Here is a 72,089-nt window from a genome sequence, read left to right on the forward strand (position 1 = left end):
AAATTGCTGCACCACCATAGGAACTGGCGCAAACTCATGAAAATTTTGGTGATTTAGCCATGTTGCCTGGAAACGAAACGGCTTCACAACCATAGGAACTGGCACAAACCCGGAGGTACTCACAATAATTGGGCAATGGTCAGACATAGCCTTCAGCAAATTTCAAACACATGCTTCTTCAAATCTCAACCTCCACTCATTATTCGACAAGGCTTTATCCAACCTAACCGACTTGAAGGTCTCTAAAGTTAGGCCTCGAAACCAAGTATGAGCTGGCCCCGAGCAACCCAAGTCAATTAAAGCATTGTTCTCAACCCAATTCGAGAACTCACGACATCTTCTTTGCATCTCTTACCCTCCATTACCATCCCTTTCACTCAAATTCATAGTATCATTGAAGTCTACCGCAAGCATCCAAGGACCTGAATAATTTTCTTTTGTTATTTGCAGTTCAATTCATAAATCCTTTCGAGCAATACTATATGGGCTACCGTACACGGCTGAAAAAATCCAAGGTCCTCTCATGGCTTCTTCACCTCGACAACGAGATGTTGAGAGTGCTCTCCAAAGACAGACACAACAACTCTATTCTCTCTACAGAACATCCAAATATCCCCACTAAATCCTTGAGCTTCCACTCTCTTTTGGCCCGAAAAGCCAATTTTATTACAAATAGTTTGTGCTTGATTTCCACTCATATGAGTCTAAACTAAAACAAGAATACATGGGTCATTAATTTGGATCAATTCCCTAATTATCGACACCTTATTGCCTACACCTTGAACGTTCCACACCATTATTATTAATGACATATTAAACATTGGAAACAAAGGATAGGAATCATATACGTCCTTAGTAACAATGGGCAACATCTCGAGTAACGTTTTCTACAGCGCCTTCATTGGTTCTGCCGTCTCTATCGGTAGCATGAACGAAGCCAACATCACTGTTGGGTTGTCCACCGAAGGAAGACATGTGTCCAAGTGCATTAGCACTTTATTCACCAAGGGGTGAGCAGTTACCATCGATGGTCCTTCCATTGGAAAGTCCACAAAGGTTTCGTAAGCCGGGGGAATTTTCCTTTCCAGAGTAATTGGTACTTGGGAAGGATTCATGGTTCACCTCTTCACTCGAATCTCTCGAACCAGCTTAGAAGAATTGATTTGACGAAGAGAAGAAGGGGTAGAAGTAGCAACCTCGAGTTGATAATTTTTTTCAAGAGTGCTTCCAGCTGACCTTGAAGTCCAAGTCGACTTAGGGTCAATCTTTTTTGAATAAGGCTTCAAGATAGAATTTACCTTATTCTTGATACCTAAAGGATTCTTAGAAGATTTTCTTTGATTTTTATCCAAAATTCTCGGCCCTAAAATATTCTGTCAACAAATTTTATCTTTTTCAACTTCTAGAATATTTTATGAACTTTCCATGTTAACTCCAATTCCAGCTGGAATAATATTTTCACCCTTACTAACTTCCTTAAATGACGCACCCAAGTCCACAGTAGGGATAATTTCCGTCGACGTATCCTCTTCTCCAATCTTTCCATCTTTATCAAGATTTTCCCCCCAATATCTCCTTCATTATCTCCTAAATTAACACACTCACCTGAAATATTCTCCACTTGCATACTCCTAGGCCCATCAACAGGTCTCACTGTTGCATTATGTATAAGCATCTCCTCTCCTTCCTCAGTTTCATCATTGACCCCTAAAATTTGATACCTGGACCCACTTGGCTCCTTAGCGTTGGACTTAGGTTGTTGCCCCTTAGAGACATGTTTTTCGCTGCTCTATTTTTTATTTCTTTGTCTTGCTCGCTCTACCACTTGGGGTTTTTTCGGCTGGCTGATTCTAGCCTTAGGATTAGAATTCCTTGTTCGCCTTTACACAAGCATCCACGAACCATATTTGTCTTTTTCCTTAGGTCGTTTTCCAAGAACTTGAATTTTATCAAACAAACCTTGATTAACCGTACTGGTTCTTTCTTGCACATCTTGCTCTTCAATTCTCTGCACAAACTTTGTGCACTCTTCTTCTTTGTGACCAAGACAACCACACTTGAAGCATATCATCTTTAAGCCTTCATACGGGATTTTCCAGATTCTACCATTCAATCTGAACTTTGACAGCAACAGCTTAGTGAGATCAACTTCAATATAGAATCTCACATATTATCCTCTATCCTTGGACTCCGTGTTCCTTCCAATTTTGACCACCTTCCCAATTTTCGATCCAATCTTGTGTAAGAATAATTTATCAAAATACTCTACAGAGAGTTGAGGAATACGCACCCAAGCATTTAATTTCTTGATTGGTTCCTCGTTTGAAACGAAATTTGGAACCCACTTACGAATAGTCAAATAACTATCGCTAATCATCCATGGTCCTCCGGACAATACGAAGTCATAGTCTTCCATATTACTGAATCTTACTACATAATAAGCATGTCCGACATCCGTAAGCGCAATTTCACCTTTCAAGCTCCATTTCTCCTTCAGACGTTTCACTAAGACCTCATAACTAAGTCTCCTGTCAAATAGCTTAATAATAAGCGCTTTCTTCCATGGACTCCTCAGCCTCCTCTTTTCTTCCTTTGTCAGATACATAGTAGGGCATCCCTCATCATCTGAATCACATTCCAATGAAAGATCATCATCAGAGATACTATCCTCCTTCAATTCCTCTCCTTTATACAGGGGATTAACATTTTTGCCAAATCCACTCATAGCCTGCATATAGGAACGCACATGTTGTGTTCTCTCCTCATCAGCCAGTGGATCCGCTACAGATGAATCTGTTTCCATTTCCTCTCCATTACTCATTTATAAATTGTCCTGGAAATCATTGAGATTTCTTTTGAATTTTTTATTGCTACATTGTAGGAGTTCATTCTCCTCGCTTGATAGGTTTTTTTTCTCTCTCGCCTTCGCTCGACATATTCTTTCTAGTACGGTCACTTGGATGAGTATATCAATCAACAATTCTATCATAACATAACTAAATTTAACAAATAAATATCCTAATAATTGAAACCCTTATATCCTAAAAATAGGGGGAAAAAGCCTTTTAGGTGAAAGGTAAAAATTTATAGGAAATAATCCTAATAATTAAGAAAAAAAAATAAAGAGAGTGTGGCATAGCTCAAGGGATATCAACTTCCCTCCGAGTCGATTTCTGGAAATCTTAGAATCGATTCTCATCACATTCCCTTGTGGCTCTCTAAAATAAATGGAAAAAAGGATAGTGTATAGGTTTGTAAGAAACTCCATGATATGAATATCAAGATTTGCAAGAAAATAGCAAAATTATTTACGAGATTGAATATTCAAGAATCATCATGAAAACTCACATTGGATTATTGCTCCCGATTCAACGATTGATAGTGTATAAATCTAAAGTTGTCAATATCTTTGATATTTAATGTGTAAAAATTATAATTATTAGATAATATGAAAGTAGGATTTATTGACATAATTCAATTAAGATCCCACATGTAAAAAAGAGTGTATATAAATAATAAAGTCAAATTAGGTTAAGTAAAAAAGAACTAATGAAATATAGTATTTCATATTATCATACCTTATTAGCCTCCATCTTATGCTATTTGAACATTATAACCCTCATCTTTTTGTAACTTATATAATTAGCCTCAAACTTAATTTCTCTTATTAGAAGTTACCGAAACTATGCAAATTGGAAATTATTATTGTAACTTATTAAAATTTGTTTGACCTAATTAGAGCTTATATCTAAATTTTAAAAGGAAATCTCTTTTATTTTTATTTTGTTTTTTATTTATGTATTTTTTTTACAACAGCAACTAATTAAACAAAACAACTTATTATTTATATATATATATATATATATATATATATATATATATATATATTTTGACAACAGCAACTAAACAAAACAACTAGTTTGAAAAGCTATGTAAATTTATTCTACACACATTAGCAATCTCATAGGCTTATGTGATCTGGTCCCTTCCTACTTTCCAAATGATGCAGCTCCTAAAAGGCTATTCCTTGTTTGTATCAAGTCTTGAATGTCAAAAGAAGCTTTACTTCCCTTCTCTTGAGATGTTTTATCAGTTTTATAAGAGCCAGTGAGTCTGTAAACAAAATTAGTCGTTGGTACCCTTTCAATCTCGCCCACTGAATAGCCTTTAAACAAGCCAAAAGTTCCGCATGAAGAGATGAAAGAGCTCCTCCAACGGTGCCTCCACCTTCCAAAAAGATTAGTTGGTTAAAGGAGTAGCCTAACCCATGCCTGCATTCCCCGTACTCTTTTGCCAAGAGCCATCCACCATTACGGTCACCTCAAATCTGTCATCCCGAGGGTAAGCGATAAGATCCTCTTCACTACCAATGTTAACTCTAGCAAATCCCAGCGGTGCACCATTATCTCCTATCCCCTTAGCTTTCAGTGTGCTTTTGTCATCCACCCTTCGTCGGACAAATAAATTCCGCATTGCAGTGTTGTAGTTCCTGAATAAGTCCACCAGATACCCTCCCTTGTTATTAAAAATCCTTCCATTTCTTGTTAGCCAAAGGCTCCAAAGTACCCCAAGGATTCACTATTATCCCCTATTTTTTTTTTTAAAGAAGTCCTAAATGAGACTAAATTTCATTAAATAGTCATACGACATCGACATTTGACAATTAACGATAATGAAAACGAATTTAACAAAAACAAACAAGAATTGATTGGGAAAGGGATAAGAATCCAAATACATAAATATGACAATTCGGTAAATTCTCGATTCGTTGTCTCATACAACTTTTTGAGTGAATTCGTCGTCGATTCACAATTTTGTGAGAAAGTAAATTCTTGTGTTGATTTCGTCACCAAAATCTGAGCCATAATATATAAATCGTAGCCTCGCACAACCGGAAAAAAAATTAAACACATAAAACCTTGTCTTTCGAAAGAGTCCGAAAAATCTTGTCTTTCAAAGGAGATCGAAAAAACCTTGTCTTTTGAAGGAGATAAACCCTTTCTTTCGAAGGAGACATTATTATTATTATTGTATCCTAAGAAGCAAAAGGCTTAAAAGAAAATAAAGATTGGAGCTTTCCTTCGGTGAAATCCGATGGAATCCCCTTCAAAATTGATAATGGAGGCTAGAGTTTAGGAGAGACAATAGAGAGAGGAGGCTAGGTTTTTATTTATTTATTTATTTATTATAATTGTCACCTCTTAATTTACAATAAAAAAATTACCCTTCCTCCAATCCCCCATTTTTTAATTTATTATCCTACTTTAAACTTTTTTTGCTTTTTAAGGAAACCTCTAATTTAAGGGCTATGAACTTATTTGAAGTTCTCTTTTTTTTTTAAAAAAAAAAGGGAAATTCTTTTAGGTGAATTCTAACTTTTTAATTTTTAAGTGGTAAACGTTATAAATTTTTATTACCAATGGTAAACCTAAATTATTGATTACCATTAATAAGTGTTATTTAATAAAAATCCTTAACTATAATCAGTTTTTTTTTAAATTCAAAAAAACACATTTTCAATAAACCCCAGCCACCTCTCCCGCACCCCCACCAACGCTACCTCCAGTGCCCAGCTCCACCTTTGTTGGAGCGCCGTCCTTCCCCGAGACATGACCTCCCCCAACCCCGCCAGTGACGCCCCGCCACTCCCCTCCCCTCCTTCTCGCGTTCCTTTGACCCTTCCCATTTCCCCCCACCCAACGCCCCACCGCCGACCAGTCTAACCACCACAAAAACTCTAATAATCACCCCAAAACACCAGAAAATACCCAAACTCGTTTAGGATTTTGAAACCAAACCCAGGAAATGGGTTTTGGTTTTCTGGTGGTTTTGGGTAGGTTTTAGGGCTTTTGTGGTCGGCTCATAGAAGAGGGGGTTCGTCGGGGAAGGGTGCTGATTTTCGTGGTGGTTTGGGGTGCGATTAGGGCCCGGTGCGGGCCAAGGAATCATCGGCCAGAGGTGGGAGAGGCCAGGCTTCGCCAGCTGGAGGTGGGAAGGCTGGCCGGTTGGGGGTTTGCCGCCGGCAGTTGTGCTATTAACTAGGTGAGGGGTTTTTTCATAAAAAATATTTCTAAAATAAATGTTATAACAATTAACTAACTATGGTTAAATATCTAGTTAAAATTTATCATTAATGTTTTAATTGACTTAATATTAAAAATTTAGGTTTACCATTGATAATAAAATTTTAAAACGTTTACCACTTAGAAATTTAAAAAGTTGGAGTCCACCAGAGAGAATTTCCCAAAAAAAAAACAAAAAAACCGTATTTGAAGTTCAATCTTTATAAAAAACAAAAACAAAATAAAAGCAAAAATTATTTGAAGTTAAAACGCCCAGATCCAATTCCTTATGATGACTTAATTCAAGATTTAGGTCAAGCAAAGTGACCTTGGAAGATCCATTTCCTTATGATGACTTAACTCAAGATTTAGGTCAAGCAAAGTGTCCTTGGAATAATAAATAGGAAAAATTAACGAGAATAATCCTAACTTTTGATTATTTTTTAATAATCCGAACTTCAATATCAATTTGCTTTCAATAGTCCTAAGTGACCTTTAACCTATTGAACAGGTAAATTTTTTTTAAAAAAATTGTAATATACATGTGTCATTAAATAATTAATCAAAATAAGTTTAATTTTTAATTTAGTTGCTAATATAATCTTAACCAATATTTATAAGTTATAACTACCTATTTTTCTTGTTTTTTTTTTAAAAAAAAACTAACTATTTTTCATAAAAAAAAAGCAAAATAAAGCTATTTAGAAAAACACCACCTCCAGGAACTAGCATCATGCGCCAGCCACCTACCCGACCTCCACCACCGCCAAGACCAGGCAACCCGTCACCCAACCAGCACCCAGACCCACTCCCCTGCCCCGCCCTCGTTGTCGCTCTCCCCCTAAACCACCATTAGGCCTGCCACGAAACCCCTCCCTCCCTCAAAATTCGTAAAAAAACAATCACTACCACAAAATGGGAAAAAGTAACACATAATATAGAACTGTTAAGTTGAATAAGCGTTCTCTAGAAATATATAGAACGCCTTTGATAGAAGATTGTGTTATAAGTAAAATAAAATGGAATGCCTTTCTTATTGAACCGTTCTATTTGATTTTACTATAAAAAAGTAATATAAAAAATTAAATTTGACTTTATATTATAGGATGGTGTTATGAGATGAGCGCTCTATTTGATTTTAGTAATAAAAATAAATAAATTGGGCGCTCAGATTCTCGCGAGGCCAAATATTAAAGCTTATACATGACATTTTACCAAAAGGGAAAAAAAGGCTAAAATAATAATAAAAGTAAAAACCTTCTGACATTGAAACTCCAAAACTTCCTCTCTATCTTCACGACTCCACCTCCACCTCCATAACAGCAATTCTTCTCCACCGTTTATCCACCGGCTGCCGCTTCTCTGATCCCTTCTGATTCATCAATAAACGCTTCTCATCTCTGAAACATAGAATCCAGGTTCGTAATTTTTAGTATGATTTTTATTTTACAAATACGAACCCTATGTTATTGGCATGTTAATTAGTATACGATTAGCGAGTTTTGAGATGATATTATTGGACTGTTAGACAATGAATTATGAGCATTAGTTCCATTTTTTTTTCTTCTGATTTTCGGCATTATTTATGTATTTATCGAAGGTGATTCTGTTTAATTGCAATTAAAATTGGGTGCATGTGATGGAATCCTTGAATTGATCTGAATTTTAAAATTGAAAATTATGATACTACTCTACTGTATAATACAGTCTGTATTCGTGTTTTTTTTGTTTTTATTGAAGTTTTGGAAATCATGTGAAGGAGTATGCCATGAGTAGATAGTAGTCAATTGTACAAAATTAAACTAATGCACCAGGGACAATACTCTGAACAAACAAATGAGTATACAGTAGAGTGGTATCATGTGAAAAGTATGCCAAATATACAATTACCCACTTAATTATAATAAGTTTAGACACTGAGTGTCAATCACTCAATCAAAATTACTAGAAATAAAAGGAACATAGTTCTTACTTTGATTCTGTTTGTTTGCAACTACAAAATAATAAACGAGTTAGTAACTTCAGGGAAATAATAATAGAACAATAATTAAATTAAATTAAATAAAGTAGAGTTGATTTGGGGCCAAACCCTCAAACAGTTCTACCTTTCACGCCTTGGCTTAAGGACGGAACCACGAGTAAAGTACGGACTCCATAGAGTGCTTGAAGAAGGAATTTTGGAAGAAAAAGGGTAGGCTAGTTTTTAGGCTAGAGCATAAAAAGAGAGAAAAAACTAGAGAATTATTAATTCCTGCCCCGTACATCAGAAATGAGGGGGTATTTATAGAAAAAATGTGATGAGGGAACACACGGAACCCTAAAATGATAAAAACCCTAAAAAAGTATCCCGTGACACGGCAAAGTGTACTATGACACGGGAAATCCCACCGTGACACGGTACAAATTTGCGTGACACGGTACAAATTTGCGTGACACGGGAAATATTTAGTGAACGGGAGGAGAAAACGCGTTAAGGGTTTACGCGGAAAGGACACGGAAATCTCAGTGTCACACCAAATGTCCCGTGTCACGGGAATCCCCACCGTCAGACGGGAAAGTTTCCCGTGACATAGTGGACTGTTGCCGTGACGCGGGAGATTTCAGTCCGTTTTTCCGTCTATATTCATTTTAAACCCTAATTTCGTTCAGCATTTTAAGTGCCGATTAATAATTTCGGGCCATTTTCTGATTTTATTATTATTTGGGCTAAAATAAATAAAATAAATAAAAAGTTTGGGCCAAAATAAATAATAAAACAGTAAAATAAAAAAAGGTTTTGGGCTAGAAATAAGTTTGGGCTGAAATTAAAACTATGCTTTGACCAAACATTAAGACTGATCCATGGACTATCCAGAAATTGAATTTAATTAAATTTGATTTTTTAAGCACTCTCAGGATTAAATACTGAATTCGACCAATAGTGGCGGTGAAAGGTTGTTCATCATCGGGTTTGATTTTGGGGAGACATTTTTAGGTGTCTACAGAAGCCCCCACTTTGACTGAGTTTGTAGAAACGTCAGTTTCGAAAACGATAGTCAAAGTAGTCGATAGGGACGGAGAATGATTTAAGACGTTCTGCGATCCTAAATCACTCTGTATACGCCATTACCTGCAGAAAAATGTTAATTCCACAGATAAAAGAGTAAAAGGATAGAATACGTATCTGGCACCAGTGTATCGGTGACAAATGAGTTTGGCAGCTTCCTATGCTTGAAGGAATCCACCGAATAACGTTCGTTGAAACGCTTTCCATGCCTGAGGAAAGCCGACTGATGAATTTGGTAACTTTCTAAGCCTGAAGAAATCTACAAGATAATACTTTCCATGCTTGAGGAAAGCCGACATATGAATTTGGCGGTTTTCTATGCTTGAAAAAATCCACCGGATAATACTTTCCATGCTTGAGGAAAGCCAACAGATGATGAGATTGCAAGTCTCTGTGTATCAAGAACCTTCCGCCGTGAAATAAAGGTGGTCCGCTTGTCCCCGAACGTGGGCTGTAGTTGGTTCGCTTGCCCCAAACGTGGACTGTAGATGGTCCGCTTGTCCCCGGACGTGGGCTGTAGATGGTAAGCTTGTCCCCGGACGTGGGCTGTAAATGGTTCGCTTGTCCCTGAACGTGGGCTGTAGATGGTCCGCTTGTCCCCGGACGTGGGTTGTAAATAGTCCGCTTGTCCCCGGACGTGGGCTGGTTATAAATGGTCCGCTTGTCCCCGGACGTGGGCTGTAAATGGTCCGCTTGTCCTCGGACATGGGCTGTAGATGGTTCGCTTGTCCCCGGATGTGGGCTGTAGATGGTCCGCTTGTCCCCAAACGTGGGATGTAATTGAGACCTGCAAAATAAAATCTGCAAGGGGACTCGTATAGACTATGATTGACTTGACCAAGGTTGACTTGACACGACATGATATGACATGAGTATGACTTGTGATTGTGTGTGTATAGTTTGAGTGTATGTGTGCAGACCCAAGCAACCAAAAATACAAAAGCAAAAATTTTCCAACATTTTTGTCATGAGACGCGTGGAGGGTGCCGACTTTCTCCCAAAAAAGAAAGACGTGAAAATTGAAATTTTATTTTCGAACTTCCATCGATAAAAATTTTGATAAAGTTTTTGAACTTCCCCAAAATAAAATAACGAAAAAGGGAAGAAGTTTTGAACTTCCTCCTTAAGCAAGACGAAATAAATCGTATGAATTGCTTGTCCTGAAAATAATGTATGCATGATGCATGTTCTTAGGCCAGGAGGCTAAGGACAATTACATCATGTGACACGATAGATGAATGAACTTAAGTCATGGAGCTAAGCATCATATATGGTGTAAAGAAGCAATCTTGAACGTCACTTAGGTCTGGAAGCTAAGCACGTATATATATAGATGAAGTGATTATGAACATTGCTTAGGTCAAGGAGCTAAGAACGATATGTTTTGTATTATTACAAATCATTGATATAGAAATATTGCTCAGCACATTATGCGATGCATGAAACAATGAACATTGCTCAGGTCAAGAAGTTAAGCAAGTATACAACGTTTCTTCTGATGAATGTTGTCTTGAAAGATGATGAAGCATGCGCGATTGGGAAACAAGATTTCATGATAAAGGGTTCCTAAGGGAAAGATGATATGGATATGTATGTGTGAAAGAAGTGTGTGAAAGTGATACTAAGGTGAGGCTGCAAAGGTTATGGTGATAGAAATATATGTGTGAAGAGTCAAAGATGATGACTCTTTAGGCTGGGTAAGCTAATGTGATGTGGGTTCAAGCCCCCAAGTCTAGCTCTAAATGGGTAGCGATATAAAGATAAGCATTGGATATTCTTTGACTCGATCATGCATAGATATGAATATGAATGTGGCCGCACCTCAATGTGAGGTTGCCTACGTATCCGTTAGGAATCAGGCCAAACGTAGCTCTAACCGAACTTTGCACAAGTGTATGTACAACTCAAAGAGGTCTCTCAAGGGTTGTAATGTGGTTAAGTTTATGGTTTGAGGAAGAAAGGGGTAAAAGGCTCAAGACCCGAGAGAAGCCCCCAAGATGTGTAATTGTGAATTTGAAAATTTTGAATTTTGCTTTGAATTTTTTATTTTTTTTTATACTTTTGAATTAATGTAGGCAATCCCAGATCATACGGTCCATCACTCACTTAGCATTCATGTTTCTCAGGCACGGTACCGAGCAATCGATGAGAAATGCAATTTGAGACGTGTTCATATCAAAGACATTGGAACACTTGCCTTTAGACATTGTTTTATTGTTCCTTTTCTGCTTTTTTTTACTTGCTTTTTGAATGTTATACAATTACACATCTTCCAATCCCAGGTTTAAGTAAATGTGGGTTGAAGAAATGAAGGCCAAACGTTAGACGAGGCTCAAAATGGTTGATGAAGAAAAGGAATGTGATTGAACGGTTAACAGGGAATGACAGGGTTGCAAAGGTGCCTCAAGTCATTGGTGTACCTTGGGTTTAGTTCGGTAATGGAATTATTTTTTTATTTTTTATTTTTTTATTTTTTGAGAATGAATGAATAAATGAAAAATTCTATGATCGAGATGTAAAGGAAATTTGCTCATTTTATTAATGGAAAAGGAAAACCTATGCTAGACATGAATGGGGGAATGAAGATGAATGATAAAAAAGAAATCATAAAATCTTGCACGAAGGATCTTTTGTGCACATTGTGTTCATTACTTCGTGCCGCTTGGAGGGACAGGAAGTTTGTTTGCATCCACCAAATCTTGAATGACGTCCTTCAAATTCCAACATTGCTCCGTAGTGTGGCCCCTTCCTTGATGGTACTTGCAATAGGCATTGGGATTCCATTTGGCGCTCCTTTCTTTAGGTTTTGGCTTTGGAAATGGCTCAATAGGTGTGATCAAGCCTTGACCGTAAAGGCGATCAAAGGCCGCATCATAAGTCATTCCTAAAGGAGTTTAAGTTCTTTTCTTCTTGGTCAATGGAGCATCAAGAGCTAACATTTCATTGAGATCAACTTGGCTTATATTGTTGGTAGTATTTTCGTGCTTAGAAGACGAAGAAGAAGGATGGTCGTTCTTCTTGTTTTTCCAAGTGTTATTATTGTTACTACTAGCACTCTTTATTAGCTCATCCTCGATATTGATGCCGATGTCGTATACAGATTCGAAAGTGTTCAGTGGAAGAAATTTGAGATGTTCCCTATATTTATGTGTCATATTTTGAATAAAGAGGCGAACCATCTCTCTTTCTTTGGGAGGATCTACCAAGAGCAAAGCTGTTTCCCTCCACCTGTTCAGGTAAACGGTGAAGCCCTCATTCTCTTTCTGTTTGAGAATGGAGAGTTCACATTCAGAAGTGTTAGTTTGAATGTTACACTTGTAACGATTCATGAAATTGTCGGTGACATCTTGCCAAGTCGCAGTATGCTTGGCATCTAAGGAATAAAACCATTGTTGGCAAGCATGTTCTAAGGAGAGAGGGAACACCGTAGGGAAGAGTGTTACGTCCAATCCCTTAAGAGCCATGGTTGCAGAGAACGCCTTCAAATGGAATATTGGATTGTCAGTAGGCTTGAACTTTGGAATATCAGCAGTGGAGAACTTTTCAGGGAGTCTGTCCTTCACATCCAAAGGAGTGGGAGGCCGTTCCACATAAGTGAAATCCTCAGAAATCTTACTCATTTGTTCCTTCAATTTGTCAAGGGTGGAAACAGTGACCTTGTTTTGTTCCACGGTAGTGACCCTAATGGTAAGGGTTTGAATCATGGCAGATAGTGCCTCGATGGATTTGTTGATGTTCTCAATATCTTCTTTAGTGGCCATTGAAAGGTGATAAGTAATGTGGAGATGGCAAGGTTCTCTTTGAACACCTATTAGATCTAATAGATTGTTGCGATAATGACTCGAACCGTATTAATCTATCCCTGTTCCTTGACCAAGTACTTTGAATAAAATAATTCACTTAATTGTTTGACTCATTGCTCAAGATAGGAAAGGAAGGAAAAAAAAATAGACATTTGAAAACAGGTGAGAAAACTTCACTCATTTTTTTATTATGACGAAAAAGGGTGCATGAACCTAATATACGATCATAAACGACCTGGTGCACAACTCGAGTCGGAACATAAAGAAAGTGTGTGGACTATACTTGACTCGTGAGTGACTAAGTGATGTTATAAGACTCGTGGTATGATCGTATGGCTAGACATGTGAACAATAACCAAAATGACTGACGCGAGGACCAAATTAACACGGAAGACTTGACTGGACTTATTTCAAGGGCACCGTGACACGGAAAAGTGTACCGTGTCACGGTACAAACTGCCGTGACGCGGTAGTTTTTTTTTTTTTTTTTTTTTTTTTGGGAAATCCACCGTGCCACGGTGGAAATTGCCTTGACACGATGAACTTTCCCGTGCAATGGTAAACATTCTCGTGCCACGGTGGATGCTGACGTGGCACGAGAATTTTTTTTGTTGGAAATCCACCGTGTCACGGTGGAAATTTGTCGTGACACGGTAGAGTTTCCCGTGGCGCGGTAATCATTTCCGTGCCACGGTGGATGCTGACGTGGCACGAGATTATTATTATTAAATTTTTTTGGAAATCCACCGTGTCACGGTGGAAATTTGCCGTGACATGGTAGAGTTTCCCGTGACGCGGCAAACTTTTTTTTTTTTATTTAGAAATCCACCGTGTCACGGTGGAAATTTGCCGTGACAGAGTAGACCTTTTTTTTTTTTTTTTTTTTGCTGCAGGTCCACCGCGCCACGGTGGACTGTGCCGTGACACGGTGGACAGTCCCGTGTCGCGGCAACCCTTACCCTTTTTTTTTTTTTTTTTTTTTTTTTTGCTAATTACTAAGTGAGTACGGTCCATTGACAATCGTTAGTCATAAAATAATCCACCATAGACAAAGAGAGATCGTTAAGGTTAGGATCAAAACGACCAAACATAAAACACGTAGGCACAATGATGCAAAGAATAGTTCGCAACCTAAGGTCAAGTTTTATGTTCGACTATGGTCAAGTTTATTTGGTGTCAATAGGGTACCATGGTTAAGAGTTTGGACGCGTTAGCAAGGCAGCCTCCCTTGAGGGTGTATGCCAACGAGCGGCTCCGCGAGTTTGTGATGAAATCGAACTCGACTCCATGGTTTGGGTGGATTTAATAACTCGGATGAACCCTTATTGCCATGAGCGTTTTTGGGTTGATAGAGCTTAAATCCCCCGGGGCTAAGACGTATGTAGAACACACACGTTTTTTTAAAAAAATCGAAAGAAGTTGACTGTGAGAAAAGAAAACAAGCCACCTGTAGACACCCATTTGTGTCTCCCCAAAACCAAACCCAGTGATGAGTACCTTTCACGTCGAATCATAATCGAATGAAGCGAAAGTGTGGAAAGTCTAGTGTTGCGGAAAGTTTTTATTTCTTTTCTCTTCTCTCTGTTTTTGAAAACTTATTTTAAGAAAACAGCCAATCCAGTTTGGTTGGTCCATGATATGGGTCCAATATTAGTGTAGTTGGATGGGGCTTGCAAAGACCTTTCCAACGATATATTATAAGCCCAATTCCGATGAATATTGAGGAAGTTATGGCCAATTTACCAAACTGGGCCTGGTTTGAGCTTTATGTATGGCCATGATCTAGGGGAGGGCCTAATATGATTTATCATTCCTAATGCAATTAGGAATGGTGTTAGTCTTCTAGATTCCTCTAGAAGGTTTTTTTCATTCCTAATTCAATTAGCATTGATAAATTGACTTTTGTTGACTTTTCAGAGTTTTAATCAAAATCAAATAACATTTTTGAGGAAATTATATGATTTTATCCTCCAGTACGGTAAACTTATCGGATTTTTGAAAACGCGTTAAAATCAGGCCTGGCGCCTAACCCCAAGCCTTGGCGCCTTGAACCAGACCTGGCGCCTGGCGCTAGTGATGGCGCCTGGCGCTAGTGTTGGTGCCTAGCGCCAGCTAGCCAGGGTTGGCGCCAGTTCTGTTTTCTGAGCGTCAAACTTTGTTTTGTTAATTTATCTTTTTGGCTGATTTTCTCTATAAATATCATATTAAAAACTCCGTTTTCAATCATCAACAATCATTAATTGTTTAGCATTCTCTAAATCATTCATCTCTCTTAAAACATTTAATTCGTTCTTCTTACTTTGCTTTTTCGTACAAAATTCCGTATTCACAAGATCTAGAAACACCTAGCCATATTCAAAGTTGCCTTCGCCCTAGACGTGAAAGGTTTAATTTCTGAGGGTTTGGTCCCAAATCTCTATTTCAATTATTTAATTTGATTGTTTGATTTATTATTTTCCTTGAAGTTACTAACGTGTTTATTTTGTTATTAGAAAGAGGTACGAGGCATCAAAGTAAGTACTTTAATGGTTTTTATTGATATTATGATGTAGATATCATGTTTATATTGTTATTATGATATTCCTAGTATCATGTCTAGGGTAATTTTAATATTAAATATGATTGTTACGATGCTTCCTATGTTCTTCCTAATATTTATGATTGTTAGTATCATGTTAGGGTTAAAGATTTGATCTTTATTGCTTAGTGACATGCTAAGGTTTGTTATTAATCTTGTTAGTATCATGCCTAGGATCTTGCTATTATTATGCTTTAATATTAACATGAACATGATTATGATTATAATCGTTATAATTCATGATGATTATTATTATTATTATTTTGATGATGATTATTTTATTTATTATTATTATTCATGATATTGATGATTTATTATGTTGCTTGATATTATTTTTATTGCTTGATCACACCTTTTATGCATGTTTAAAGGGATTTGTACTTGTAATCACGCTTAATAAGATATTAATAATCTTGTTTTGGTTTAATTTGATTATGATTTCAAGTGATCGCCAATAATAGATTTGTTTGTGCATTATATTCAACCAACATAGTTAAACAGGTTTAGAGTTAATCCTATTGATTGTATGTTAGTCATAAAGCGCACATGAATACGATCAGAATAAAGTAGAGGCCTATTATTAGGGCAGGTTCAATCTCTTTTAGGTTGGATTTGTACCTTCATCCCCGAACCCTTATTTGGTTCTAGACCTTATGGAGTTGACGATCTCTTGGATCGTTAAGGGGTGTAACCTTCACCTCGTGAACGGTTTACAAGTTCCTAAAAAACTTGTTGGCGACTCTTTTGCTCTATCTTCTTCCCTTTTGGACGCCACCGTACTTTAGTGTATGATCACAATGGGGTTCAAGCTAGTGGGATTTTAAAGGCTTGAAATTATTCCCTACAGTTTTTGGCGACTCCACTGGGGAGGATTTCTATTTTAATTCCTGATTTTGTTTCGGTAATGATTTAGAATGAGTGAATGAGACTCGAAAAGTTCTAAGTATTTCATGTGCGTAATTTTGATTAACATTATTGTCATATGCATAAAAAAGATCTCATTGGAAAGACCATCCGTAATGAGTTAAAAACATAGGATTTTACACGTAGGAAATTAACGAGGGGAAAACTAGGTCGTTATCTAATATTCCCTCGGTCAAACTAAATTTATAAACACTTAACAAACGTAAATACGAGTATAGAGGCAAGTCAAGGGTCGAACCCAAAGGAACGGTAATGTTCAAGCACTTTCAATTATGCACCTAAGCTAGGTCGAAGACGAAGGTAAGAGAGAATACTAACAACTAACAAAACAAGTAACCAAGGAAATAAAACACTAGGAACGGGGATCAACAAGTAATCATGTCAATTGCAACAACTTGGGAAGAGCATGCCAATCAAAGGTTGTGAGGACTAAATTATAAGAGCAATCAATAGGAATCAAAGAGCTATCTCCTAATTGTTAAGCTAGGGTTCACTATGAATAACAAACTAAGAGAATCAAAATCAAACCAATTGATAGTTGCAATTCCTAAATCAATTGTTCATGTCATTAGCAATTACAATGCAATCTAGCATAATTCTCAAGGCCAAATTGAATTACACACATGCAAACCTTCACTAATCACTTTAATCTCAACAATCAATCAACACAATTCCCAAATTAATCACAATTAATCAATCATACAAGTTTCACCCAATTCCTAGCCAAACAACTATTCAAGAATCATCATCTATCAACTAACAACTATGGAAATCAAGAATCAAAATAATACCAAGAACAATTACACTAATCAAGCATCAAACATCAAAATTAAACCAAACAAACATCAAATTAAACAAAGCAATTGAATGAGATAGAGTTTAGAAATGCTCATTGATAATTAAGAAGATCTCCAACACAATTGTCACACTTGCATCTTCAATCTCTCAATCACCATTGAAATTCCTCACTTTCTCTCTCTAAAACTACTCCTAATCTAGCCTAATCTAGAGAGAGAAGCTCTCAACCTAAGAGAGAGAAAACTATTCTAAAATTAAAGAATTACATGAATGAAGAATAAAGGAAACCAAAAAATATATAAACAAAAGGAGAAAAGAAGCTTAGAATCGTAAACGACCCAGAAACCCGCGCCCGCAGAAAAATCGGCCGCGCCCGCGGAGGGGAACGTACACCCCGATAGCCAACTTCAGAAGGCTGTAACTTCCGATCTAAGAATAGTATGAAGGCGTGCGACCTATCATTGGAAAGATCTTCAAGTCTAGTTTCCAACCTAACTTGTATCATCCTAATCCGATCTGTAGAACTTGAGATATGACTAAAACAATGAACAGAGGTCCTATTTGATACTTTGCAATCCTTCGTTTTCCTTTTCCTTTGTTTCAAACTCAAATTCAATTCCGAAAAGTGCATGTTGATCCTAGTGGGTGCTATTTTCAATTCCCATGCATATAGCTCGCGAGGTGCCTACAAAACAAGACAAAGAAACGGAGAAGCAAGAGAAATAGCCGAGAAATGAATAAAATGATAAGAAAGCCATTAAAAGCATGCATTTCTATAAACTAACACAAAAACACGCGAATCGAGCATTATTCTCTAAAAAAACGACATAAACGACTACAAAGGATCATAGAAATATAAAGAAAACATAGCCTAAAGGTGCCATAAATGGCACGGATCAAATTCCCCCAAACTAAACTTTTGCTCGTCCTCGAGCAAAACAAAATCCAACCCAAGGGAAAAATGATGACATTATTCAAGCAAAGAAAGAAACGAGAAAACTAGAGAAGATGGGAATATACACTAACTCACTTTCGTAGGAATCACGGTCAATTTTAGCAACTAAAGACAAGCCATTTAAACCCCTAGATCGCTCTAGAGGACGAGTGATGCTCTCGTAAGGGTATCCTAAGAGTTTAACCATAACTCTCATAATAATACAAACAAAGCAAAGCATGAAAAAGAAAACAAAATACAAGAAAAGCAAACAAATGTTCATGAAAGGACTTTTGCAAATGTACAATAACAATGAATGCAAATCTTTCTAAACAAGTAAGGGAGTGCACGCTATAAGATACCTAAGGTTGATTGAAACATAAAAATGCTAAGCATAGGAACTAGTTATCACACTCCACTTTCATCCCAAACGGTCTTACCGCGTTCCCCCTACTAATCTCATATCTCCCCATAGTGAGCATCTCATAGATTCCACAAAGGAACCGGAAAAAGATCAAATTTTTGGGCTACTCGACATCTTGACTTCGCATCCCCTTTCCTTAGGCAATGACCCATGATTCCCTCCCCTGAATAGTGACTCAACTTTCTAGGTCGAAAGGTCTTTCCCAAAGGTTGTAACGTAAGGCATAAAAGGTTAAGGTAGGCTAAAATTTAAAATTTGGTGGTTTTCCTAAAAAGAGTGAAGCAAAAGCGTGATCAATCCTTAACAACACGATCAAGAAATCACCAAACAAATGAAAAGCAACACCCCCAAGCTTATTTGAAGCTATACTCACAAGAAATATATACAAAAAGCGTAAACGCTTCTCGCCCAAGCTTAAATGAAGCATTGTCCTCAATGCTTAGAAGGAGAAAAGAATACATCAAAATATTTTTGAATTTTCACTTTTTTCAATTTTTTTTCTTTTTTTTTTACTTAAACTTGCAATGTCCTCGCCTTTTGCTAAATTCAGACGGCTTTTTCTATAATGCAATTTATTAGTCCATGCCTTTTATGATTAAGGACGGCTTTTACTCAAACACTTGCCATTATTCACAAAGAAAACTTAACACAATCTTGCACTCATAAAAACCAAACATCCAACTTCACCACCACAAACTCCATCAAATATGATCAATTTGCTTCACAAAAACAAGAAAAGAAAGAAAATGAAACAAAAGGCCAAAGAACTAAAGATGTGGCTTGAAAAGAAGGTATAAGGCTCAAATGGTTGCAAGAAGGCAAATGGAAACCCAAAAACAAATATGGATCAAACTAACCTAAAAATGAAAAATACCACCCCGAAAAAGGTGCCTTTGTCCTCCCTAGATAGCTCGGTCTCAGGTTTAAGAATCATACATCAAGCTTTATAGATTAGGCTTGCAAAGTCAAGGACCCCATGCCGCTCATGCAAGAATATGATGAAAGCTTAGACAAATATAAATCTCACATGGTTGTAGCAAAAACTCACTAAGGTTGTTAAATCGAAGATAGGGAGCAACTACCAAACATGCCACAAACAAGTAGAATCCGGCTTCATGATCCCCCTAGTTCTAGACAACTACCTTAGCATGCTTTATCCTAGAATCAACCAAACGTAATCTCAAACAGTGCACACCACTACCATTTAGGAAGAAAAGCGTTCAATTATACAAGTCCAAATGTTATTATGTCCAAAGCAAGAACAAAACAAAACACATTGCAAATTTGCCTTGATAGAAACAAAAATCTTTTTGGAGTTTTTCAAAATATAAGAACATGGAAAAGCATATACAAAGGTGCATAGCATACATGAATCAACATCCCACCAAATATGATAGAATACCCTCCCCCAAGCTTGAATGAGACATTACACTCAAACATAAATCATATAATCCATGGGAGGGGAAAACAAGGAGATCAATCCAACAAACCAACATATGTCCAACAAGTCATCATCCACTAGAGAAAGAGCAAGGAAGGATATTACCGGATATTAGGTGGGTGTAAATACCCGCAAATGACCCAATTTAACCTTTCAAAGCTAATTTCTCAAGAATTAAACCTTGTTTCCATATGCTAGCAAAAATAGGAGTCGAACTTCCTTGATTCTTGATCCAAATCGAAGCACCGAAGTATATCAACTCATGTACCTAGCAAAAGGCACACAAAAATTTCCATGAGAGAAAATCTATTCTAAAAATAAAAGAAAATCTATTCTAAAACACGGGTTACTTTCCGAGAAAGGCTTGCTTAAGAACCAAGCTTGACCGCTTTAGTAAAATAATATTGCAACGATCGCAAGAGCTTGTCAAATGCACTACTACACATTTCATATGATAGAAGGTAGGCAAATGACGGAAGAAAAACGTGCAACAAGATCATTGCACGCAAGTGAGAAGGGAGGTGCCAAAAGAAAGAAGAAGAAGGATCAAAAGGAAAAACAAGAAAATAATAAGAAGAAGAAAAAGAAGGGGGAATAAAAGAATGGAAAGAAAAAGAAAAAGGCAAATCCTCCTCACTAAAATATTTTTGGGAGGCAACATCACCCTTTTCCTCAACAATAGACGAATGAGGGAAATTAAGATCATCATAGACAAGGGAGTCCCCAATAGGCTTATCAATGAAGGAAGGGAGAAAAATAGGGCAATAGGGGATGTGGTCAAACCTTTGAGAAAAAAGGGGTATGAGAAATAGGCAAAGGGTTCGTGACTCCCTCAACACAAGGTCTCACATCGCCAACGAGGGCATGAAAATCAATCATAGAGTCCTCAAATGAAGTTCTCTCACAATCGACATCTCCCTCAAGCTCAAAAACTCCAAAGGAATCAACCTCAACCTTCTTTGCACCACAATAAACAACCTTTCCTTCAACAAACTCAAAACCTAAGTCCTCAAAACCGTGCATGAATAGATGCAAATATAACTCAAAATCATCTCTCTTCCATGAAGCATCATCAATGAACTCACTTAGAAGGCTATGGGTTTTCATTTGACTCTCATTAAACACATTGGACATAACCTCAAACAAGTCCAAACACTCATTGATAGAAGAGTCACATTCATACACTTGAGACTCATCATAATCAACCAAGGAAGAGGAGTTTAGATTCACAAAATCATCATAATCATCATCACTCTCAACTCCCTTTCCTTCACTCCTATGCTCAACAATAGGATCCTCACACACTCTTGATTGTTAAAAATGATCATCATCATCATCCTCAACACACACATCAAATTGAGATTTTTCACAAACAAGCATCAAGGATGACAATTGGCTTTCTAACTCATCTTTTCTTCTCTTTCCCTCCTCAAGACGCTCTTCATTCTTTTTCATTATCTCTAATTGACTTCTCATAGAATTAAGAATCATCTCCTTACTAGGCCCAAACTCATTCTCAAGCTCAATGCGCCTAATTTGAGACTCAAATGTATCACCAAGAGATTCAAAAGATGTAGAAGGTTGAGGCTTAACAAGAGAAGAAGAAGTACAACCAATATTGGAAGAATCAACATTAAGATCATGAGCATATACATCACATTGCGGAGTGGGGGCACAATTTATAACATGAGATTCATCATTAAGGGAATGAAGCACATCACAAGAAGGCATGGTAAATAATGAAGAATATTGAAACACACCATTAGCATCAACTTGAGCTTGCACTTCATTATCATGAACAAAAGGAGAAATAAAGTTGAAATCATGTGTTCTAGGTTCACTTAAGGGATCATGTGTCAAATCATGGGAATTCATGCTAATATTAGAAGAATCAAGACATTGCATATCAATATTAGACTCATGATTACCCTAATCATAAACATCCCTAGCAAACCAAACATAAAAAATCCCAAGCATCATCAAATTGACAATGCTCTAAATTCACCTTTATGCATACATTCAACTTCATCCCTAGTTTGCTCATTCAAACCAAAATAAAAAATCTCACAAGCCTCCCAAATATTACAACAATTATAGTCCAAAAATCCCTCAAGTCTAATGAAATATTCACAAAAAGGCTCATTGCTATATTGAGGAAATGATAGACATGCCATTTTTTTTCACAAAACAAACAAAAATCAAATAAAAGTAAAAATATACATAAAGACCTAGACTCAAGCAATAAAAAACACTCAAACAAAGACACCGTTCCCCGGCAACGGCGCCATTTTGACGAGGGGAAAACTAGGTCGTTATCTAATCTTCCCTCGGTCAAACTAAATTTATAAACACTTAACAAACCTAAATACGAGTATAGAGGCAAGTCAAGGGTCGAACCCAAAGGAACGGTAATGTTCAAACACTTTCAATTATGCACCTAAGCTAGGTCGAAGACGAAGGTAAGAGAGAATACTAACAACTAACAAAACAAGTAACCAAGGAAATAAAACACTAGGAACGGGGATCAACAAGTAATCATGTCAATTGCAACAACTTGGGAAGAGCATGCCAATCAAAGGTTGTGAGGACTAAATGATAAGAGCAATCAATAGGAATCAAAGAGCTATCTCCTAATTGTTAAGCTAGGGTTCACTATGAATAACAAACTAAGAGAATCACAATCAAACCCAATTGATAATTGTAATTCCTAAATCAATTGTTCATGTCATTAGCAATTACAATGCAATCTAGCATAATTCTCAAGGCCAAATTGAATTACACACATGCAAACCTTCACTAATCACTTTAATCTCAACAATCAATCAACACAATTCCCAAATTAATCACAATTAATCAATCATACAAGTTTCACCCAATTCCTAGCCAAACAACTATTCAAGAATCATCATCTATCAACTAACAACTATGGAAATCAAGAATCAACAAAATACCAAGAACAATTACACTAAACAAGCATCAAACATCAAAATTAAACCAAACAAACATCAAATTAAACAAAGCAATTGAATGAGATAGAGTTTAGAAATGCTCATTGATAATTAAGAAGATCTCCAACACAATTGTCACACTTGCATCTTCAATCTCTCAATCACCATTGAAATTCCTCACTTTCTCTCTCTAAAACTACTCCTAATCTAGCCTAATCTAGAGAGAGAAGTTCTCAACCTAAGAGAGAGAAAACTATTCTAAAACTAAAGAATTACATGAATGAAGAATAACGGAAACCAAAGACTATATAAACAAAAGGAGAAAAGAAGCTTAAAATCGTAAAAGACCCAGAAACCCGCGCCCGCGAAGAAATCGGCCGCGCCCGCGGAGGGGAACGGACACCCCGATAGCCGCGTCCGCGGCCCAAGCCCGTGCCCGCGGGGCCAAGGCCCGCGCCCTCGGGGAGCCCTCGGGACAACCGCGGGTGCTTACTGCCCAAATACGGCCAACTTCAGAAGGCTGTAACTTCCGATCTAAGAATCGTATGAAGGCGTGCGACCTATCCTTGGAAAGCTGTTCAAGTCTAGTTTCCAACCTAACTTGAATCACCCTAATCCAATCTGTAGAACTTGAGATATGACTAAAACAATGAACAAAGGTTCTATTTGATACTTTGCAATCCTTCGTTTTCCTTTGTTTCAAACTCAAATTCAATTCCGAAAAGTGCATATTGATCCTAGTGGGTGCTATTTTCAATTCCCATGCATATAGCCCGTGACGTACCTACAAAACAAGACAAAGAAACGGAGAAGAAAGAGAAATAGCCGAGAAATGAATAAAATGATAAGAAAGCCATTAAAAGCATGCATTTCTCTAAACTAACACAAAAACACGCGAATCGAGCATTATTCTCTAAAAAGACGACATAAACGACTACAAAGGAGCATAGAAATATAAAGAAAACATATCCTAAAGGTGCCATAATGGCACAGATCAGAAATTTGAGAAATATCTTTCACAACTAGCACTGAAATAACAACTCGCGAAACTGGAAAATTTTATCGAGCACAGAAAGCTGCTGAGGCATGTGGGAAGTAGCGTCAGGGGCCAGAGCTTGGCGCCAGCATTTTAGTCGTAGCGCCAGACGCTAGTATTGGCGCCATGCGCTATAGTTAAAAGCTGGCGCCAGTCTCTGATTGCTAGCGCCAATTTCCCCCAATACCGAGCCAGGAATATGCGTTCTAATTTCGACCGGTTTTTCGTATTGTTTGCTCGATCCTACTTCCTGATTGAATTTTTTTCTCATTTTTCTGAAACCCATATGTGTTCTACATATGGACATAACCCTCTGGGAATTCATGCTCCATCTACCCGATTGAACGCTCCATGCAACAAAGGGTACATCCGAGATGTTGAATTCACCAAACCATGGAAGCTAGTTTTTTCTAAAAACTCGCGGTGTCCCATCCACGGTTAGGCTTCCGCGCGGTGCATCTGGACAATTAACCATGGACTCTCTTTGACTAAACCATATCCTGAACTTTGGAGAACTAGAGCCATGGTTAGGTTGCGAACTCATTGCATCATATTGTGCCTACTTGACTAATTGTGCATTATTTGTTGTGCATACATATTCTATGTTTCTCTTAACCGTTTGTTGACTTGTGTTGAGACTAAATAAATTAATGACTTAAAGAAATTTTCCTAATTAATTAATTAATTAATTTGAGTCAATAAAGTCTAATTTTTTTAATCGGAATTGACCTAATACGACTTTAGGCATATCCCAGTTGACTAATAACACCGAAAACAGTCCCAGACCGAAGCTCAAATATTGGCGCCAAGGTCTGAGCTGTAGCGCCACCTATGGAGTGTAGCGCCTAACGATAGCTATGTTGTCTGGCGCCAAGCTCCACAGTGTGACGCCAGTCCTGTCGCTTGGCCGACAGTTCGGATTATTGGTCGAGTCATCACCTAGAGTCTAATTAATCAGTTTTCTGTTTAATTCGGTTAATTTTTCTGTCAATAATGTTTAATTGAATCCATGATCGAGTTTAGGCACTAAGTCCCATGGTCTTACACAAGAGTCAAAGCATGTCACTTACACTCAACGCACACACCAATACACATACTTTGACCATGATTAAGAGAGTCTTGTGTGCGCGTTTTCCGTCATTTTTTTAGGGGGGTAAGTCGGATATTAATCCTCCAATAAAGATAATAATACTTAGTTCCCTAAAAATATGTACATTATTTTTGCCAAAAACATGCACCCTTTTTCTTTCTTTTTCCCTTAAAATAAACCATAAAGTCAAGTTGATTCGAGTCAAGTAATTAAAACGCAAAGTGGTTTAATTTACAGCGCATGGTCAAGAAAGGAAGGACGATTAATCAAAGATAACCTCTTCGTACAAGTCCAACTTTTCGACAAACCTATAGCTCGCAAGAGGAAAGCTAGGGTTATAATGGCAACTCAAGAAGAAGTCAATGATCTTAAGAACCAACTGGCTAATGTGATTGAAACACTGAAACTTCTCGCACTTAGGATCGACGATCCCGTGAAGCAACAACAAATGGACCTCATGCAAGAGAGTTTAAGCAAGTTGTCCAGCGACTATAAATTTCAAGAGCTTACATCACAAGGGGTCACGGTGGACAAAGATCTTCTTCCGTAGAAGTTCAACGCCAACGACATCCCAAAATTCAGAGCAATTGACAACCCTTACTTTCATTTAAGAGCATTTGAAACAATAATGAGTATCAAGGGTATCGATAAGAAGGTCTTCCCTTCTCTTTTCTCACTATCTCTCGAGACCGTTTGCCAACAATGGTTCTTTTCTCTCGAGAAAGACCTCTACCTGGGAGTCTATAGCAAACACTTTCGTTGATAGGTACAAGTGCAACATTCATGTCGAGACTGACCATAGAGAACTTGAAATCCTCAAGCAGAAAGAGAATGAAGGCTTCACCTCTTTCTTTAACAAGTGGAGAGAAACCTCAGCGAAGATGATTGAGGTGCCAAGTGAAAAAGAGTCTGTGAGACTGTTTATCAAGTATCTCCAAGAAAAATATTCCAAGCATCTTAAATATCAAAATAATCTCCATACCTTCAAGGTCGTTTATGACATTGAGATCAATATTGAAGATGACTTGGCTAAGTCAAAAGATGCCAACAATAACTCCAACAGTGGCTGGAAAGGAAAGAAGAACGACAATCCTTCTTCTTCCAAAACCGCCCACTCAAATAATGTTAGCACCTTTAATTTAGGAGAAGTTCTTGCCATGAACAACCAAGGACAGAAGAAACCATTTAGGAGGAACTTCACTCCTATTGGCATGAGTTATGACACCGCATTCGATCGATTAAATGCAAAAGGTCTCATAACTCCCATTGGACCATTTGGGGACCCACCAGTTGAGAAGAGGTCGGTTAACTGGAACCCTAATGCACACTGCAAATATCACCAAGGTAGGGGTCATCTTACTGAAAACTGTTGGAAGCTTAAGGAAGCTATCCAAGACCTAATCGACAATAACAAATTGTCGTTGCCCTCTGCCAGTAAGAAGCCAAGCATCGACAATGCACCTCTAGCTCATACCCTAGCTATCTCCGATGAAGAAAACGACATTGACCCCTCTTCTCTCATTAAACCTGTCAAAGAAATCAATGCCATAGAAAAAGAAGAGGAGATCTTTTTCGATGTCAAGGATAACCTTCCAGAACCGACAAATAAGGAAGATATACAATTGCTCACATTCTGTATGAAGGAGGCATCGCAATTACTACGTGAAGCTCTCAAAGTTATGAATAAACTCCATAAGAAATATGATGAGCTTCCACTTCCAAAAGAAGAACCTAAAAGAGAATTCACACCAGTGAGAACGACTTATGAGGCAAAGCACTTTCCCTTAAAAGTCAATGAAAAGCCCAAGAAGAGCAATAGAATCTACACTCCAATTGGGATCCCATATGCGCAAATGTTTGAAATGCTCTCCGAGAGTGGCGAGGTCAAACCTCTCGAACCGAGACCATTCGAGTCATTAAAAAGGACAGATAAATATTACTGTCAGTATCATCAATCAGGGGGTCACACTATAGAAAACTGTTTCAAATTCATGGATTTGATACAGAAAATGATCGATGAAAAGAAACTAGTCCAAGTTCAACAAGAAGAGGATATAACCATTAATGGAGTTTGGGACAGTGATGAAGAAGATGTCTATCTAAAGGACATAGTAGGACCTTCACCTTCTGTGTCATACACCACAGATGACATTTGGGCTGAAGAAGATTCATCAATAGATGTCCTCACAAGATCTGGGAGAATGCAACCTCCCATTTTAACACAACCTATGCCCACCATACATCAAGTTCCCATACCTATCATCGAAGACAATGACATTGTTAACATTGTTAAACAGTTTAAGAAGACAAAAGTTGAGATGAATGTGTGGAAACTTCTGGCAACATCTCGAGAACATAGGTTGGCTGTAATGAATGCCTTGGATAAAATCGGGATAGATTCTGACACTACTCCTGAGGGACTAGCCAACTTCTTCACAAGTGACCTTCCTAGTCCGATTTACCCCTAGAAGGTGACGAACATTACAAAGCATTAAACCTCACGGTAGTCTGCAAAAGGATGAATGTTCTTATGACTCTTGTAGACAATGGATCGGCTATCAATGTATGTCCACTTAGAACTGCGAGGATGCTCGGCATAAGGGACGAAGATTTAACTCCGTCCACACAAGGAATTAGAGCCTACGATAATACTCGTCGTCAAGCTCTCAGTAAAATTACTCTAAATGTAACGGCGGGAGCAATAGAACATGCTACTACTTTCCAAGTAGTGGACATCAAAGCCTCATTCAACTTATTGTTGGGACGCCTTTAGCTTCATAATCTAAAGGTTGTCCCTTCATCTCTCCACAACAAGTGAAAGCTATAGTTTGAGGAATTCCAATCACTATAGATGCTTCGCCTATGAGAATCAAATCCATAGAGAATCCAATTATCAATGTGGAGCACGACGAAGATGACGAAGACCTATGGGGCTTTAACGAAAAAGTCTCCTTAATCCAGGAGGATGAAGGGACCCCTCTTTGCCATGACCCCCATTCCAACATGATTGTCAACGCCATACTGAAGAAACAAGGACACTTTCCTGGGATGACTTTAGGAAAGAAGAAAGGAATGGCAAAACCGCTGGAGTCACCTGGCCTCCCTAAGTTAGATACTTTCGAACTTGGTTTTGAACCGACTCGGAAGGATCTCAAGCGAGCCCAGGAAAAGTTGAAAGAACGTAGGGACGCTCGCATTCAAAAGAAAGCAATTCCAATGGATCAGTACCCTCTTACGCTTAATGGTCAGTTTATAAAAGAAGGAGAGGACTATCCATGCCATGAATTTCCCGAGCCATTTGTTGTAAACGGCATAAGACAACCGGGGTTCGAGATTTTCTTGGATTGCTACTTCACTGATGAAATCCCAACTCCCGTCCACAAGGAGAAAGCACTTCCATGCTTTGACTTTAACGTCATGGGATTACTGTTTGGGCGAGAAAAGAATGAGCCAACTTATGAAGAAGATAACTCCTCGCTCATTCAAACGGTCCTACAAAGTGAAAGCTTTGAACCCTTGAAGCTAATTACTCCAGCCGAAGGATCACTGCAAGGGTGGCGCAAGACTATCAAAATGACTACTCCAAGCGGACGGAAGACATCATTCACGACAGGACAGGGACCGATGTTTGAAGAGTCGTCTCACGTCTGAGTCAGAGTCTTCCCCTTTAGAATCTTCTAAGTATTTAGTAGTATCACCTCCCCCTCTTATTTCTTCTCCTAGGATAGTTAGTGATCCAGTCCCTGAGGACATATCACTCTTTGATGTAATAATCTCAGAGTATAATAATATTTCTTATTCTCCTTACTTCTTGTGTTCTTCCCTAACCCAAGATGACGATCATTGCTTAGCTAATGATGAAAAAGACAAATAAATTATTAAAGCAATGGAAACACTCGAAAAGAAAACACCGGTAATTGAAGAAACTGAAACAGTTGACATCTCGAATGATTCAACTCATAAAAGAGAAGTTAAAATCGGATTAACTTTAAATAAGCAAGAAAGAACCAGTTTAATTAACTTACTTAAAGAATTTATCGATGTATTTGCTTGGTCATATGAAGATATGCCAGGCATTAATAGAGAAATAGCTCAACACACTATACCACTAATTCCAGGAATGAAACCTGTAAAACAAAACTTGCGTTGAATGAAACCCGACGTAGCACTTAAAATAAAATAAGAAGTTCAAAAACAAATAAATGCAGGTTTCATCAAGGTACCCGAATACTCCGAATGGGTCGCCAACGTCGTCCCAGTTCCGAAGAAAGACGGAAGGGTAAGGATGTGCGTCGACTATCGAGATCTAAATAAGGCAAGTCCAAAGGACGACTTCCCTTTTCCACACATCGATATTCTGGTAGATAACACGGCAAATCACGCACTTCTCTCGTTCATGGATGGGTACGCAGGTTACAACCAGATTCTCATGGCAGAAGAAGACATGGAGAAAACAACCTTTATAACACCATGGGGCACTTATTGTTACACAGTAATGCCATTCGGGTTGAAAAACGCGGGTGCTACTTACCAACGTGCAGCAACCGCCTTACTCCATGACATGATGCACAAAGAAGTCGAAGTATATGTCGACGACATGATCGTAAAATCAAAAGACCGTCCAGGCCATCAAGTAGCCCTAAGGAAATTTTTCGAAAGGCTAAGAAAATATAACATGAGGTTGAATCCATCAAAACGTGCTTTTGGAGTCACCTCAGGCAAGCTCTCGGGATACGTCATAAGCTCAAGAGGAATAGAGGCAGATCCAACCAAGATTAAAGCAATCATGTCAATGCCACTGCCCAAGACTGAGAAACAAATTCGAAGATTTATTGGCCGGTTACAATACATAAGTAGGTTCATATCAAAACTGACAACAATATGTGAACCAATCTTCAAGAAGCTCAAAAATAATGTACCAGTAATATGGGATGACGAGTGTCAAAAAGCCTTTGAAAAGACCAAAGCCTATCTCGCAAATCCTCCCGTATTAGCACCAACACTCCCTGGAATACCTCATAGGTTATATTTGACGGTTACCAAAGAGACAATGGGAGCCATGCTAGCACAAGAAATAGAAGGCAAAGAGAATGCAATCTATTACCTAAGTAAAAAGATGCTCGAATACGAAACACGCAATACACCGCTCGAGAAGTTGTGCCTTGCCTTGGTGTGGGCCACAACTAAGTATCTATTCGAGAAATCTACACTCAATGGACGCATATCAAGATGGATAGTCAATCTAGCCCAGTTTGATGTAAGGTTTATGCCACAAAAAGCTATTAAAGGATATGTGGTGTCAGACTTTCTAGCAAACTTTCCAATAGAAGACTCGACGCCAATGCAAGATAATGAATTTCCAGATGAAGACCTAATGGTCACTGAAGATGATACTTGGACCTTGTATTTTGACGGAGCCTCAAACCAAAAGGGATGTAGCGTTGGAGTACTACTAGTATCACCTAAAGAGGAGCATGTTCCAATCTCCATAAAGCTTGATTTCGACGTTACCAACAATGCTGCTGAATATGAAGCATGCGTGGTTGGCCTTGAAACAGCTTTGGCATTGGGAGTAAAGAAGTTAAGGATATTAGGAGACTCTTCTTTGATCATCAATCCGATATCTAAAAGGTGGAAAGTAAGGAGCGAAAGCCTAGCCCCTTACCAAACCTATCTGGAAACTCTTACCGATCAGTTAGAGAAGGTAGAATACACATATCTACCTAGAGAAGAAAACCAATTTGTCGATGCCTTGGCAAGATTAGCCTCAATGGTTAGGATTCCCACGGAAATCGATCAAATGCCTCTAACTATCGAAAAAAGGCACAAACCAGCATATATCCAGGCTATAGAAGACGACAACTTAGTCCAAGAAGAAGAAGAAGAAGAACCGTGGTACACGGACATACTCAACTATGTCACCAATGGAGAATACCCTCCTCATGCTGACAAAAGAGCAAAGCGAGCATTAAGACTTTTGGCTTCTCAATATGTACTCATAGACAACAAGCTACATAAAAGGGTACCTAAAGGTCGAGCTCTCCTATGCGTAAGAAAGAAGGATGCACAAAGAGTAACGAGAATAGTTCACGAAGGAATCTGTGGCACTCATGTAAACGGCAAAATGTTAGTCAAGAAATTAATGCGAGAAGGATATTATTGGACTACAATGAATATGGATTGCCATCAATACGTAAAAAGATGCCCTAAGTGCCAAATTTATGCCAATTTATAACATGTCCCTCCATCTTTGCTCTACACCTAGACATCGCCATGGCCATTCTCTACATGGAAATTGACATCATTGGCAAAATCACTCCCCCAGGAACAGGAGGCCTCAAATTTATTCTAGTAGCAATCGATTACTTCACAAAGTGGGTCGAAGCGCAATCATACGCCAAACTCACTGCAAAACATGTAGCACTCTTTATCGAAAGAAATATTATTTGTCGATATGGAGTCCCACATGAAATGATAAGTGATAATGGAACTCACTTTCAAGCCGAATGTGAAGAATTGCTACAAAAATATGGCATTCAACACCATCATTCTTCCCCTCATAGACCTCAAGCAAACGGAGCAGTCGAGGCAGCTAATAAAAATCTAAAGACTATCATCGAGAAAATGACGGAAAATTATAAGGATTGGCCTGACAAGCTTCACTTCGCATTGTGGGGTTATCGCACGTCAATCCGTACATCAACAGGAAAAACGCCATTTTCCTTGGTATATGGAATGGATGCCGTACAACCTGTCGAACTAGAAATACCATCTCTACGCATCGCGTTAGAGAGTAAACTCGATGAAGTCAAATGGACTAGGGCAAGATACGAAGAATTGATTCTACTCGATGAAAAACGACTAGTATCTCTACATCACACTCAGTGTTACCAAACTCGTATGGCTAGGAATTTTAATAAGAAGTTCAAGACAAGAAATATCAAAGTAGGAGATTTGGTACTAAAAGCACTAAAGAAAAATGTTTTAGACCCGTAAGGGTTAAATTTAGACCTAATTGGTCTGTACCCTACATTGTCAAAACAATCATGTCAGGAGGTGCAGCAAAACTAACTGATATGGATGGCAATGAATTCTCGAACATGACAAATCTTGACCAACTTAAGAAATACTACCCACAAGTACTTGAGTAGGATACTCAAGAGAGCTACGTTCGGACTGATTCCTTAGGAAAGGATACGTAGGCAACCCTTTACGGGTGCGGCCACTTTATTCTCCAACATCCCCGCGTTCCAGAATCAAGTAAAAATTTGGCAGAAGATCGGCGAATCATCAGCGTCTCAGAAAAGAACCTGGCGCCAGCCAGAAATCATTATCGCCAGCCGATGAAATTAGCGCCTGGCGCCAGACTTCAATGGCAGGCGCCAAATTCCAATGATTGGCGCCAATTCGGGAATAAAATCTGGGCGAATTTTGGTATTTTTCGGAAAATTTTCGACTTCCGTACTCGAAGAATTTCTGGAAAATTAATTTTTTTGATTTTCATTGCTTTAATAAAATAAATTTAAAGTAAATAATTTAATTGAAAGCTGAAATTTCATTAATAAAATAAAATTACATAATTGATGGAATTTAAATAAAACTAAAATAAATTAACTTTGAATAACAATCTAAGTCTAATAAATCTAAAGCTAAGCAATGCTCTTAATCTTTCTTTTCCTTTCTAGCTCCTTTCCAATTCTTGTCTGCTTCCTCCTCTTCATCGATGACTTTAGCTAGTAGGCATCCTTTAGAGGACCTACATTCGATTTTAGAGTAGATGGTCTCCCCTTCAGCTAACACTCCATGCTTCTTTTCCACCCAAGCTTTTTTGTCTGTGGTGTTAGCTTTCCTTTTCCCTTTGTCTTTGGTAGTAACTTTCTTCCTAGGCATTGCAGGTGTTTTGAATTTAATTCTTGCACCTAAGCGTTCCTTGGTAGGAGTCACCCTGTCACCTAGACGATTCTTCACATCGGTTCTACCCTAATCAATCGAAGATTTCTTTAGCAACCATTTCTTTACATAATTGGGCAAAGAAGGAGGAACCTTTTGGGTAATCACTTCCTATAAAGGTCTAGCACCCCAGTAAGCATCAAATATGTCTACTTCTTGAGAAATAGGGTACTCAAAGGGAGGACGAAGATCTCCGGAAGGAATATTCTGAAGTAAGTCGTATTGTCTTTTTACCCTGCAGAGATAATAATAAGTTACACGAGACAAGCTTGGAAGACGGCAGAAAGGTTGCTTGTTAACACCAACACTCCTTTCTATTTTCCACCATGGAATGACCCACTTGATAGCAAAATCACGTGATTAAAAGACTTTTCTCCAACCATGGCGCCCAATTTTAGGGATGCGCTTCTTCCTTCTCACGAAGCAATTGGGAGTATATTTTTCAATGTCGTCCGGAGGGCTAGTTAATCCTAGCCTCTCCATTAGCCACATCTTTAAAAAATTGCAATGCAAATAAATTATTATTACAATACAAAAATATATATTTTGATTTATGTGATTAAAAATATTATTTTCTACCTGTAATAAAATTGGAGAGCCGCGAAGAGGCGCTTTTGGGTCCCTTTTCAATTCATCTAGACTAATCATAGTCTCTCCAACTATTAATGGCATTGAATTTCTCCCTGATTCAATTTGTTCTAGTACAGTGGTTATAATTGATTGACCCTCATTATTTTTACCACTACTAAGAAAAAATTGGTTAAGCATGCAAAATAGGAACACCCTTCTTCTATATATATGAAAAGATTCAGAAAGAGGTTTATCAAAATAATAGCGTGCAAATTCTTTCAAATTAACTATGTTGCCATCCACTATTTTTGATAAATCCATTTCCTTCAAATTAAAGAAGCGCTCAAAATCATTATAATAACATGCATCTACTCTAGGGATTGCTATAAGGTCTATCGCAGGGAAGCCTAAGATAGCACCAAATTCCTCCGGCAAAGGCTAATCTCATCATACCCTATTCTGAAACAATGAGTATCAATATTCCAAAATTCTAAAGCTGTATGTATGAAGTCTAGGTCAAGATCTACCCTTTTGACGCCATAAATTCCCCCCAGGTGAAATAAATCTAATTCTTTTCTCTCCCTCACATTAAGAGATCGACACCATTCATGAGTGTATTGAGCGAAGGTCTTGGTGACTAAAGACATAATTATTGTTTTTCTAAAAGAAGAGAATTATTTATTCGCTGGAATTATGAAAAGAATCGACTGGGCAGGGGGATTTTTATACACAAATTGCGAGGAATTTTAATCAGATTAAAATACAGAGTCAGCGTCAATTGGCGCCAACCGCCTGCGCTTGGCGCCACACGCTAAGTGTAGCGCCTGGCGCCACGCGCCATAGTTTGGCGCCAGCTGGCGCCAAGTTGCCAGACCAGCCGCGCGTGCTCAACTTGCGTTTTTAATATTAAACTCGAGTCGGTTAATGACTTTATGGCTCCGTTTATTTTTCCTAAACATCCTTTTTAAACCTTTTTCTTAATTAATTAAATATAGCTATTATTTTTAATTTATATTATTCTTTTTGGACTTTATTATTTTAAATTCCAAACACCCGACACTTTATTCGATTTTTTCCTTTTTCCTTTTTTATTTTTTCTTTTTTGGGGGAGAGAGTCGGATACCCTCCATCAATAATGAAAATGACGGAATTTTTGTGCAAAATTGTTATCACACTTTTCTTACACACACTAACATACACATAATAATAATAAACTCATAATAACATAAATATACAAAATGTGTCTATAAATAATGAGTCTAAGGCAAAGTGCTATAAAAAAGTTAAAATATAATATACACAGGAACAAACTACGGTGCCGGAGGACGTAGGCCCATCATATCATAAATTGCGCTGTACGAGGAGTCACCTCTCCACCAGCTCCAGTTCCAGCTCCAGTCTCCGTAGGACGAGGAAGACTCAATATAGGACCACTCCAGCCAAGATCAACCTGAGGCTGAGGACGCGGAGGCTGCTGTGATGACGAGCCAACATCGTACATCCCACCACCTCTGAAAGCCGAGGTAGCCTCTCCTACCGGTGTAGCGTGAGCACCCTCAGAAGAAGATCCCGAGCCCTCAGCAACATTAGCTTGAGCAGCCTCAAAGCGACCGCCTCTACCCCCTGACGAAGTGCGACGACGTCTCGAACTGGACCTCGCCGGATCCCTCCGCCCCTTAGGTCTCGTGCGGGTGTGAGAAGCAATAGGCTGGCCCTGCAAAAAGAATTAAATTAAAAATAAAATAAAATTGAAGCAGCAATGCAAAAATAATGAGTAAAAAAAGGCTACCTCTCGGACGACGTCATCCCGACGGCAAGTGGCCGCGTTCCTCATCCGGACGAGCTGGCTCCGGAAGGCATCTATGCATCGTGCCATAGCCGAAACCACCTCGCGTGAAAACTTTCAGAAAAATAAGTCAGTAAATATGCATGATATATGAACACAAAAGTCTGAAAAAACTAGGCTTACCCTAGTCTGGTGGCGAGGAATCGACCGCTCTACAAAGCGCTCGCCCTCGGGAGCTGGAGAAATCATCTCCTCGATCGACCCATACATATCCTGGTAGTGGATGGACATACGGGGTGGCACGAACTAAGTAGCACCGTCCTGATAAGACTAAAAGGTCAGTAAAACATTACTTGGGGGCTACTTAGCGGACAGTAAAGCTAAGAAAATCTCACCCTCACATCCTCAGCCGATACCGGGGCTGGAGCTAACAAAGGTAGTAGCTCCTCAGCATAACACCGCCCGAGGATCACATGGGACCGCCAAGGGGTACCAGCTCCCTCAGACATGCTCGACAACCGCGCCTCGTCGAACATATGACGTGGTGGAGCAGCAGGAATGACGAAGACATCAGAAGAGTGCTGTCTAGCGACCCTCTCTCCTAAGTACACGACCGCTCCATAAGTCCCCAGAAAATAGCGACGCTCAGTAGAATACTGTGCGGCTAACCCAGGGACCGTCCAACCGCCCCACGGCCGGTATACCACCTCAGGTCCCTATAAAAAGCATCAATCAGGCAAGAATATGTCTAAAACACCGCGGAAAAGCAAGATAAACAATAAAAATCGTACCGAGATGATCCGGTTCCGGACATGTGTAGTAGACATATCCACATGATGACCGCCCCAAGAGGCGCTCACTAGAAATCCTCGCGGCGATGGTCTCGCCGGCGCAACAGAAGGAAAGTACTCGTAGAACCAGATCTACAAAGAGTTAGAAGTATGAGCAAATGCTAACTAATATCCAGAGCTAAACTTCATAGGGAATAAATGTTTACCTCTACGACCTTCCAAAAGGCAGACAAAGCAACGTTCGTCCCAAAGGACCGGTGTCGACACGAGTCCCCCAGCGCACGAACGAAGTCAGCATAGGCCAAGCAGGAAGATAGTAAAGCAACGCTCTACTACCTTTGTCAAGGGAGAATGTCCCTGACAACAACATCAGCACAAAGATGCGCACCCGCTGCTCTCGGGTGGTCGCATCGTCATCAAGAGCCGCTGCCAGCGTCGAGCGGCGAATTCCTCTAGCACTAAACTGAGTCGTCTTGACCTCAGCTCGGGCCCGAATAACGATCGGCCCCAACAGCTCCTCGACCTCTGAAGAGAATAAGTCGATTCCACTGTCAAACGGTAGGGGCACAGAAGTGAACTCTAGTCCTGTGATGAGACTGAAGTCCGTAGGGGTGACCATCATCTCGCCCCAGGGGAAATGGAAGGTGTTGGTGGTGTCCCAGAAGAACTCCACCAAAGTACGCACTACATGATGACCCCCGCTGGAGGCAACCATAGCCTTAGAGGTCTCGAACAGAGTAGCTAGCCCGCAAGACTCCCATAGGAGTCTCGTCTCAAGATCCCTGGCGATGTACATCCTGTACAAATCGCCTAAACCATCATAGCCAGAGCTGTGATGCCGTGTCCTCCCGGGCTCGGTGCCCTGTCTCACCCTCTCAGAAATATGGTGGACAGGGGCGAAGAACAGGGTCCGCTCATCCTACTCCGGAAGCCGACCAAGTGAAGTGGAAGGCGTGATATCATCCTCTACGGGCTCATGCTCCCGTCTAGTGTTTCGGGACCGTGAAACCGAGCCTCGTTGTCTAGCCATGCTACATTGTGCAAACTTATCATGAATTAAGGTTCTATAGTATCTAAGGTTCGCCTAGCCACATGATACTATGTTCGCAAAAACAGAGTACGTAGTACTAAAATAGAGCACAAATTCAAATTGAGCATGACAGCATTTTTCAAGCAATCAAACAATTTCTTGCGACACTATAGTGATTATTGTGACAAATTGAACAAGAATTGCTAGCAAAAACATCAAGAACGAGTCGCATTGTTCTTCACGACCTTAAGAGGTCCAACAATGGCAAATTGCTCATTTCTTCACCAAATTGAGTCAAACAAGTCTCAAATTACTCCCAAAGCAATATATAAAAGATAATCTAGCAATTTCATGGAATAAAACTTGACAAACAAAGCAAATTGAGCATTATAAGTTTCAAATTTTCATGAAATTTGTGAATAAACATGCAAAAAATTCATAAAAAACTGATGTGAGTTCAAAGAAAACTTACATAGATCAGGAAAATAGATGAAAGGAGCTTTGATTTGCAACAAATTTGAGCGAATTCAGTTGAGAAACGAGCAAGCAATGAGCAATTGAAGCTTTCGGGTTTCTTCGAGCAGTTTCACGATGAATAAAGCAGCGAAATGAAGAGGAAAAGGGTATTTAAGGAAATACCCGTGCTAGCGCTAGGCCCTATGCATTGGCGTCACAAATTTGGCTTGGCGCCTGGCGCCAATATCAGCACCTGGCGCTAACGCTAATAAGGTGGCGCTGATGGTTTTTCAGTGACGCCAAAGCACCCAACCACCTGATGAGGTTGAGCTAATCTTCTGCAACATATTTTTGGGTTCCTTGGTACGCCAGTTAGCCCCTCTAAGCAATTTGACATGATTTAGTAATCGGCTTGATTACATAAAGTGATCGACCTAATCGTCTCACTTAGCTTAAAGCGCCTAAGCATTGGCTCATTAGCAAAAAGCACCGACATATAGGTTCAAAAGCAAAAGAGCCCCGACATACGGGTTTAGAGAAAAAGAGCACCGACATACTGGTTCACAAGTATCACAGCGCCGACGTACAGGCATAGCGAAAGCAAAGTTCAGGCGAACTTTTAAAGATCGGCAAATGTGGATCTTCGGTGATTCTCTCAAGAGAATTATCGCATCAAATGAGGATGACTTCAAGAGAAGATATCTTTGACGACATTCCCTAGTTTGCGGAGAGTTGTCACAAACAACTGAAGGTAATTTCGGGCGAAGTTGTCTTCGATCATATTCCCTTAGGCATGGAAGATGGTCATAATGCGGATGAGGATTATTTCAAGAGAAATAATCTTCGATGGTGTTCCCTAGGATGTGGAATGTTATCAATGCGGATAAGGATTATTTCAAGAGAAATAATCTTCGATAGTGTTCCCTAGGATGTGGAATATAATCAATGCGGATGAGGATTGTTTCAAGAGAAATAATCTTCGATAGTGTTCCCTTGGACGTGGAATATTATCATTGCGGGGAGGATCGTTTCAGGCGAAGCAATCTTCTAATTTGGAAGCAGTTACAGGCGTAGCGGTTTTCAAGCGGGATGACATTTTCTAGCTTGCAGGAGGTCATCAAAACAATCAGTTACTTTCAGAGACGTGTGCTCGACGGTGCAAGATACGCGTTTCTTAACTCTTTTATCTATTTAACTAACAATAGTTTTGCAGGTATCAGCGCCACAAGATTGGTTTAGGATCGCAGAACGTTCTGAATCATTCTCTGTCCCTATTGATACTTTGACTTTTGTTTTCGAAACTTGCGTTTCTCCAAACTCAGTCAAAGTGGGGGCTTCTGTAGACACCCATTTGTGTCTCCCCAAAACCAAACCCAGTGATGAGTACCTTTCACGTCGAATCATAATCGAATGAAGCGAAAGTGTGGAAAGTCTAGTGTTGCGGAAAGTTTTTATTTCTTTTCTCTTCTCTCTGTTTTTTGAAAACTTATTTTAAGAAAATAGCCAATCCAGTTTGGTTGATCCATGATATGGGTCCAATAGTAGTGTAGTTGGATGGGGATTGCAAAGACCTTTCCAACGATATATTATAAGCCCAATTCCGATGAATATTGAGGAAATTATGGCCAATTTACCAAACTGGGCCCGATTTGAGCTTTATGTACGGCCCAATGATCTAGGGGAAGCCCTAATATGATTTATCATTCCTAATGCAATTAGGAATGGTTTTAGTCTTCTAGATTCCTCTAGAAGGTTCTTTTCATTCCTAATTCAATTAGCATTGATAAATTGACTTTTGTTGACTTTTCAGAGTTTTAATCAAAATCAAATAGCATTTTTGAGGAAATTATATGATTTTATCCTCTAGTACGGTAAACTTATCGGATTTTTGAAAAAGCGTTAAAATTAGGCCTGGCGCCTAACCCCAGGCCTTGGCGCCTGGAACCAGACCCGGCGCCTGGCGCTAGCCATTGGCGCCTAGCGCTAGTGTTGGTGCCTGGCGCTAGTGTTGGTGCCTGGCGCCAGCTAGCCATGGTTGGCGCCAGTTCTATTTTCTGAGCGTCAGACTCTGTTTTGTTAATTTATCTTTTTGGCTGATTTTCTCTATAAATATCGTATTAAAAACTCCGTTTTCAATCATCAACAATCATTAATTCTTTAGCATTCTCTAAATCATTCATCTCTCTTAAAACATTCAATTCGTTCTTCTTACTTTGCTTTTTCATACAAAATTCCGCATTCACAAGATCTAGAAACACCTAGCCATATTCGAAGTTGCCTTCGCCCTAGACGTGAAAGATTTAATTTCTGAGGGTTTGTTCCCAAATCTCTATTTCAATTATTTAATTTGATTGTTTGATTTATTATTTTCCTTGAAGTTACTAACGTGTGTATTTTGTTATTAGAAAGAGGTACGAGGCATCAAAGTAAGTACTTTAATGGTTTTTATTGATATTATGATGTAGATATCATGTTTATATTGTTATTATGATATTCCTAGTATCATGTCTATGGTAATTTTAATATTAAATATGATTGTTACGATGCTTCTTATGTTCTTCCTAATATTTATGATTGTTAGTATCATGTTAGGGTTAAAGATTTGATCTTTATTGCTTAGTGACATGCTAAGAATTGTTATTAATCTTGTTAGTATCATGCCTAGGATTTTGCTATTATTATGCTTTAATATTAACATGAACATGATTATGATTATAATCGTTATAATTCATGATGATTATTATTTTCAGAAGAATTCCTTACGGGTATAACTCTTATTTGAACGAAGTGAAAAAAATGCACTGTAGAAGCGTAGGGGACAAATCTACTATTTCATTCCTTCAGTCTTTCAATACGACGGAGATGTCAATCAAACCTTTATTATTATTTTGATGATGATTATTTTATTTATTATTATTATTCATGATTAATGATTTATTATGTTGCTTGATATTGTTTTTATTGCTTGATCACACCTTTTATGCATGTTTAAAGGGAATTTGTACTTGTAATCACGCTTAATAACATATTAATAATCTTGTTTAGGTTTAATTTGATTATGATTTCAAGTGATCGCCAATATTAGATTTATTTGTCCATTATATTCAACCAACATAGTTAAACAGGTTTAGGGTTAATCGTATTGATTGTATGTTAAACAGGTTTAGGGTTAATCGTATTGATTATATTCAATTTCTCCTACGGGACAGACCTAACGCGACGTTTAAAGGTTATGCTTATGCAAAAATGCCAAATTAATCACAGGAATATTTTTCAAGAATCTTTCAAGTCTCATCCACTTTTCTTAATTAAATACCGATCACTCAAATCGATAAATAACCAAGAATCCTCCCCAGTGGAGTCGCCAAATTGTAGGCGTCGCTCGAAGTGCGCCTACGTTAAAGCATGTGTGAATATGCTTGGCACTCATAGGAAGTGGAAATTGAAATAATACGATTAGGGAAAAGGAAAGTAGGGAGCCGCCAACAAGTTTTTAAGGAACATGTAAACCGTTCACGGATCATTAAAGGCAACCAGGATAGGGGACAACGATAGGCAATAACGATTGACCCGTGAAGGTTACACCCCATTCATAATCCATGAGATTACTAACTCCATATGGTTCGGAACCACGAAAGGAGGATCGGGGATGATGGTACAAAGTGAGTCATGGAGTCACATTCGCCCGTATTGGCCTCTACTCGATTCTTATAGTGAAAAATGATCTCTGCGATCTCAAAGGCATAAAAACAAAGTATTCAATTTGTTCCAACTATTATTATGCTAAATTGGTTTAATATTAATGCAACATATAATTCTAAAATATTGTGATCACTTGATTTAATAACAAGATTAAAAAGGATCCTAAACCGGTTGTCTAAATTATCTTAGTAGGCGTGATTTTCAATTACATATTCCCTTTAAATATGCAACATAGTGATCATAATAACAAGAATAACATCAATATTGCAAGCAATTTAACAATAATTCCAACAATATAAAATCGTTAGAAAAATGATAGAAATAAAAGGAACATAATTCTTACTTTGATTCTGTTTGTTTGCAACTAAAAAATAATAAACGAGTTAGTAACTTCAAGGAAATAATAATAGAACAATAATTAAATTAAATTAAATAAAGTAGAGTTGATTTGGGGCCAAACCCTCAAACAGTTCTACCTTTCACGCCTTGGCTTAAGGACGGAACCACGAGTAAAGTACGGACTCCATGGAGTGCTTGAAGAAGGAATTTTGAAAGAAAAAGGGTAGGCTAGTTTTTAGGCTAGAGCATAAAAGAGAGAAAAAACTAGAGAATTATTAATTCCTGCCCCGTACATCAGAAATGAGGGGTATTTATAGAAAAAATGTGCTGAGGGAACACACGGAACCCTAAAATGATAAAAACCCTAAAAAAGTATCCCACGACACGGCAAAGTGTACCGTGACACGGGAAATCCCACCGTTAGACGGGAAACTTTCCCGTGACACGGTACAAATTTGCGTGACACAGGAAATATTTAGTGAACGGGAGGAGAAAACGCGTTAAGGGTTTACGCGGAAAGGACACGGAAATCTCCGTGTCACAGCAAATGTCTAGTGTCACGGGAATCCCCACCGTCAGACGGGGAAGTTTCCCGTGACACAGTGGACTGTTGCCGTGACGCGGGAGATTTCAGTCCGTTTTTCCGTCTATATTCATTTTAAACCCTAATTTCGTTCAACATTTTAAGTGCCGATTGATAATTTCGGGCCATTTTCTGATTTTATTATTATTTGGGCTAAAATAAATAAAATAAATAAAAAGTTTGGGCCAAAATAAATAATAAAACAGTAAAATAAAAAAAGGTTTTGGGCTAGAAATAAGTTTGGGCTGAAATTAAAACTATGCTTTGACCAAACATTAAGACTGATCCATGGACTATCCAGAAATTGAATTTAATTAAATTTGATTTTTTAAGCACTCTCAGGATTAATCATCGGGTTTGGTTTTGGGGAGACATTTTTAGGTGTCTACAGAAGCCCCCACTTTGACTGAGTTTGTAGAAACGTCAGTTTCGAAAACGATAGTCAAAGTAGTCGATAGGGATGGAGAATGATTTAAGAGGTTCTGCGATCCTAAATCACTCTGTATACGCCGTTACCTACAAAAAAATGTTAATTCAACAGATAAAAGAGTAAAAGGATAGAATACGTATCTGGCACCAGTGTATCGGTGAAAAATGAGTTTGGCAGCTTCCTATGCTTGAAGGAATCCACCGAATAACGTTCGTTGAAACGCTTTCCATGCCTGAGGAAAGCCGACTGATGAATTTGGTAACTTTCTAAGACTGAAGAAATCTACCAGATGATACTTTCCATGCTTGAGGAAAGCCGACAAATGAATTTGGCGGTTTTCTACGCTTGAAGAAATGCACCAGATAATACTTTCCATGCTTGAGGAAAGTCAACAGATGATGAGATTGCAAGTCTTTGTGTATCGAGAATCTTACGCCGTGAAATGAAGGTGGTTCGATTGTCCCCGAACGTGGGTTGTAGTTGGTTCGCTTGTCCCCGAACGTGGGTTGTAGATGGTCCACTTGTCCCCAGACGTGGGCTATAGATGGTCCGCTTGTCCCCGGACGTGGGCTGTAAATGGTTTGCTTGTCCCCGAACGTGGGTTGCAGATGGTCCCTTGTCCCCGGACATGGGCTGTAAATGGTCCGCTTGTCCCCGGACGTGGGCTGGTTGTAAATGGTCCGCTTGTCCCCGGACGTGGGCTGGTTGTAAATGGTCCGCTTGTCCCCGGACGTGGGCTGTAGATGGTCCGCTTGTCCCCGGACGTGGGCTGTAGATGGTCCGCTTGTCCCCGGACGTGGGCTGTGGATGGTCCGCTTGTCCCAGACGTGGGCTGTAATTGAGACCTGCAAAATAAAAATCTGCCAGACGACTCGTATAGACTATGATTGACTTGACCAACTGACTTGACCAAGTTTGACTTGACACAACATGATATGACATGAGAATGACTTTTAATTGTGTGTGTATAGTTTGAGTGTGTGTGTGCAGACACAAGCAACCAAAAATGCAAAATAAAAAATTTTCCAACATTTTTGTCAAGAGACGAGTGGAGGGTGCCGACTTTCTCCCGAAAAAGAAAGACGTGAAAAATGAAATTTTATTTTTGAACTTCCCTCGATAAAAATTTTGATAAGGTTTTTAAACTTCCCCAAAATAACGAAAAAGGGAAGAAGTTTTGAACTTCCTCCTTGAGCAAGACGAAATGAATCGTATGAATTGCTTGTCCTGAAAATAATGTATGCATGATGCATGTTCTTAGGATAGGAGGCTAAGGACAATTACATCATGTGACACGATAGATGAATGGACTTAAGTTATGGAGCTAAGCATCATATATGGTGTAAAGAACCGATCTTGAACGTCACTTAGGTCTGGAAGCTAAGCACGTATATAGATGAAGTGATTATGAACGTTGCTTAGGTCAAGGAGCTAAGAACGATATGCTTTGTATTATTACAAATCATTGATATAGAAATATTGCTCAGCACATTATGCGATGCATGAAACAATGAACATTGCTCAGGTCAAGAAGCTAAGCAAGTATACAACGTTTCTTCTGATGAATGTTGTCTTGAAAGATGATGAAGCATGCGCGATAGGGAAACAAGATTTCATGATAAAAAAATTCCTAAGGGAAAGATGATATGGATATGTCTGTGTGAAAGAAGTGTGTGAAAGTGATACTAAGGTGAGGCTGTAAAGGTTATGGTGAAGGAAATATATGTGTGAAGAGTCAAAGATGATGACTCTTTAGGCTAGGTAAGCTAATGTGATGTGGGTAGGGATATAGAGATAAGCATTAGATATTCTTTGACTCGATCATGCATAGATATGAATATGAATGTGGCCACACCTCAATGTGAGGTTGCCTACGTATCCGATAGGAATCAGGCCGAACGTAGCTCTAACCAAACTTTGCACAAATGTATGTACACCTCAAATAGGTCTCTCAAGGGTTGTAATGTGGTTAAGTTGATGGTTTGAGGAAGAAAGGGGTAAAAGGCTCAAGACCCGAGAGAAGCCCCCAAGATGTGTAATTGTGAATTTGAAAATTTTGAATTTTGCAAGTTTATTTTCAACATTTTTTTTATTTGAATTTTTTTTTTTATATTTTTGAATCAATGCAGGCAATCTCAGATCATGTGGTCCATCACTCACTTTGCATTCATTTTTCTCAGGCACGGTACCGAGCACTCGATGAGAAACGCAATTTGAGACGTGGTCATATCAAAGACATTGGAACACTTGCCTTTAGACATTGTTTTATTATTGCTTTGCTGCTTTTTTTTTACTTGCTTTTTGAATGTTATACAATTACACATCTTCCAATCCCAGGGTTAAGTAAATGTGGGTTGAAGAAATGAAAGCCAAACGTTAGACATGGCTCAAAATGGTTGATGAAGAAATGGAATGTGATTGAACGGTTAACAGGGAATGACAGGGTTGCAAAGGTGCCTCAAGTCATTGGTGTACCTTGGGTTTAGTTCGGTAATGGAATTATTTTTTTATTTTTTATTTTTTTTATTTTTTGAGAATGAAGGAATAAATGAAAAATTCTATGATCGAGATGTAAAGGAAATTTGCTCATTTTATTAATGGAAAAGGAAAACCTATGCTAGACATGAATTGGGGAATGAAGATGAATGATAAAAAAAGAAATCATAAAATCTTGCATGAAGGATCTGCTGTGCGCCTTGTGTTCATTACTTCTTGCCGCTTGGAGGGACAGGATGTTTGTTTGCATCCACTAAATCTTGAATGACGTCCTTCAAATTCCAACATTGCTCCGTAGTGTGGCCCCTTCCTTGATGGTACTTGCAATAGGCATTGGGATTCCATTTGGCGCTCCTTTCTTCAGGTTTTGGCTATGGAAATGGCCCAATAGGTATGATCAAGCCTTGACTGTAAAGGCGATCAAATGCTGCATCATAAGTCATTCCTAAAGGAGTGTAAGTTCTTTTCTTCTTGGGCAATGGAGCATTAAGAGCTAACACTTCATTGAGATCAAATTGGCTTATATTGTTGGTAGTATTTTCGTTCTTAGAAGACGAAGAAGAAGGATGGTCGTTCTTCTTGTTTTTCTAAGTGTTATTATTGTTACTACCAGCACTCTTTATTAGCTCATCCTCGATGTTGATGTCGATGTCGTATACAGCTTCGAATTGTTTAGTGGAAGGTTAAATTGGACCCAAGCAACTTGCCCCCCAGACCCGATTTTGAAGCATAACATGTCGGGTTTTGATTGACAAAAAAGGAGGGAAGTAAATGATTTAATTAATCCAAAAAAATTAAATTTAAACTGCAATTAATGACTTAACAACAGTTAGGAGGATAATGGAGGAATTTGAACAGATATTGGGCAGTTAATTTAATGGGAACGTGTTTGACGGTTACTTAACAGAGGATTAATGAGAGATTTGAAGCGCAGACTCCTAGAATTCCTTTTTCAGGCAATAAACACCACGCCCTATATAATCTCTCTCCTCATTCCTTCACCAAAAACACATCCCCACTTGCGCAAAAAACCCCCTTTCTCCGATTTGAGACTTCATCGAATCCCCGATATTAGGGCTTCAAAATTAAAATTTGTTTCTCTAAACTTGTTGCTCGGTAAATTCTGCTTCAGGCTAAGGTAATTTTCTTCGAATTTTCCTCGATTTTTCTCCCTTTTCAAAGTATTCTGCTTTTTTAAATTTTTCTTCTTGGATATCCGCCATAGCTTGATGTCAGGAATGATACCCAAGGTATAGAATCCGGCAGACCGGGGAAGGTTCCCGTACTTGCAGGGGGGAAGCGATTAAAGTCGTCCCGCTGAATACGGCGCCTCCCCGAGAGACGAGCGAGGCTAGTACCTCCAGGACGGCGACGCCTCGAGGGATAGAGGAGGCGAGCACCTCTGGTCAACAGGTGGAGGTGGCCGCCGCGGTGTGGGACTTACCCCCAAGGGCTGCTGAATGGGGGAGCTACGAGGATAATTGGGTTCTGATGGAGTTCCCCCCATACCCCTGGTGGACGAAGAACGATGAAGCTTACTGCTTTGCCGAACACCTTGAGATCTTGTACGACATCTTGGAGGCTGATGGGTACTGGTGCTGAGTGCCTGCCCAAACTAATAGGATCCATCGTCCAACCCTAGGCTATGTGGGGGTGTATACTCGACAGTTGTAATATGGGCTTCAGTTCCCGCTACACCCCTTCATCACGGAGGTGCTGAGCAACTACAACATCTCCTTGTGCCAGTTGGCTGTTGTTAGCATCCAAAAGATCATGACCTACCTCTGGGTATGCCTGTTCTATCGCTTGCAGCCGAGCGTCCACTGTTTTAAGAAGCTCATCAGCTGGTATCAAACACCAAGAGTAGATATGGCGAACATGGCCCAAGCTGGTGGAGAATTGAGAGTCTGCCTTGATATCTGACCATGTGGCCGAACGATGGTTCAGATAAGGATTGGCCAGTGATCTGGGTTAGAGCCCCTAAGACCCTGGGCATCCGAATGTTTAGCGCGCCTCGCTACCTGTCGCGGCCTGACCCGAAGATGCAAAACCTAAGGCATGAAGCGGCTGGCGGTGAGGATGACAGGCAGCTGAACTATTTTAGGAAAGTGGAGAATCCCGGGGGAACTGGCCGACTGAATTTTGTTCTAGAGACCTGGCGTTTGGATTCCCATTACTTCTTTCAGGAGCGCATGCTCGCTGTTGTCGGCCTCAGTCGAAAATACAAAGACAATAAGTACCTTCGGCTGGGGCCGATGACCCTTTGTCTTTCTTTTAAATTCTTTTTAGTGCTTCGGCGTGCTTTTTGCTTTGCACTTATGCTTTATTTTCCTCTTTCTCAGTTTTTCACGAGGGCAATTTCAACATGAACTACCAAAGGCTCAGAATAAACGCTGGGAGTGTCGTGACTAACAACAAGCACTCCATCACCGATTCAAAAGATCGACCTCTGCACATTCACTCAAAGAATTTTGTTATCACCCAGGCCTTCGAGTATCTGAAGCAGAAGCCTTAGTGGAAAAAAGAGGACCCGCTCTTTTGCCTAACCCCTGAAGAGGCCGAAGCTGCTGCCACCGCCGCTGAGGTGTTTCAGGAGGCTAAAACTGTTGACGGCGGAGAGGGCACTTCTGTTGCTGCTGAGGAGCCGAGAGACGACTCCGAAGACGCAAGGTTGTTGGAGACCACGACAATCTCTCTGACTTAACAGTTTGCTTTTGTTTTTTTTTTTGGTTCTTACATCTTTCCCCCCTGTCCTCTTCTGAAGCAGGACGAGGAGGAAGATGAGAGAAATTATCCTGAAGGGGAGGATGAGCCTGAACAACAGGAGGATCAGCTTGAACAACAGAAGGTCCAGCTTGAATAAGAGGTCCCTTTAGATGTAGAGGGGCTGATGCTGAACCGCAAAAGAACTGTCATCAACCCCGGGAGATTCCGGGAAGCTCCGGTTCCAAAGAGGTCTCGGATTGACGATGACGCAACTCTTCACCCAAAGGGGGTCGATGCTCCTCCAATGACTCTGATCGCAGAAGGTGGTAATCTTGAAAAGACTCCTCCCCCACCTGAAGTTCATGGGGAGGAGGAGGTTACCTAGCAGACTCCTGAGTAAACTGCTGAAGCTCAGGGGGTCCAAGATACACTGCCTTCTCCTCGGCACACAACAACTTCCTTCTTAGCCGAAATTCAATTTGAGGCCGCTAAGTTAGGGTCTACAGCTGAGGAGAAGGAAGATGATCTTGATGTGGAGGTCCTTCCCAAGGATCCGCACATTTTTACTACGAAAGAGCATCAGGTTGCTGCTGAAGCGCACGGAGCTGCTGAACAGCGCAAGACCTACAAGCCTTCCTCTTTAGCGGCCGCTCTTTTGGGACTTTCCACTCTTCCGATATGGGGTTCAGCACTGCTCTAACGGTGCCTTTGCCCACTCAGGCTCGGCGAGTGCTGGATGAATGGCTCCCCCAGGCCCTTGTTTATTTTGGGGATCCTGCCAACAATTCAGAGTTGGACAGGATGAAGTTTGGACTTATAGAGCTACTGCTGGGGATCTGTTAAGGTCCCTGACCCTTTTGTCAACAGCCGAAGGCTCTTGATGCAGGTAACCTCTTCAGCCTTCCTTTTCAATCTTGGATCCTTTTTTTTTTACAACTCCTTTGCTTTTTATAGCTGTCGCATAACCATTTTGTTTCCATGAACCTTGTGCGATGAGCTGGAGGCCAAGCTGGATGAGGCAGAGAAGAGGAAGGCTGAAGCTGAAGCTTAGGCTTAGGGGATCGTCAATGCCTTCAACACCTTCTGCAATGCAATAGAGAGGGAGGTTTTCCCCTTCTTTATTGAGGGAGAGAAGTTGATGAACGAATACGGGGCAGTTGACGTCCCTACTTTCCGAGCTCGGATCGAGCGAAAAGTCCAAGCTGAAGTCGATTCTCGGATGGCTAGCCGAGAAGCTGAACTCGACCAAGAAATCAAGGCATTGGAGTGTGATACATCCCGGCTAAACCAGACCATTGTAGACTGGGACAACCAGCTCTCTCTGAGGCTCAACTTGCTGCTGAGACCAAAGAGAAGAAGCTGCAAGAGTTGGAGGACAAACTGAAAGGAAAAAAGAAGGAATTGTCTCAAGCTCAGTCTGTAATGAACCTTGTCCAGAACCAACTGAAAGATCTGAAGCATGAGGCTGGTAAGGTTCAGCTCTAGCTTGACGAGACCAAGAAGCTGCTGGCTGAAGCTGAGGATGAGCTAAAGGTCAAGATTTATACTCAGACTAGTATGACATTGGCTATAACACTAGTTACAAGGTGGCTTGACGCTTTTCTATTCACGTTAACCCTGAGATAAACTGGGACCAAGCTGAAGAATGGACCTTGAATGGAGATATCTCTTACTTGGATAACGCCCATCCTGATGAGAGTGAGTTTCTAGCTCGCTGGGATGCCAAGCTGGAGAAGATGGCGGGTGAAGCTGCTGCTCAGGATAAAGAGGCTGAGGCGCAAAAGAAGAAGGAAGCTGAGAAGGCTCCTGCTCAAGTTGCCTCATCTTCTGCTGGCACAGGCGGTCCCTTAGGTTCTAGCTCAGCACAGCCAGACCTCCTTGAAGCATGGGAACTCGGGCAGCCGTCCTCAGAATCTTACGGATAAACATGTGCTTAACCTTCAAACTGTCGCGATCTGATTTCAGCTTTTTTTTTGCCTTAGATGTTTTTTTCTTTACCCTGCCTCATTGTACAAACTCTTAACTTATTTTTTTTATTGGACTTGGTTCGACAGCTATAATTTTCTGCTTGTAGGCGGTTGTCGATGTTTTACTATGTTCTGATACACTTTGAGCTTGTAGCTCGGATCTCGAGCTTATTTATCATGTTATGAATCTATTACTTTCTCTCCATTGCTCTGCTTTAAAACCCGCGTATTTGCTTTTCCAAGTTTTTTGAAAATTTGCAAAAATTTGCTAAGAAAAAATCTTTGGCTTGGAAGATTTTCAGATGAAGATGATATGCTCTTGTATGCTTATTTCCCACCAGAAATCTAAAGAAGTTATCTTCGGATTTCTAAGATGACTGCTTGTTCTTTTTTTATTTTGACAACTCTTGATACTCAAAAAATTTCTAACACATAATGCATATTATTCTTGGTTTTCGGATTATCTGAATGAATGGATGTCTGATACACAGGACCAACTTAAGGCAGTGCCTCGGATAATAACCCTCTGGGATACAAGGCTCAGTTAAGGCAATATCCTAGATTCGTCCATGGTCTCGTTGCCTTGGACAACAAGTCTTACCGAAGCGTTCGCTTTAGCTGAAAGACTGATCTGTTTTAGGCAAGTTTATCAACAATTTGAAACCTGGTGCCCTTTAGGCGAAGGTTTTAGACAGTGCTGAAGAAAACCCTTAAAGAGTAGATAGAGAAAAGAAAAATGAAAGAATAAAAACTTGCAAATATTTATAGAAATGGTGGCTCTGAGGCCTTTCATTAATCATTGAAAATGTACTTACAAAGATTGTTCTTCCCCAAAGGGTTTACACATGATATTTCTTAAGTACATCAGCATTCTAGTGATTCTTTAGCTCAGTTCCATCCAACTATAAAAGTCGATATGTCCCTGGCTGAAGCTCATCATAGATCTAGTAGGGTCCCTCCCATGTAGCTGAGAGTTTCCTATGAATTCGGCTTTTCTGAACTGCTGCAGCATTCCGAAGGACAAGGTCCTAGTTCAGAGCCACCTCGCGTGGACCCTTTGGTTATAAAATTTATTGATTCTTTGCTTGTATGCAGCCATTCTGTCTCGGGCTGAGTCTCTTACTTCCTCATGGAAATCAAGAGATTCCTTCATAAGATGCTCATTCTCAGCCGAAAAGTGGTGCACTCGCAGACTTTCAGAGCCGATTTCCACCGGAAGAACGGCTTCGACACCATACACCAACTCAAAAGGCGAGTGGCCCGTAGCCTCTTTTTCAGTTTTTCGAAGTGACCAAAGAGTTCTAGGAAGTTCTTCTAGCCATTTGGACTTTTGATCCTCAACCCTCTTTTTGAGAACGTTAAGAATCTGCTTGTTTGCAGCTTCTGCTTGTCTGTTACTTTGCGGATGGCATACTGCTCAATATGCCAACTTGATGCCGAATTGATCAGTATACCGCTTCAGCAGCAAATTATGAAATTTCCTTGCATGATTAAAGACTAACACTTTTGGGATGCAAAAGCGAGTGATAATGTTTTGCCAGATGAATTTTCTAACAGTTTGTTCTGTAATGTTCGAGGCTGCTTCGACCTCTATCCATTTTTAGAAATATTCTATGTTGACTATCATCCATTTTTTCTAATAAGGAGCATCTAAAAGGGACCCAGGATATCTAGCACCCATTGGGCAAATGGAAGCGGATTCAAGATCGGCTGAAGATCCCGGGCTGGCTGATGGATAACAGATGTGAATTTTTGGCATTTATGGCATTTTCTGACCAGCTCCTTAGCATCTGAGACCATGGTAGGCTAATAGTACCCTGCCCTTAATGCCTTATAGGCCAAACTTCTTCCCCCGATGTGGTTCCCACAGATGCCGAGATAGATTTCCCGAAGGATATAGTCAGCGTCTGTTGGTCCCACGCATTTGAGTTGTGGGGCTGAGAAGGATTTTTTCAACAACTCACCTTTGAAGACAATGAACTTTGAGCTGGTCTGCTTCAGCTTGGAGGGTAGAATTCTGTCTTCAGGGATTTCTCCTCAAAGTTTGTAAGCTAGGATGGGATCCATCCAGCTAGGTTCATGGTCGACGCTACACACTTCTGGTGCTTCGTCGATGCTTCTTTCTATGCACACTGCAACATATAAAGTTCAATTCAGCTCAGTGAGAGTTGAACTAGCAAGTTTTGAGAGTGTGTTGGGTTGAGCATTCTGACCCCTTGGGATCAGCTAAACCTCAAAAGTTCTCAGCTTTGCAATGACTGTTTTGATCTTGGCGAGACAAGCTATCATTTAGGTCTATTTGGCCTCATAGTTGCCCCTGATCTGATATGCAACTAGCCGAGAGTCTGTCTTGAGACAAACATGTTTTGCTTCCAAGGAGATGCACAGTTTTAGGCCAGCGACTACTTCCTTATATTTGGCCTCGTTGTTCGAAGCTTTGAAAGAAAATTTGATTTCATACTCGAAGGATTTGCCTTCGAGAGAGGTTATCACTACTCCCTCCCCCGAACCAATTACGGTGGAGGATCCATCTGTATAAACGGTCCAGACTTTCTTTCCTTTGTCTAGCGTCTCCTGGTATAAGCATTCGGCCAGGAAGTCCGCTAAAGCTTGAGCCTTGATGGCTGCTCTCGGCTGGTAGCTGATGCTGAATTCTATAAGCTCGAAGGCCCACTTGGCCAGCCTACCAGACTTTTCAACTTTGCCTTGGTCTTTTTCCAGCGCCTGATCGGTTAAGACCACTATTTAATGGAAATCAAAATAAAGCCTCAACTTCCGAGCGGCTACCAATACTACATAGGAAACTTTCTCAAGTAGGGGGTAGTGGATCTCGGCATCCGTCACAATGTGACTAACAAAGTAGATCGGTTGCTGAAATTTTTCTTCCTGCTTCAGTAGCACTGCACTTATAGTGGCTGGCTTATTGCCACGTATAAGTATAGGGTTTCCCCTTTGGCTGGACGGGCCAGCGCAGGAAGCTAAGCAAGATGCTCCTGAAGCTGCTTGAAGGCCTCTTTTTGCTCGTCAGCTGTCAGATCAATTCCAGGCATGTCAGCTGTCGAGAAAGAAAATACATTTTGATTGTCCCGAAGGAGTTGGATGAGTTCAACGCGGACTTGCGGATCGAGATCCAGCCCGATTGTAACACATTCTTTAGTGTCCCTTTCGGTCAATTCAACCGTTTCAGTCTGCTGATCCGGCTCCATTGCTGTGGGGCTAGATTCTTAACTATCAGGCCTGCTGTCAATGTTAGTAGGCTTCCCAGACTTTTTCTTCGGCTGATCTTCTGAGTCTTTCGGCCCAGATGAAGAACTAGCCTTCTCTTTCTCTGGCCGCTTTTCTTTAGGCAGAGAATCTTGAGCCGAAGCGCTTAGGCCTTTCAGATTCTTCACACTTGGCCCCCTTTCTTTTTCTTTTTCCTCCTCATCCTCATCATCTTTGTTTTCCAAACGACTAGTGGATGGCTTGAGGTAATTGCACCTTCAGGCCTCCTTTTGGCTGCCCTCGATTCTTTCAGGGTAGCCGGCGTCTGAAACGTATATCATCATCTTATGGTACGTGTAGACTACCCATTGAATCTCGTGAATCAATGTTCTCTCCATGATCACGTTGTACACTGAAGAAGCGTCTATGACAAAAAATTCGGCCATGACATTCATGGCTGCTTCATCGCAGCCGATGGTGACAGGGAGGATAACCTTCCCGTCGGGAAACGTTGAAACCCCGTTGAATCCGAATACTAGGTAGGGTACCGGCGTGAGGTGCATGGGCTTCAGCTTGATTTGGTTATAGGCCTTTCGGAACAAAATGTTTGCTCCGCTGCCACTATCTACGAGAGTTCTCGAAACGCTGTGGTTGGAAATTGTAGTGATGATCACCAGAAGATCCCCATGAGGGAACGTCACCCCCCGGCAAGCGGCGGTTGAGAATGTCATATTTGGCATGGGCGACTGGGAGGGGGGCAAGATGTTAGCAATTTTCACCTGGTGGGTCACTTCCTTTAGGTGACACTTATGCTCCATCCGAGAACACACCCCCCTAGAAATGACTGGGATCAGGGGAATTTTTACTCCGAAGCTTTGTTGTTCTTCTAGGGAAAGTCGATTTCCTGCCGAGGTCATTCTCATACTTCTCGGCTTATTTTTTCTCGCGGTGATCCGCGATATATTTTTTCAAGTATCCCTTCTGGACCATATCCTCGATCTACTCCTTCAGTTGGATACATTCTTCGGTGTTGTGTCCCGGTGATTCGTGGAACTTACACCATTGGTTTTTATGCTTCTGCTGATACCACTGTGGAAGTGGTCTCGGCTTTCGGTAACTCTTCTCCCCCTTCGACATGCTATAGATTTTAAGGTGCAGGCTTTCTCCTTGCCCTTCGCCTTCTGGCCATGGCCTTCAGACGGGGTCAGTTGTTTTTGTTTCCCACCCCCGGTTTGAGGACGGGCTTTTGCGTTATTCCACTCTTCAGCTCGGATGAATTTATCCGAAGTGTTCAGAGCTTCCTCCAAGGTCTGCGGGGGATGCATGACCATGAAGTCGAGGAACTTTCCAGGCTGAAGGCCATTTTGCATAGAAAAAACGGCCAACCCTTGATCCAGATGAGAAATGCTGGATGACTCGTTGCTAAAACGAGTTAGGTAGTCGCGTAGGCTTTTAGCCTCCCCCTACTGCAGAGCCACGAGCTCTGGGGTTGTTTTCTCTCGGCGGTTTGCCATGGAGAATTTGCTTTTGAATTTGGTGGACAGGTCGTCCTACCCCGTTATTGAACCTTCCTTGAATTCTTTGGAGATCCACGCTTGCGCGACCCCCTTGAGAGTAGTTGGAAAGTATTTGCACCAGTTCACTTCGGACCTGGGGTTCGGATGCATGTGCCCCTCATAAGCGGAAATATGGTCCTTCGGATTCCAAGTACCATCATAAGTGATGTGTGACGGGATTTTAACCGTCGGCACATGCTCTTCCGGTATCCATCGCTCAAATGGAGAGCTGGTGGGTAGCATCACAGCCTTTCCTTTGTTCCTGGCCGGAGGGACCGCGCTTCGCCGTCTCAGAAAGGTATAAGTGGTTTTTGTCCTCGGCCGGGAAGATTCAGGATGAGCCTCGCCTTGGTCAGGAAAAGAGAGGAGAATGTGCACACTCGGTTCCCTAATGCTGAGACGATTGTAAACATTTTGGTGAATAGTCTCTGGCCAAGAGGCAGAGCTGCTGCTTTTGTTGGTTCTGCTCTGAACAAGCTAGGCGTCAGACTCTCTGAAGAAATGCGGGTTTTTTATTTTTTCCCGCTCGGTTCTCTATGTTTTTCTTCCCATTGATCCTCTGATTCCTTGAAGGATTGGGGCTTTCCCCCCTCTTGCCCAATTCTCCTCCGTTGATGCCTGGTATGCGGAAGTGATCGGTCACGAGGAGGTGGCATCATTCCAACCTTCATGGCCACCATGAAGACCGCTACAACCCTCGCTATTTCCTCAGTTGAGGGTCCCGTCTAAGGGGTCCTCCGTTGATTTTGAGAGAGAGAATGAATGCTCAAAAGTAGACTTCGAACGTCGAAATGGTTCAGACGTTGAGAATTCATCCGTTGAGAGTGATGAGAAGGAGAACGAGTTCTCTCTCTTAATGCCCCCCTAAACTGGCCTCCCCGAAGGAGTACCGACTCGGCGATGGCGACGGGGATGGTGGGTCTAACGGTCTTTTCCCGGGCGTCAATTGGCTATTCTTGGCTGAAGAAGAGCCATTGTCCGATTTTTTGTTCTTGCGATTCTTAGCCATTGCACTAAGACTAGAGTAGAACGATTAAGATTGGCTTAATGATTTTTTGAAAGTCTTCCCCACAGACAGCGCCAAATTGTTTTGGGTAAAACAATGGGACCTTCGGCTAGTCCCTCCTAAGTGGCTGAAGACTAGGCTCGATCCAATTGACGTTGGGTCGAGGATTTCCTGCACAGCTAACACACGTAAACTGGCCTCGGGGGTTGTGCCGAGGAAGGACCCTCCGATGCCGAAGTCAGTACAATGTGTAGAGAGAGAAAGCTATTCAAGAGAATTAATTGCTTAAGGCTTGTTTGTATGAATGTAAAATGGTACAATTGATGGCTTTTATACCTTCACTTGATAAGAGAATAGGGCCTAAAGCCAAATGGGCTTGCCATGTTGACCGGATCTTGACTTGACTTTGACTTGGCATGGGTTAAAGGGTTGAGCCTTTGACCTTGGGCTTGATATTGGATCATTTATGGACCGGGCCCAATTAGGCTAAATTAGACCCAAACATTTGGTATTAGGCCTATTAGTCCAACCCTAGGTAAGATGATATAATCAATTTTTAATTGAATATATATAATCATTTTATAAATCAATGTATGGTACAATCATCTAATATGGAATCAACTTTCTTGGTGTGCACCGAGCTTATTTTAGAATTTTTAATATGCTTATATCTTACTATTACCCATTCCCATGCAGCCTTTCTTGTGTATTCTAACCTGTTTTCATGCAAGAGGTTTTGATCCGATATAGGGCGAGGGCGTCTTTTCCTTATCTTAAAAAAAATATATCTTACTTCTATCTATATGGTATCTTCTTTGAAATTGTATGATATTAACTTATTGTAAACACATACTTTTAAGGTAGAGTAAAGCAAATGTAACTTATGAGGACCACATCCTTTATTTATTATTTACTCCCTCTATTCTAAATGTATACATTTGATCGACACTAAGAGCCTGTTCTCATTGACTGAACTCAGCTGAACTGAACTGAACTTATTAATTAGTGATTTTTAACTACAGATTAGTGATCAATGATTATTTATTATTATACATATGTGTATATATTATTATTAATTATTATTATTATTATTATTTAAATGTTATTATTAAATATTATTATTTTTAATTATTATTATTATTATTATTAAATGTTATTTTATATTATCATTATTAAATATTATTATTATTATTGTTATTATTAAATATTATTATTATTAGGAGAAATTGGCCTCAACAACACGAACTTTTAACAAGGTGCAAATAGCAGCATGAACTTTGACTAGTAGGTATAACAACACAAACTTCTTCATTAGGTGCACAAAATATCATAAATGTAGCTCGATACCAAAAATTTTATCGATACATGGTATCTAACATTTTATTATCATCAAAAATCGTTTAGTCTTGTGCCTCGATTTGTATGCGGAAAAAAATATTATCAAACGAGGTTTTGAAGGTCTATTTAGTCAATTTTGAGATCAAATTTATTAAAAAAATTACAAAAAAAAAATCAATTTTCGTGCTATAAAAAAGTCTCGGTTAGGGTTTTGGGTCAATTTGAACCTTGAGGACTAAATATGATATCAAAATTTGCAAAAAGTTAATAAAATATTAAAGATTCCACGTATTCGATAAAATTTCTGGTCCTAGGTGTCATTTATGATGTTTTGTGCACCTAATGAAGAAGTTGGTGTTGTTACGGCTACTTGTCAAAGTTCATGCTGTTACATGCACCTTGTTAAAAGTTCGTGTTGTTGACGCCAATTTTGCATTATTATTGTTGTTGTTGTTGTTGTTGTCGTCGTCGTCGTCGTCGTTGTTGTTATTGTTGTCGTCGTTGTTGTTGTTCTTATTGTTGTTGTTGTTGTTGTTGTTGTTCTTATTGTTGTTGTTTTGTTGGTGTTCTTATTGTTGTTGTTGTTGTTGTTGTAATAAGAGAGTAAAAGAATGTAATTTGGCTTTATATCATTAACTATATCATTAGACATAAACTGAACTGACTGAATTAAACTGAACTGAACTGAGCTGAGCTGAACTGAACTGAACTGATTAGAGTTGAACTGAACTTAAAATAAACGTAGGAGAAAAGGGCCTAAGTTAATTTTAAGAGAGTAAAACAAATTCAGTAAAATATTGTGTAAGAGAGTAAAAATAAAGAATTAATTCAACAATTCCGTTAAAAAAAATGAATTAATTTAACCACTTATTATATTTAAAAATAAAGAATTTAATAATAGGAGAGAACTAGGTGACCGATACAAAGTTTTAAGAGAGTAAAACGAGAGTTAGTTTAACAACTTATTCAAAGTAAAGAATGTAATAATAGGAGAGAGATAGTTATGAAAAGGAAGTGTAAACCTTGAGATGTGATATATATTGGAATGAAGGAAGAAAATGGAATGTTGACCTTAGCATATTTACCCAGTAGGGCGTGAGAGTAATTGTTGATTTTAATGATAGTGATTAATAAATAAATGGAATGCTTGACCAGGCGCACCACCACAAAAATGGAATATAATGTCCAACCTAGCACACAACCGAGCAAATTTTAAGTTGGAAGTTCACCCGGTCGAGCGAGGTCCGCCCAATCGGGCGAGGTCCTCCTGATAGGGTACGAGAGTAATCGTTTCTAGAGATGTTCCATCGCTCAGTCGGGGGTGAATGTGTCAGGTTACTGTTAGAAGCTCCAACTCTTTCTCTTCCTCTTCTCCTTGTAACTTCCACTTAAATCCCAATTAATGGCAGGTGAAAGGGGTTGTTAACATGTCCTAATCAGAGATTAAGGATTGTCAATATAGCCTTTTGAACTCTTGAACTTCTCATGCACATTATATATTTCATAGTTGTAAAATTAGATAAAGATACAATCATCAAATACATTAAGCTAAGCACATTCCTCTTTTTAGGATAAGTTTATGATAGCAACCTCTCACCTTAAAGTGTCTTTGTGTGAGAGTGTTGTGTGATTCTTAGGAAACGTGTCGGTGAATACAATTGAGCACCACGGTTGCACCGAAATATCATTTTTAAGTCATCGATTTGCATCACGACACACCAAGTTTGTTCCATTATTTATACGATCAATTCTTTCGATCTTATTGTTCATTTCTTTCTCGTAGTCTTGAAATTAAAATACCTTAATTTACAACGATATATATGAATAATTAAACAAAAAAGTTAATAGATTTTTGAAAGAAAAAGTTTAGCTATTACACAGTACAAAAAATGAAGGGCGTATAAAGAAATATAGGGTGCCAGTTTAAAAAAATTTAGTAAAAAAGAGAGTATTAGCGTATGTGTATGGGCCATAATATAACCAACACCACTACTATTTTCATTCAACTTTCATTGTAGATAGGTAATTTATTAAATAAATATTGAAAAAACAATTAGGTGTAAGATGAAGTAAGAGTTAGTGTAAAAATGTGGGTGGGTGTAAGCAAACCCACAATGGGAAACTCACACCCTCTCACAACATCATCTATATTTCAAGTCACTGATCGCCTTTGATACACGAGTCCAATGACAAACAAGAAGATCACAAGTGGAAAAATCTCTACAATTTGTTTTTTGATAACTGAAGAAATAATGGGAAAAATATAAACTAAGAAACTATGTAAACCTAAAAGACATCAAAAGTCAGAGGAACAAAGAAACTATTTAACTTAATCCGATACTAGTTGGCTATGTTGTGGGAGAGATTAACTTCTGCTCTATCAACCTTGAGGATGATGCAATGCTAAAAAGTGCTTCGTTCCGATCTGGACAATCTCCTTCAACGCCCAGAGAAGGTGAATATTTGGGGTCCCTTGCTTTTAAGCAACATGACAAATAAAGCAAAGTCATTTAAGATCTTAGTTGACCTATAACTGGCCCATTTTAAAGAATAAAGACAAGTCCAACCCTTTGAGGTCGCTAATCCAGAGTTGCCCCTAGCCTCCATTTCACCATGGTTAGGCATCTCTATCATCCATCCTACCCCATTAATATTTAATATTTTTATTGTAATTATATTGGATTGGTGCACCATTGTACAAGTACATGTATATATATATATATATATATATATATATATATATATATATATATATATATATATATATATATATATATATATATATATATATATATATATATAAAAAAAATATATATATATATATATATATATATATATAATATATATATATATATATATATATATATATATATATATATATATATATATATTTTTTATATATATATATATATATATATATATATATATATATATATACACACACGTATATATACACACACACACACACATACATTTGATGAGCATTTAGGTTGTTTTTATCTTTTCATAGCTTTAGATTCTCCAAGTTCTAGATCTTGCGCTTTCAAGCCGCGCTTTCATGAAGATGGGGTGTTGAACCCACTGTCAGATGCTCTTTGGGCCTTCCACTCTTGGTGTCCATCATCATCATTTAGTGTGCTCATTCGAAGCCATTATCGAACACATGAACCCTCTAGAAGAACCGAAGAAACCCAGAGGAGCATGGGCGCGCCTCCCCGATTTCCCACTTTGCTCGGTTTCATTTCGCGCCTCCTATTTAAACCTTTGCAACCCGATTTTTGAAAAGAGACTTAGATTCAAATTAGATCATAATTTTATCTTAGTTGAGAGTTTCTTTCTCTAGTTTTAGGGTTAGTTTAGGAGTAGATTTTAGAGAGAGAAAGTGAGGAATTTCAATGGTGATTGAGAGATTGATGATTCAATAGTGACAATTGTGTTGAAGATCTTCTCTATTATCAACTAGAATTTCTAACTCTGTCTCATTTTATTGATTTGTTTAATTTTCAAGTTTGTTTGGATTGATTTTGATGTTTGATGCTTGATTAGTGTAGTTGTTCTTCATATATTGTTGATTTCCTTAGTTGTTAATTGATTAGATGATGATGTTAGAGTAGTTGTTTGGCTATGGATTAGGTGAAACTTGTATGATTGATTTTGCTTAATTTGGGGATTATGTTGATTAATTGTTGAGATTAAATTGATTAATGGAAAGTGTGCATGTGTGTAATTCAATTATGCCTTGAAAATTATGTTAGATTGCATTGTGAGTCTACATTGATACATACCATTGATTTGTTGCTTACAATCATCGATTGAGTTTGATTAGTGACGTTCCTAGTTAGTGTCTCTTTTAGTTGGCGCTAGATAGACCTCTAGGAGATAGATTGTCGAGCTCTTTTGATTCCTCTTACCATTACTCTTCGCAACCATTGCTTTGCATGTTGTTTCCGAGTTGCTACAATTGTCATGATTACTTATTGATCCCCATTCCCTAGTGCTTTATTTGTTTGGTTTCTTTATTTATTAGTTGTTAGTGTTCTCTCTTTATCTTTGTCTTTGACCTAGCTTAGGCGCATAATTGAGAGCGCTTGAACATTATCGTTCCTTTGGGTTCGACCCTTGACTTGCCTCTATACTTGTATTTAGATTTGTTAAGTGGTTATAAATTTAGTTTGACCGAGGGAGTATGTAGGCGTCGTTCGAAGTGTGCGCCTACGTTAAAGCATGTGGTGAATATGCTTGGCACTCATAGGAGGTGGGAATTGTCATACGATTAGGGGCAAGGAAAATAGGGAGCCGCCAACAAGTTTTTAAGGAACTTGTAAACCGTTCATTGATCATAAAAGGCAACCACGATAAAGGGACAACGATAGGCAACAACGATTGACATGTGAAGGTTACACCCTATTCATAATCCATGAGATTACTAACTCCATATGGTTCGGAACCACGAAAGGAGGATCAGGGATGATGGTACGAAGTGAGTCATGGAGTCACATTCGCCCGTATTGGCCTCTACTCGATTCTCATACTGAAAAATGATTCCTGCGATCTCAATGGCATACAAACAAAATAACCAATTTTCTCCAAACTATTATTAGGCTTAATTTGTTAAATATTAATGCAACACATAATTCAAAAATATTTGTGATCACTTGAATTAAAGAACTTGATTAAAAAGAAACCTAAACTGGTTGTCCAAATTATCTTATCAGGCATGAATTTCAATTACATATTCCCTTTAAACATGCAATATGGTGATCGTATAATATTATAGAATAAACATTAATAGGAAGAAATTTAACAATAAATCCAACAATATAAAAATCGTTAGAAAATAATAGAAATAAAAGGAACATAATTCTTACTTTGATTATGTTTTCTTGTAACTATAAAATAATAAACGAGTTAGAACTTCAAGGAAATAATAATAAAACGATAATTAAATTAACTTAAATTAAATTAAATAGAATTAATTTTGACCCAAACCCTCAAAACAGTTCTACCTTTCAAGCCATGGCTTAAGGACAGAACCACGAGTAAAGAATGGACTCCTTGGAGTGCTTGAAGAGGGAATTTTGAAAGACGAAGGGTAGGCTGCGCTAGTGTTTAAGCTAGAGCATAGAAGAGAGAGAAAAAGAGAATTAATTGATGCCACGTACATCAGAATTGAGGGGGTATTTATAGAAAAAATGTGATGAGGGAACACACGGAACCCTAAAAAGACAAAAACCCTAAAAAATTGCACCGCGACACGGCAGAGGGCACCGTGACACGGTGCCTGGCACCGTGACACGGTGCCTGGCACCGTCAGACGGGGCAAATTCCCGTGACATGGTGGACAGATGTGTGACGCGGGAAATATTTAGGGTACGGGGAATAAAACGCGTGGAGGGTTTACGCGGAGAGGACGCGGAATTGCCCCGTGTCACAGCAGAGGCACCGTGTCACGGGGAATCCCACCGTGGCGCGGCACTGGTTCCCGTGACACGGTGGACAACTGTCGTGACACGGGAGCCTGTAGTCTGTTTTTCCGTCTAAATTCATTTCTAACCCTAATTTCGTTCAGCATTTTTAAGCGCCGATTGATAATTTCGGGCGAATTCTGATTTATTATTTATTAATTGGGCTAAAACAACATAATTAATAAAAGGTTTGGGTCACAATAATTTAAAAAATAAAATAAAATAAAATAATAAAAAGGTTTGGGCCAAAATAACAAATTAAAATAAAAAGGTTTGAGCTGAAAATAAATTATGCTTTAACCAAACATCAAGACTAAACCATGGACTATTAAAAAAACTGAATTTAATTAAACACGATTTTTTTGAAGCACTCTCGGGATTAAATACTGAACCCGACAAATAATGGTGGTAAGAGATTGCTCATCATCGGGTTTGGTTTTGGGGAGACATTTTTAAGTGTCTATAGAAGCCCCCACTTTGACTGAGTTTGTAGAAGTGCCAGTTTTGAAAACGATAGTCAAAGTAGTCGATAGGGATGGAGAATTATTTAAGACGTTCTGCGATCTTAAATCACTCTATATACGCCGATACTTGTAGAAAAAGGTTAGTTCAACAGATTAAAAACAAGTAAAGGGATAGAACACATATCTGACACTAGTGTAATGGTGACAAAATAAGTTTGGTAGCTTCCTATGCTTGAAGGAATCAACCAGATGATGTTTTGTTGAAATGCTTTCCATGCCTGAGGAAAGCCGACTGATGAATTTGGTAGCTACTAAGCCTGAAGAAACCTACCGGATGATACTTTCTATGCCTGAGGAAAGTCGACATATGATTTTGGTATTTTTCTATGCTTGGAAAAATCCACCGATAATGCTTTCCATGCTTGAGGAAAGCCGACTTGGCGATTTTCTATACTTGAAGAAAAAATCCACCGATAACACCTTCCATGCTTGAGGAAATCCGAATTAGCGGTTTTCTATACTTTAAGAAAAATCCACCGATAATGTTTTCCATGCTTGAGGAAAACCGACAACTGATATAATCGCTGAAATTTGCAAGTGTATGATGGTTCGATTATCCCCGAACGTGGGCCGCAGATGATTTACCTTCAAGTTGACTATCCGACGATATAAGGCGCTTAAAGTGTCGAAAATACAACCCTAATGCCTGTTAGGGGTAAATCGGTAATTTTGGCACCCTTTAAATACCAATTAAAAATTTTCCGCGTAATTCCGGTGAGAAAATAAATGACCAAAAGTTGCGGAAATTCGTTCTAACTTGGTCAAAGATGCCAGAATATTTGCCAGAAAGTTGAAAGGAGCGTGCAGGGCAAACAAAAAGGCACCGCGCCACGGGTACAATCCCGCGACACGGTGGATAGCCCTGTCAGACGGTGGAAATCCCCGTGACGCGGGACCCCCCTTTTTGTTGAAATTATCAACGCGCTACTACACTGTTCCACGCGCGTGAATACCGTTACATGGTAACGGGAATTGTGGCACGGGAACGGGGTAGTGTAACGGTTATATTTTTGTCTTTAAATTCGAGTTCCTGCTTCCCATTTTCTCACTTCTTCTTCACCATTTTCCTCCTACTGATCTCCTTCCTTCTTCCTTCCTTTTTTTTTCTTTTATAATTATACGGCCACCGTGCCACGGCTGCTGGCACCGGTGTGCGGGAGTACCAACCATGACACGGCGTCCGTACCTGTGCACGACCATTTTTTCTTTTTTTTTTATGTTTCTTGCAGCTGCTGCTGTCGATGTTATCTGAGGTCGCCGCTGCTGCTACCTAGCTCCATCGCTGTCCGGCACTCACCGTGTCACGGGCTCCAGCCACCGTGTCACGGCAGCCCATTCCCGTGTCGCGGTGGTCTAGCTGCTCACGTTGTACTTTTATGAGCTTTTGGAGCCCGATTCTTCACCATGCTCACTCGAACTTCCTGCTATCCACTTCATTTTCGAATTCCTTCAAGGATCTATGTATGTTTCTTATCTTTTATCTCGAATTTTGCTTCAAATGAGTAATTTCATGTAAAAACCCTTGGAAAATCAATTTGGGTATTTTTTATTTTGACCCTTTTTGTTGAAATTCTTGTCACGAATTACCTTGTAGATAAATCTATGTTTGTTTGTGAGCAATTTGAGGCTAAAATTGCATGATTTGGTGAGGAATTGGGCAAATCACCATTTTTTTTGGTACTACTTGTATGAGATGGAGTTCTTTTTGTTCAGGTTATTCTTTAATTTTGCACTTGAAATGGTGATATATTGGTTGTAGATCTTGTAAAATATGCCATGATGTGCCGATTTATTGTTCTTGTGCAATTTTGAAACATGTTCTGGTTTGTGTATGTACTATATTGTCATGAAGAACATAGTATCATGCAATTAGTAGAGCATAGTATTAGTTTTTCATGGAGAAACTAAATACTAGAAATAATTTCATTATTTTGCTAATTTTTAGCCTTAAGGTAAAAATTTTGCGTTAAATAGAAAATGCTGCTTGAGATAATTATTATGCCGTTTTGAATAAATAACTAAATAACATAGGAAATGATGCTAAGCATTTAGATTTTTATTTTTGTAATAGCATGCCTAGACAACGGGATCGTGATCTTTCTACTCATGGCCGGCGTCAGCTTTTGCGGGAGGACACTCCCACTGTTCCTGAGGGCATGGACGACTGTAGACACCTAAAAATGTCTCCCCAAAACCAAACCCGATGATAAATAACCTTTCACCGCCACTGTTGGTCAGGTTTAGTATTTAATCCCGAGAGTGCTTAAAAAATCGTATTTTATTAAATTCTTATTTTTGAAAGGTCCATGGATTAGTCTTGGTATTTGGTAAAAGCATAGTTTTAATTTTAGCCCAAGCTTGTTAATTAATTTTAAGCCCAAACCTTTTTATTTATTTTAGCCCGAATAATAAAAGTCAGAAAAAAGCCCGAAATTATCAATCGGCACTCCAAAACTGTACCGTGTCACGGGAATTGTACCTTCTGACGGTATAGTCTAACCGTGTCACGATACAGTCTGACCGTGTCACGGGATACTTTTTTAGGGTTTTTATCATTTTAGGGTTCCGTGTGCTCCCTCAGCACATTTCCCTATAAATACACCCTCATTTCTGATGTACGGGGCAACCCGAATTCTACGATTCTTATTTTCTCTCTTTTATGCTATTAACCTAAACACTAGCCTACCCTTTTTACTTCAAAATTCCTTTTTAAAGCACTCAAAGGAGTCCATATTTTACTCGAGGTTCTGTCCTTAAGCCAAGGCGTGAAAGGTAGAATCGTTTGAGGGTTTGGCCCCAAAATCAACCTTATTTTATTTAATTTAATTTAGTTATTGTTTTATTATTTCCTTGAAGTTACTAACTCGTTTATTATTTTGTAGTTGCAAACAAACAGATTCAAAGTAAGGATCATGCTCTTTTTATTATTATTATTTTTCTAACGATTTTTTATGTTGTTAGAATTGTGATTAAATTGGTTTTTATATTAATGTTTATTCTATTATTTTTATTGATCACCATATTTCATGTTTAAAGGGAATATGTAATTGAAAATCACGACTAATAAGATAATTTGGACAACCGGTTTAGGATCCCTTTTAATCTTATTATTAATTGAAGTGATCACTAAATTTTTAGAATTATGTGTGCATTAATCTTAAACCAATTTAGTTAAATAATAGTTTGGAGCGAATTGAATTATTGTTTGTATGCCTTTGATATCACAGGAGTGCTTTTCAATATAAGAATCGAGTAGAGGCCAATACGGGCGAATGTGACTCCATGACTCACTTCGTACCATCATCCCCGATCCTCCTTTCGTGGTTCCGAACCATATGGAGTTAGTAATCTCATGGATTATGAATGGGGTGTAACCTTCACGGGTCAATCGTTGTTTCCTATCGTTGTCCCTTATTCGTGCTTGCCTTTTATGATCCGTGAACGGTTTACAAGTTCCTTAAAAACTTTTTGGCGGCTCCCTACTATCCTTGTTCCTAATCGTATGTCAATTCCCACTTCCTATGAGTGCCAAGCATATTCAAAACATGCTTTTATGTAGGCGCACTTCGAACGACGCCTATAATTTGGCGACTCCACTGGGGAAAATTCTTAATTATTTATCGATTTGAGTGATCGGTGTTTAATTAGGATGAGTGGATGAGACTTGAAAGATTCTTGAAAAAATATTCCTGTGATTAATTTGGCATTTTTGCATCTGCATAGACGTTTTAACGTCGTATTCAGGTCTGTCCCGTAGGAAAAATTGGATAACTGTGTTGCGCGCAAAAGCAAATAGGGCACTAGTCAGATTTTCTGACTGCCGTGTCACGGTACAGTTTACCGTCTGACGGTACACTGTACTTTCACACGGGAATTTCTGTCGTGTCACGGCAGTCCTAAAATCTGACCGGTTGTTTATTTTCTTTTCTCACAGTCGACTTCCTTTGATTTTTCTGAAAAAAAACGTATGTGTTCTACATGCGTCTTAGCCCCGGGGGATTTAAGCTCTATCAACCCAAAAACGCTCATGGAAATAAGGGTTCATCCTAGTCATTAAATCCACCCAAACCATGGAGTCGAGTTCGATTTCATCACGAATTCGCGGAGCCGCCCGTTGGCATACACCCTCAAGGGAGGCTGCCTTGCTAACGCGACCAAACCCTTAACCATGGTACCCTTTTTACACCCAAAAGCTTGACCAATAGTTGAACATAGATCTTGACTTTAGGTTGCGAACTTTTTTTTACGTCATCGTGCCTAAATGCTATGTGGTTATTTGGTGCTAACACTCATGCGTTTGCTCTTTTTGATTAACCCATGACCGAGGGTTTTTATTCTCACATAGTAATTAGTACGGACTTTAAATCGATTAAAATCTGAAAAATCACAAAAACTGACCTGGAACTGCGCACCGTGTCACGGCATGTTTTGCCGTGTCACGGTGAACAGTGCTATGACATGGGAATGTCTACCGTCTGACGGTAGACTGCACCGTGTCACGACAGTCTGCACCGTGACACGGTGCCCAAGAATGTCTCCCGTCAGTCTTTTTTCTCGATTTTTGTGTCTAGTATTGAGTCGTGTCTAGCTATACGGTCAACACACGCGTCTATAACCTCACCTAATCGCTCACATATTATGTCCACACACTTTTTTAGTCATGCATCACTTTTAACCGTATTTTAGGGAAGTTTCGTCTTTGCGTCGTTTTTTTTTTCGGAGTAAGTCGGATGGTATCCTCCCATGTTTTCTTTTTTGTAATAAGTAGAGCTTCAATAAAATAAAAAAAAAAAATTTCTTTTTTTAATCCGAATAGGTTAAGGTCAAGTTTGGTCATTAAAGGTGTGTTTGTTTCGGTGTCATAGCACTTGGGCAAGAAGCAAGGGTAGATTGTTACGGTTCGAGTCCATACCTTAACAACCTCTTATACCAAAGAGGCGTACAAGGAAACCACCTCAGTTATCTCCACAAGATCCGTCTCCAGTCAACTTTCAACCAATGGCCACTAAGGAAGACATCGAGAACCTCAACAGGACAATCGAAAGATTGTCTGACATGATGCAGATACTCACTACTAGATTCAGCACTGTAGAGCAAGACAAGCAAAACAGTGTCACTACTGCTGCGATGGACAAGATAAAGGAACAAATGAGCAAGATTTCCGAAGAGTTCACTTATGTGGAACACCCTATCACCTCCTCGTCTATAACAGAGAAGCTTCCTGAGAACTTTTCCACTGCTGATATTCCCAAGTTCAAGCCTACTGATATCCACTTTTCCATTTGAAGGCTTTTTCTGCAACTATGGCTCTTAAGGGAGTAGATGTGACACTCTTCCCTATGGTGTTTCCTCTTTCCTTAGAACATGCCTATCAACAGTAGTTCTATTCTCTGGAATCCAACCATGTCGCGACCTAGGAGGATGTTACTGAAAGCTTTATGAATTGATACAAGTGTAACATCCAGGCCAAGACTTCTGTACGTGAACTCTCCATTCTCAAACAGAAAGAGAATGAAGGCTTCACCACTTACCCAAGCAGGTGGAGAGAAACACCTGCGCTCTTGGTGGATCCTCCCAAGGAGAAGGAAATGGTTTGCTTGTTCATTGCCAACCTGACTCATAAGTAAAAGAAACACCTGAAGTTTCTGCCTCTAAGTACCTTTGATGCTGTATACGATATTGGAATCAATATCGAAGACGAACTGATGAAGTCTGTTGGTAGAAACAATAACAACAACACTTGGAAAAACAAGAAGAACGACACTCCTTCTTCTTCGTCTTCTAAGCCCAATAATGCTACCAACAATATCAATATCAATGATGTGATGGCCCTTAATGTTCCTCCTTAAAGATTCCAAAGGAAAAGGAGGGTTTATACGCCTTTGGGAATGACTTATGATGCTGCTTATGACCGTCTTCATGGTCAGGGACTGATTATGCCAATCGGACCATTTCCAGAACCGCGACCTGAGAATAGGACCGCTAACTATGACCCCAACGCTTATTGCAAGTATCACCAAGGCAAGGGTCATAACACTGAGAAGTGTTGGAGGTTGAAAGACGCAATCTAAGACCTGATTGATGCTAACCAACTTCCTGTCCCTCCAGGGGGCAAGAAGCCTAACATTCAAACATGTCCTCTTTATGATGCTCTTGCTATAATGGGAGATGAAGTCTCCTTTGATCCGTCGATACTGATTCAATCTGTGAATGAACCTCTGTCGGAAGTTGTATTTATCTCAAGCACTGAAGAAGTGAATGGGATCTGGGATAGTGATGATGAAGACGTCTATCTCAAGGACATAGCCTGTTCATCTCTCGGCACCAATGAAAATGTCTAGGGGGGACCTTGAGGTCAAGGTTCTCACCAGAAGTGGACGGTCAAGGTTCTCATCAAATCCGATAGTTGATCCCATCGACCCTGTGAATAGCGATGTGGTCAAACAGCTGCAAAAAGACCAAGGTGGAAATGAATGTATGGAAGCTTTTGGCCACTTCCCACGAGCATCGAAAGGTTGTGATGAATGCTGTGGTAAAAATAGGAGTCGATGATGACATGACTCCTCAAGGATTGGTCAACTTTCTCACTACCGAGCTGCCGAGTACTGGCAATCCGATTTCCTTTTCTGATAAGATCTACCCCCGGAAGGGGACCAACATAATAAGGCCTTACACCTCACTGTAGTGTGTAGGCAGATGAATGTTCCTATGAGCCTGGTTGATAATGGCTCTGCAATCAATGTGTGCCCACTCTGTACTGCAAGGAAGTTGGGTATAAAGAATGAAGAGTTGACTCCCTCCACTCAAGGGATCCGAGCTTACGATAATACTCGTCGTCAAGCCGTGGGTACTATCGTACTAAATATAACTACTGGGGCCATTGAGCGTCGCACCAAATTTCAGGTGGTGGACATTAAGGCCTCTTTCAATCTGTTATTAGGACGCCCTTGGCTTCACGAGCTAAAGGCGATTCCGTCATCGCTTCACCACAAAGTGAAATCCATAGTTGGAGGGGTCCCGATTACCATCGATGTTTCTCCTATGCGCATTCAAGTTATTGATACTCCTATTGTCCATGTTGAACATGACGAGGAAGATGAAGATCTGTGGGGGTTTTCACTAGATGATGTTCTTGTGATCGAAGAAGAGGAAAGGTGCCATCTCGACTTCAATCCCTACTCAAATACTAGTATCAACGCCATTTTGAAGAAGCAAGGTCACTTCCCAGGAATGACCCTTGGGCTCAAAAAGAAACTGGCTAAATCTTGGGGCCACCCTGGTGCGCTCAAGAAGGACACTTTTGGCTTAGGATTCGAGGTGAAAAAGGAAGATTTGAAACAAGCTGCCTTGAAAATGAAGGCTCGCAACAACGCTCGAACCACGAAGACGAAAATGGCCATGGATCCATATCCGTTCACTCTTAACGGCCAGTACATCAAAGAAGGGGAAGACTTCCCATGCTATGAATTCCCTGAACCATTTGTCCATAATGGGATCCGTGAACCAGGATTCGAAGTGTTCCTCGATTGTGACTTCATCGATGAAGAGCTCTTCATAGTCGAGAAGTCAGCTAGCCTAAACTCTGATGATCTTGGAATCAACCTTCTTTTTGGAATGGCGAAGAATGAATCCAAGCCGGTCTGCAGTGATAACTCCAAGCTCGTTCAAGCCGTCATAGCAAACAAGGATTTCGACCCCTCCGAGTTAATCGTCCAAGCTAACAACATTTCAAGGGGATGGCGCAAGACATTGAGAATAACTGCGCCGAGTGGAGAGAAGTTGGAAATAACCGCTGGCGAGGGTCCTATTTTTGATGAGTCTGAATCGTCTGGGTCCGAGTCCGAGTCTGAGTCTAAGTCTGTAGATGAGTCCTTAGAGTCTGAGGCTGACCCTCTTTCTGCTATAGAGTTCAACCCTGAGTCTCTTGTTGAGTCCTATCCTTCTAGTCCTAATAATTCTGGTGAGGTCGCAGCTCACCTTGCCTCTCTTGATGTATTAACCAGTGAATTCAATGAAATGAATACCTTTGCTTACGATGCGTGCCATTCCCCTAGCCCTGATCAATATTGCTTTGCTAATGATAAAAATGACAAAGATATAATAATAGCAATGGAAGAACACGAAAATAAAACAGCAGTTATTGAAGATACATAAACAGTTAATATTTCCAATGATACGACTGTTAAAGAAGTAAAAATTGGATTAACACTACGTCAAGTTGACCGCAAAGAGCTAACTTGCTTAGTGAATTTGTTGATGTATTTTCTTGGTCATACCAAGATATGCCAGGAATTGACAGGGATATAGCTCAGCATACGATACCACTCATTCCATGTATGAAGCCTGTCAAACAAAAGCTGCGCCGAATGAAACTAGATGTGGCTCTCAAAATCAAGGAAGAAATCAGGAAACAATTGGCCGCAGGTTTCATCAGAGTATCTAAGTATCCGGAATGGATAGCAAATGTGGTTCCAGTTCCAAAGAAGGATGGAAGGGTCAGAATGTGTGTTGATTACAGGGATCTCAATAAAGCAAGCCTAAAAGACGGGTTCCCTCTACCTCACATTGACATTCTGGTCGATAATACAGCAAACCACGCACTCCTGTCATTCATGGATGGTTACGCCGGATATAATCAGGTATTGATGGCCGAAGAAGACATGGAGAAAACCACATTCATCACACATTGGGGTACATATTGCTATACGGTAATGCCATTCGGATTGAAAAACGCAGGTGCCACCTACCAAAGAGCAGCTACAACATTGTTACATGACATGATGCACAAAGAGGTGGAGGTTTATGTCGATGATATGATTGTCAAGTCTAAAGACCGCCCAGGCCATATCGTCGCACTTCGCAAGTTTTTTGAAAGACTCCGTAAGTACAACATGAGATTAAATCCAGCAAAATGTGCATTCGGAGTCACGTCAGGCAAATTACTTGGATATGTGATCAGTTCTCGAGGGATTGAAATAGATCCTTCAAAAGTAAAAGCAATCATGGCCATGCCACCACCCAAAAACGAGAAGGAGATTCGAGGCTTCATTGGAAGGTTGCAGTATATAAGTAGGTTCATATCAAAGCTCACAGCGATATGTGAACC

Source organism: Chenopodium quinoa, unplaced genomic scaffold, assembly GCF_001683475.1.
Source record: "Chenopodium quinoa cultivar QQ74 unplaced genomic scaffold, ASM168347v1, whole genome shotgun sequence".
NCBI lineage: Eukaryota > Viridiplantae > Streptophyta > Magnoliopsida > Caryophyllales > Amaranthaceae > Chenopodium > Chenopodium quinoa.